Source organism: Drosophila melanogaster, chromosome 2L (assembly GCF_000001215.4).
Source record: "Drosophila melanogaster chromosome 2L".
Lineage (NCBI taxonomy): Eukaryota > Metazoa > Arthropoda > Insecta > Diptera > Drosophilidae > Drosophila > Drosophila melanogaster.
In genome coordinates this window covers 1,376,776-1,448,565 of record NT_033779.5, presented here as the reverse complement: position 1 = coordinate 1,448,565, position 71,790 = coordinate 1,376,776, and the positions used below count along the sequence as shown (strand labels likewise).

The window sequence follows — 71,790 nt, the reverse complement described above, 5'->3', positions numbered from 1 at the left end:
TTGCTCGTTATCTGTGATCCACGTCGACCACCCACACGGCCATCAAGGTGTTAAACAAGCCCTGAATTTCCCGGCCATTTCCTTCGAGTTCGTTTGCCCAGCAGAGAGTAAAAAAAATAACAAACGCTGATAAGTTGACTGGCTGTTTTTCCAGCCAAGTTTACATAGCATTTAACACTCCCTTCCCTCGATTTTTCTGTTTGGTCTTATGTGCCATAAATTATGCAGAGTGTGAGCATATTTGATGTCCTCCGCCAGGCGATTGGATGCCAGGAGCACCTGCTCTCCAACTTCCTGGCCATCATTAGCAGTCAACAGGCATGCGAGAAATGGAGAAATCCAACCGAAAACCGAAAAACATCGATATTTTTTGTCGCCCGCATTAGGGATATATGGGGGATAGGTATCCCCTGTATTATTAATGCCTGGCACGTCGATGGTGTGGAAAACCCTTCCCCCCCAAAACTTTAGTTGTCCCCCCAACCGCGACTTAAACTCGATAAGCTGCTTTCTGTGGCCGGCTGTTGTTAATCTTAACACAACATTTAACTCAGCCTTGTGGCTATCTTCGGGCGACCAGGGGCAGCCGCCCACGCATCATCCAGCACCCATAACCCACCACCCACTTTTAACCACCCACCGGGAGTGCAACATTCGCAAGGCCACGTGTGGCACATTAGATTCGTCGCCAAGCACGCGGCGCATTTGCTGTGCTTTCGGCGAACTTTTGCGTAGCTCCGATGCAATTGACTTGAACTAATCCAAATATTATCGCCAACAAAAGGGGGAAAACGGGTGGATGTGGCAACAATTGCGATTGTCGCACGCCAACATCATTAAAAATTGTTTTGATTAATAACCAGAACGCAGGAGCACGCGTCGGTCCTTGTCTTTTGATCAGCACTTTTATGTTGTTTCTCCTTCCCTATATTTTCAGTAAATATTTGCAAAATGCGGAACTCAAAATGTGGCTCAAGGGAGAGCCATCTGAAGATTTGGAAATTCACCGGGGGAGTTATCAAAGAAGAAACGGAGAAAATTTGTTTACCCCAGTAAAGAATTGTTCGTGTTTGCCTGCAAATTGTACAATGAGCAGCCGATGATATCAGTTTTTTTGTTTACCTTTATAGGGGTAAGATATGCTAAGCAAACGAACGTGTCGGAAAATATAATTCCCGGAACAGATGGAAAATTTGACGGCTATCGGGGTTATCTGAAGCGGAATAAGACCATTAGAAAGTGGGTCTTTCTCAGATACGATAACCACACTGAAATTAGCCAATCCGAAAGTTCTGATCAAGTAAGATCCCACTATCTGCAGCTCATTTTATTGCCCATCAATGTTGGTTTTAAAAAAGATCCATCTCATTCCGGGCTTGTTTTACATTCAACATTTCCATTTCCATTACCAATGGCGCCTCTGTTTATGTTAAACTCAGCTGTTGCCCAAAATGCGATCCATAAAAGAGATACATTTAACAATTTGTTGTGTCGCTAGTGGATCGCTACGACCTCTTCTTGACGAATGCAACGAAAAGCGCCACTCAAATCGGAGAGCCATCAGGTTATTGGGGCTAAGTGAAAGTAAATTTTCGGTATTTTTATGGGATCCATTGGGCTGGAGACAGATGCCATTAATGTTGCATTCCATCTCTTTGCCGGCTGGAGTGTTGAAAGCTCTTTTGTTCGTCGCCCCGGCCACTTCACACCGAATTGCTTAATCAATCAGAGTGGTTCTCTTGTGTGCATATCACATGAATATCGCATATATATATATGTATATCGGAAATATATCGCATAGTCGCATTCTTGGTGTGGTCGAGACGCAGTGGCTTGACAAAGGCGATTAAAATAATTGGCCAGCGACGATTCTTCGATTCTCGTTCGTGGTAAAAGCCATTCCGAGCTGATTTATCGCATTATAAATTTGTGCGCATGCCTAAGAAGCTAAGATTTTGAAATTTTAGAAAGTTGTCCCCTCCCCGAATTGGCCCCACCTTCCCAGTTCTCCACACTCGGATACTTTATTGGCTACTACGCATCCATAAATTACGCCTAATGAGCCGGCTAGACGTCGAAGACAACAAAAGACTCGGTTCTCCGGGTTGGGCCCTTTAAGTATATGTATGTTGTATATGGTGTTCTGAGTTGGGGGAAGTGGTGTGAAATTGTAATTGGATTGGAATGCGCAATGAGGCGGAAATGTAATGCAAAATGTTGAAACAAATGGATCTTGTTTGTCAATTAAAGTGTGACCATAAAACATGTCACAATGATGTATGCCCAAAGTGGATTTCATAATCCCCGGCACACACAGAATTACACGAGTTTTATACTTTTACGAGCGGCTGATTCAATTGGAATTCGGTCGTTAATGAAGTGAGCGATCTTTCTGACTGTATATAAATTTAGAGGTATTTTAACTTAAAGAAATTATTTAAGAAATCTAATTATACGCAGGAATTAACAACCCATCAATCCAAGGATCCAATCATTACCGATTTTACAGTCCCATTAGTACTACTTCTACTCTATCAACCATCAGCCTAACTGAATGTAAATCCAACTCCTTATCAATTCTCAGAGTCTTCGAATAGATAGATCACTACACACATCACTTCTCCTATCAGCATCACCATCATCATTTCCCGGGGTCGAATGGTGTGTTAGGACACTTGAATTCTGGGTAAATAAGAACCCTTTTTTAGCCAACTGGCCTAAAAAACTAACAGTGAGGTTGGTGAATGCGGGGTCATGGCGACAGCTATAATTCAAATGGGAGCAGCATTACTCAAAGCGAGTTGTGTGTGCGACTGACAGTCGGCGGAGCTAACGAATGGAACCCGGCTTCTTCCCTTGGTTTTGATTCATGGTCGTTGGTCACTGGTCCGCCGCCCCTCCTCCGCATCATCATCTCTTGGCCAGGTCTAATCGCCTTGGCGACACCTATTTTCGTAGGCGCGACATCCCCGCCCATGCCCATGCCCCTCCACCGACCACTATCCACTCGATTTGGGAACCCATGTCGCACTCACATCCGTGCGTATGAGCATCATCAGTTGGCAGACCGTAACTAAAATGAGACGCCAAACAAAAAGCAATTACGTGTGCTGCCTGCCCCTTGAGTTACATAAACTCGCACTCGTATGGTAGTAGGTGGATCGACCAGGTTCGGGGTTAGCAGCCCTGAATAAAATTCCTTATCGCCATGCAAGTAGCACCGAAGAGGGATATTCTCGGGATGGTGGCGTGAGATATGATCGGTTGAAAGAATATTTTCAGATGCATTGTTCACTTTTCATTCGCATAGCTTAATAATATCAAAATATAATAAATATGTAATACGTAATGTACTTTTCCTCGTGACTGTGTACCATCTCTAACTTCGAGATGCACAGCTCAGATACATGAACAACAGAGGTGGAAGCACCGAGAGGCCCAAGATACGAAGTCGCCGAACAAAAGGCAACGGCAATTAATCTTCGCTTCTGAGTTTGGCTTCAAGGTGAGTTGTGTGGCATGCGCCCGAGGGCCAAAAGCCCGACGTGTTTGGGCCTCTTCCTTAACCCATTTGACCACCGCCGTTCTCCGCGCCCCTGCTAATGATGGTGGGTTAAATGCCGTGCTGCATTCAACTTTAACTCATTAAATTATAAATTATGCCTGCCTCGATTTGTGTGAACCCATTGGTGGGCAGGGGTGGAGGTGGCTCGCAGGAACTTTTGGCATTGCCCAATTGACAGCTATTTTGGGGATACGGACGCCCTTCTCCTCCAGCTGTGCGCACCCAAAAGCGGAGCATATGTACCGGGCCGATTGCCAAATCCAGGACCCAGGATGTCCGAGAACGTGTGAAAAATCCATTCAGGCGTAAGTGCGCACGGCATAATTTTTGGGATAGGGACTCGGTTCAGGTTCGATTGGGAATGGCACTCTGGGTTGAGTGCACGTGGAAAATATGCTCCTGTTTCGGGCCCGACCGGCATGCAAAAGGATCGAGTGGAGTTCAGTGGAGTGTAAGGCATGGACACACACAGCAAATCACCTGGAAGTAATACCATCGGTGGTATCTCCCGAAAACAATGACAGCCTTTCTGCAATTTATTGATTCTGTCTGACATTGAAACTGGGGCTGCTGATGTCTGCATTTGTTCGGGTCGTCATGGGGAGGTCTAAATGGGAGTTTGATTAATGTTTAGTAGCAATTTTGGACTGGCCAAGTCAGAAGGCAATTGAAATGATGCTCATGCCTTTTGACGGATGCAAACCCGTGTGTACCATCGCTCTTAAATTCTGAAGTTCAATTTTGCCTGCTTTTTAATAACCAACCCATATAGGAACTTGAAGTTTTTTGAACCCATAGAAGATTCTTTCCATATAGACTGAAATGCAAGCCGCAGGCGAAATTGTCGACTTTGAGATGACCCACATATTACCCAGACTTTGAGACGTATCCCATCTCATCTCATCTCACACTTCTGGGGGCTCTTCTTTTGTCTTCGGTCTCATTTTCCCCAGCCTCTTGGCTTTTTCCGTTGTTATCTTAAGTGCACTTTTGAAGTGTTTTATTTATTGCACGACTTTTTCCTCTCGCCGGAGTTTCCCTCCCCCCCCCCCACAACCAACTAAATGCGGAAAGTGTTTCATAATTCGGAGCCGGGGCTTGACTCCAATTCGGATTGGTATTCCCATTTCCATTTTCCCCGCACAGACGCAGCTCCGATTCCTCACTTGGCCTGGACCACACGTCGTCAGAGTCGCCAAGTGTCTCCCTGGCTGGATATGATGGTATCATCTCGATTGAATCCAGAGGCGCTGGTCGCCGCGTTATGTGTGTGGTTTTTATGGACCAGCCCATAAAAAACTGAAAAAACCAACAAAATACGTTTTTTCTTTGTTATTTATATTTGTTACAGTTCGAGCGCATCTCTGGGACTTTTCCTTCGGTTTTTATCTATCAGGGCGCTGTCTCTAATTGCATAGAACTGCGACCGCCCGTTCCTTTAGACGATATATGGGCATCTTCTCGTTTGGCTCTCGGATGGCTTTGTTTTGATTGCTGCTGGTCGAAATCTGGAAATAACGTTTACGATGATGCGATTCGGTCCATAAACCAGCCGGACATTAGATAAGCAATCGTTTGTCTTGCTCTTCGCCAGGGAAATCGGTCAATTCATCAACTGGTAGGTAGGTGTTCCAATGGTTAAATATTATTAAAAAAAAAAAATTCATAAAAACTAACTGGGATGGAATATTTGAATGTGGCCTTTTATTTAAATAGTTATCAGTTATCTGAAAAATAAACGATTATCTGGCGGGGAATATCTTTCCAATTATTCATAATGTTATCCCATGTGCTGGTTTCATTGGTTTCCTCACTTTTGGCACTCATAGATTTTGCATTGGCTTCGACATTTTTTGTACTCAAAGATTTTAGTTTTTCCTCTAGTTTTGGTTTTATGACTTCCTTCATTGTGTTCCAGAATCCTGGGGAGCTCGGCTGATTCTGGTATTTGCTTTCACATGCCTTGAGTTGTTCCTTATTTTCTGTTAGGCTTTTTCTTAGTTCGTCCAACTCCAAGATATTCACACTATTGATCTTAATTTCATCTAACTTCTTTAACAAGTCGTTGATCTGAGACTCCAGCAATAGCAGTTCTTGTTCCTTTGATTCAATCAGTTGGCCATAACCATCGATAATACTTTCCAATCTTTCATTGGAACACAAACTCGTTTTTAGAATCAACAAAAAAGCGAAAAGTTCTATATATTTCCTCATTATTATGATTTTGCGCTGAAATCAGACTTGATCTGTTGTTTACGGCTCTGAGAACTGAACTAAATTGTAATTTTTGCACCGCTGAATGTTGTTCACAATCAATGTGGACTATTGACTACACATGTGTAAATGAAATGATTATAAGATCTAATTATAAGTTTTGTGACTTAATTTCCAAGGGATTGGCGAGTTCAGTTGTCAAGAAATTGTAAACATCTTTAGCATTTGCCTATCTACACATATGTAGGCTGTAATAATTTTTATGGAGCTCTTTAGTTATTTCACCATATACTTTCCCAAATGATAGGCAACCTTAGTTGCTTATCAGCATTAATCACTCTTTGTTTATACTTCAATTTTGCTTCGGGTTTTTAATGGTTCATTTCAATTGGAATTTGATGCTAGATGTACCCCGAAAGTTGAAACATGAGCCGCTAAGCATTTCGAAAGAATATGAGGTTTAATTTTCTTTTTTTTTATTATTTCAAAGTGCAGTTGCTTATCTCGCAGCCTGATAACCTTCACAAGTCTGGGCGCAGAACAAAGAATAATAGAGAGTGAAATTGTAATATTTCCCCATTCCGATTCCAATTTCGATTTCGAGGCCCGCACTTCAAGTAACCCTCTGGATGAATCCCGTCCCTTGTTCGATTCCCACAACTCGAGAACTGGAGGCAATTTGCAAAATGTGTTGAGAATCTTTCGGGTGATTAGAGCCCGACACCGGGACTCGAATGTCACTGCCAGCCAATTGATTGATATTCGAGCCGAGGAGGGAGCGTACTAGATATTTACCAAAGTGATAACCATGGTTCTGGGCCGGATTATGTTGTGATCCGATCGACGTGTGCGCTCAGTTTTCCCATCACGTGCCACACGCGACCTTGGCTTTATTTCTGCGACATTTTCTGCAACATGCGGCAACCTCTTGAATTTCAGTGGAAAGTGTCGCATGCTCGAAGGGGGAGAAGTTCGGGGAACGGAGGGTTAGACTCTGGGTTTGGCGGCTCTTCAAAGCAGCTGCAGCATTTTCCTGGCAAGCGAAAAAACGCCACAGTCTCGCAAATCCTTTCGCCTGTCTGCGGCTGCCTTCCTCATTTTTCCTGGCTTTTCAGCTTTAGCTGTTTTTTTTTTTTGGCATCCTGCACTGTCTATGCGGCAATAAACCAAATTAAATTCACAAATTAGCCTGCTGCAGTGGCACTTAGTCGGCAAACTTATGCTTTTCTATGATATTTATACTTCAGACTTTGTATGGCTTCGGCTAAAGGCATAACGTTAACAGTAGAATTATTTTCAATTAGTAATAGCAACTGGAAACAATTGCAACATTAATGTTCAGCCACCGTTCTCACCCAAAAGTATCTACCCCAACCCATATTGTGAAAAACAATCAGAGTTTCTTCAAAACAAATTCTTAACGCAAAACCAATAAACAATTACGCATCCATGATCACCTATGTGGCACTCCATTGTCATTGTCATCCCCTGGCCACTCGATTTCCACCCCCTTTTCCCCCTCCCAGCGGGCACTTTTCCCGAGGACCCTTGGCCAGCGAAAATGTGGAAAGCCGGCAATCAGTGGCCATTGAATTGCATTTGCTGTTGCCGGATTTATGCGCCATTATTTCGTGTAATCCATGTGAAATAGGGGCTCTGGACATGCGACTGCAGTTCACTTTGGGAACACTTTTGAGGCATCGCGCCACTCGAGCGAAAATGTTGCAAAAGTGGTGCGCAAGCGTGAGGACCGGAACCAGAAATGGAACGGGATCGCATTAGCCGGATGTCCGCTTTGGTGGCCAGCTGTCTCTGGCCATGTATCCTGATTTTCCACCCCCCCCAGGAAGCCAAAGGATATTCGCAAACAATGCGAATGGAATTGGTACATGCAATTTTCAATCTTTGGAGTGCCGTGCAAATTGGCGGGGGTAAAAATGTTTGACAACTTGATCACTGGCCGACCGCCGTCCGAACAACAAAGTTGTGGCATTCTTCTCCCGGCCACGCCCCCACACCGCAGTCCGCCCCTACACCTAGCTACAAATCACTCAGCCCGAAAGCCAACTCAAGTCAAGTCAAAGAGTCGAGAGCATGGCATAAATGTTTAACAACCAAACTGCAGTTTAATTGCCCAGCCAAGGCGGAGCAAAAACAGTGTTTATTTTTCCTCCACTGCAGTTGGTTGGTGGAAATGACAAGCGATGCCGGCGGAAGAAGAATAGCAAAAATAAAATGTGACCCAAACAATCTGGCAGATAGGCTCGTAAAACGAGCGGTGCCAACTAAAAGACAAAAAATAAGCTGGAAAATAAAAACGAAAGGTTTTTCTGTGGTCGAAAAAACTGAACACTGAAAAGATGAATACAACAACGCAAAAACAAATTATGAAGTAAACAAAGCTCGCTACATGTCGCCATACAAGGCCCCTCGTTACAGTGTCCCCCGACTAACAGGCAATTAATTAGTTTACATGCTGAAAAAGAGTTGAGATTGCTGCAATTCAGCTATATGGTGTCGTATACAAGCCATAGAGGCAAAACAGTCATTATCCTTAATGGATGTGGATGGGAATTTGAAGGTGGGACTACTTTGAATATTCCTCCTTATCACATCAATCTTACAGTTTTCGATTGAATCGAGTTAATCTAACGATTATAGCTGGATAGATACTTTAGTATCTCAACTATGTGGCCATTCCCTTTTCATATGATTTCAACCCACTGTGCGCCCTGCTTTTGGTCCCCCCCTGCAAACATGAGATGGCTGAATGGAGAGATGCAACATGTGTTCCGGGAATGAGCCGCGTGCCGTTTAATACACGGTATGCTATAAATTTTATTGTTGTGTGCGTGTTCTGCCGTAGTTCCCGGATTCGGTGTTCAGAGTCGAAGTTCCCAGTGTTTGTATAAGTTGCATGCACCAGGCCTATGCCTTTCCGGCCTTCTTTGAAGCGCCTCACCACATCCAGAGAGCAGAAACAGCGGAGCGGAGCAGTCAAAGGGCAACCGATCGTAAAGCAGCTGACATTTATGATGGATATCCATGTACGCAGATATGGATGCAGCGGATGGGATAGACCGCCTGGTTAAATGGGCCTCTTTTCTGGGCATCCCGACTTCGATGGCCGAGAATTCTGCGCCATTTGGGACTATTTGTCGCCGACTTAGATGCATTTTTCATCTTCCTGTGGTGGGGCAGTTGTGCTGGTTCATCTGGTATTTCAGTTCAGTGGTGTTCCCAGTTCATGTTGATGCTGTGTCGCCCACACAAACTCGCAATTACGATGTTTATTCTCGGCGACAAGGGCTGAATGCATGCTAGAAATAAAAACATGCCAAAGGAGCTCGGCAGCAGCATCATTATTATCATCATCCTTTTGTCATCGCATGCAAACATCCCGACATGGCTCTCAAATTGTAAGAATCAAACGGCAAATAATGCAGACAACTACATAATGACAACGGAAAACACAAAACTAAGAAGCGCTAACCAGAAGTCAAAAGTCATTGGCGAAGTGTAGATGGTCTTTCTTTTTATAAACCATTTTCTTGAAATAATTGAAAGAAGCTGCCTAAAGGTATGCACATCGTATATTTATAGTGATTTTAAACAAGTGTAAGTTTTATTGGGCCCTCTTAATGGCAAATATGTGTCTCACTTAAGAACTGAAATACCCTTTCGATAAATTTAGTACATCCTTATCTAAGGATGCCACGGAAGTCAGAACGACAATGCCTTGTGCCATTTTCCACTTGCTACTCCGCCTTTTTCTTCTTCTGTGTCAGCTGTTGGTTTTTTTTTATTTGTGCACAAATATGCACAGAAAATGAAGAAATAATTTGAAAATTCAGCAGCACAGAATGCACATATAAACATGGCAGGATTTCCATGGATTTTCCGTTCTGGTCGTGTGGTGTGAACACAATGGCGCCAAATTATTTAATACTTCAAATGTCTGTCCCTGGATTCCACTCTTTTTATTTCGTCTCTTTTTGCCTGGCCAAATGATGGCAAACATTTTACAATTGGGCTGAGTTGGCAGAGTGGGGCATCATCATTTCTCTGAGTGCAATTTGGTCTTGCTCTCGGCTCGAGTCCAACATTTAATGAAGCCCCATTTGGGCCGCTTTTGTCCGAGCGTAATGCAAAATGTTTTCCCCAAAATGGGGATTTTCTTCGATGATTTCAGTAATTTGTTGCACTCATATGCCGCCAGCAATTGTCTGCTGCAAAAGCGCCGGGCGAAGTCAAAGCGACTTTTCACTCTACTCCAATCTTTTTGCCCCGGCAAAGTCAGCAAATTCCTGCATCATTAAGTCCTGCAAATGCCAAAGTGCAACGTGCAATCGCAGCACAATTCAACTTTAACAAGCAATTAAATCGAAACAAACGCCAGCAGGAGGCGATTTTCACATTTTCAAGGGGTTGCAGTCGGAAAAGTCAGTGACAGGGGGTTGGAGCGAGATGAATTCCAGTTGACATTGATTTATTCTAACAATTACAATGCAACGTAAATTCTGTAATTATTGTCCATGTAAACAAGCAACTGAAAAAGGTGAGAACTGCGGCCCACTAGAAAGAGTTCCAGCGAAATGTCCGTCCAAAGCGACAGCTGCTGAAAAAAAAACAGAAACATTCAGAAGTGAAGGGGTAACTAAACCCCTGGCGCCTTGCATTTGCTTGAAATAATTACTTTTCGAAAGCGGACCCAGCATCCCCGCCTCCTCTGTCAACCACCCCCTCCTGGAAAAAACAGGACCACCACCCCTTTTCCGCCTGCATACATATGTCGCCTCGTTGCGATTTTAATTTTGAAATTTATGCTAACAGCAGTTTGAGAAACTGCCGCAGACAGCGGGGAAACAAGTGGAAAACGAAGCCCTGTCTAGACTCAGGAATACCCTTTGAATAAACGATGAAAACTGTGAAGCTGGGGTACTTGGCTCGGAATATATATTTTGATATTCCCTTTAATCCAAACTGAGCCTGGAACTGATACCCCCATCACTTTAAGGACACTTGAGGCAGGATAAACCGCTTGCACTAGCAACATCGCTGGCGAAGCAGCAGGTTGCCAAGGGGTTGTCCTTGTGGGGTGGCGGCGATGAGGACGAAAGGAGTGGGTGGGTTAAGGCAAATGAGGCAGCCGTATGACATTATTTGTGCAGCACTTTTTGCCATTCACCACCGCCGCCTGTACGGTACACCCTCGATATGTCTCCGTTCGCTTTCTGCCTTTTATTTCTGCCTTTTTTTTGTCGCTTTCGCCAAGGGGCCACGAGTGGCTTCATCAATGGACCGTCGTCATCGGTGTCCTGTTCATCAGCCTCATCAACGCAAAGTAAATATTTGCATAATGTGCAGCTGTGTGTGCCACAGCCACCCACCTACCACCGCCCACCGCCCCCTTTTAAACTGTATCTACATGCATGCGTGTGTAATTTGTGGGTGGCAATCGGGCGGCAGCAGCACTTGGCATGTTTAATGTTTACTTTACAAAATGCAATAACAGAGACAGCAAACGCAACTGCGGTGGAAGGAGGCCAAGACCATGATAAACAAAACAGCATTTGGTCAGCATCGAAAAGCAGAGCCCAACCACGCCTATTAACTGGACGCCCTTAGCGGGCTCATTTGAGTGGATAACAATGTGATCAATAATTATTCGGAATCGATCTTCAAAAAGCCGCTCGAAAAACTGAAACTCATCACCGGGAACATCACCGACGTGATGTCATGGAATAGGTTAATCCTGTGGAGTACCTTTCTGGGCTTTTCAAGTGCATCTCCAGCGGCGAGCGATGAATCATTATCAATGGAGCCGCAGCGGATGATTGAAAGATGGGCTCTCGGGCGGTTGGGGGGGTTATTTGTTACCATTTGGCTTATTGTCCGAAATGGGAAACATTACCGGGAACACTCCTAACGAACCTGATCGCATGATCTGCGGGAGACGTGATCGCTGAAATAGTACAAAATGCTCTTAAGTGGCCATATTTCGGGTAATAGGAGGCCTAAATTGAAATGGGTAGCTTGGCTCAGTTCATGATGTAGCTGGTAATGAAAATCAAATCAGTTTTACAGTAAGTCCTGAGTCCTAAGTACTCAAGTTGAGAAAATGGCTTGATTTGGGAAATAGTTTGTCGGCAGGAGAGATGCGCACCTATTTAAAACATAATAATCTAAGTACAATTCGGTGTATGGGGCGTTCCAGGCTATAAGTACTTCAGATTGCTGCAGTTTCCCACAGTTAGTTAATCACCCAGAACCATCATCGAGTGGATACTTATTCCCAGTAGAATAATGCCGTTCTGGATAAACCATATGTACCACTTTTCACATTTGTCAAATGCAGACCACCTACTCGAGCAGCTGTCGCCGGATCTCGAGTGATTGGAACATAGAACATAGTGTCGAAACCATATCGAAACCTTCGCCACGCCCCCTTTTCGAGGCGCAGGACTGCGAAGGGCACTTCAGGATTCGTCACGTGTGATGCGAGCTTATGTAAATAGACGAAGACGCTGAAGGGTGAGTGAAATTGATAGTTGGTGAATGCCATCGACACGCTGTTGCTAATTAAAATGGATGATCGATCGCAAAGGCAACGGAGAGGGTGCCATTAAAAAAAAAAAAAACAGCCCTTGAGAACCAGCTCCGCGCTCGGAGGGTGACGAAAGTAACGCCTGGTATTATCCTTAAGCCGACTTACCAACACCTCTCCAAGCCCCGATCAAAACTATTCACCTTTCTTACGGCCAAATTCATTGCAGACACATCCGGAGGTTGAGGAACACGCAAATCTCCTGCGACAACATAAATACAAACGTGATTTAAGAGTTGCGGGATCAGCGTCAAAACTACAGCTGGGATTACAACTGGGATGCTGGGTTCCGAAATCGCCACGGGGCTCTTCCATTTTTTAGCAGTCCACCTCCGGGGGTTGTTCCATGTTGATTAGCCTTCTGCGCACAGCGGAAATGTCCCATTTCTATGCCCTCCATTTTTTATAGAGCACACACATCCCATCGTACATCCCATAAATTACGGCTCCGAATTGGGTCCGTCCTTTGTTGCGATCCGTGTAATTTGGTTTTGGCACGGCCGCCGTCGGGGGTTCATAATCAGGGAATAACAAACTGCGCAGGATAATTGCATTCGAGGAGTTGTGTAAATGTGTTTGCTCGCAAACAACGGGCAAAGGTTGATTTTTCCAGTGGGTGATCCCCCCACTGCCGCTCATAATTTGATACAAAATATAGGCTTTTCATAGGCAGGGTGAGTTTGGTATGGCTCAGAAACATTTGTTGTATGAGAGCAGTATATTCGAAGGACTTCCAGTCTTAAAGGATTGATCTTAAGGCAGTAAGAAGTAGTACTTACATTTATACTTGATGCTGCTTGGTGCCCTTATTTTATCGCAACTACATATGCCACTCCCCACCTACACACAGCCCTCCTTAAAATGCATTTGAGTCCTTTATGTGGGGGAGTGGTGTAAAATTAGCACACGACCCGAGCCCAGCAACTAATTGCATTAATATGTCAATATACAAAAGCGACTGACTGTTTATGGCTGAGACTTGGATGCGGAGTGAGTGCGAGTGCGAGTGTTTTCGTGAATCAGTGTGAGTGTTTATGAGTGTGCACGCCGCACTACTTAAGATTACACAACAACAAAATTTCGAAAAGTACTTAAAGTTTTTATTTATTTTGCGTCGCTCTGCTCGACACGCAAACATAAAACCCGAGGAGAGAGAGAGGAAAAATAATAAAATTGATGAAAGCAGCGCCAGAGAAAAACAGAAATTAATTCAGTTGCCACCCACTTGGTTGCTTGGCGCGCTTCCCAAAAATGTTTTCTTTTACATTTCGGAAAACTTCGTTTCTATTTGCATTCGCTGCGGAGTGAAAATGGTTTTTACTTTGCGGGAATTCCTATCTTATGATTTATGCCACATATCTAGCCAGACCGATCGCCCTTAGCGGCCCATTAGCCTGGCTCAGCCCCAGAGGAAGGGCCTTTGAAGTGCAACTCTAGGCATTTTCCCCCCGCTTTTCATCCGCCGAACGACGTGCTAATTTGGCAAAATAATAAAGCAAACAATTAAAAACACATTCTGCCTTGCATCTGCCTTTTGGGGGGGCAGAAACATCAGCACGAATATGTGAAATTTATGATGACGTGCTGAAAGGCTTAATAGCATCTTTGGGTTGCATTACGTTGCATTATCGATCATTCGACTTGTTGGAAAATATTTTTAAAATGTAAAATGAGTTTGTAAGTTCATTGATTTGCACTTCTAGCTTGAAATATGAACGCTACTTAAGCTTAGAACTATTTTTATCATCGACCCGCAATGAGACGTGTGAGTTACTTAAGCAAATGGTTTGTACATTCCATTTCAATGTTTTATTGAATCCAAAGAACTTCCAGTGTGAACTGTGCGTACGAAACTTCCAAAATTAGTGATGTTGCCGCCAAAGCCTTGGTGTGTCAGATTATAAAGCCCGCCAGATCTGCGCCAAGCAACTGATTGCGCACATCAACTTGCTGTAGGAACTGGGAATGGGACCCCCGAACTCCCCCCGATGGCCATAAACAATGCAAATGTGGTACAGGCACTGGTCTCACCCACTCGCTCCCAGTGTCCAAAAATTTAATTTATGCGCGGGCAATTAAACATGCATCATTTACGTTCGCATCTGAACGCGAGCGACATCGACATGATTCGACGTTCAGCATTCGCCGGCGACAGCGGAGGCGGCAACAGCGACACGAGCGTCCCTCCCAACATACACTGAGAGAAAATCGTAATCGTAATCGCAAGTAAATCGAAGCCTGTGTGTAAGGACTGTTATGCAAACCAATATGCAATGCCATATGGAATAGAAACATAGCCAGCTGAACCTATACCTTAAGCACATGTTGTGAATCACAGTGAACTGCCTCCTTTTCTCCCGGTGCATAATCCCCAACTCTCCCCTGCATCCGAGCCCATAGATCTCTCAACACTTGGCGCATCGGCGAGTGGATGTCGGTTCTGGAACAGGGAAAGAGGGCGAAATAGTGGGCTCCACATGACATCTTGGCATTGTCCATTCGCCAACGCCCCATCATTTGTCAATATTAACTTTAATTAGCGAAAATTTCATTTCTTGTGGCTTCATTTTATGTATATTCTGTGCCCCGATTAACTTGACATAGTCGGCGACCACTTCCTCCTGGTATTCTAATGAATCACAATTTGTTTTATTCGATTGGGCAGCGGTTTTTTCATTGCTCCAGTCAGATCAGATCGTTTATATTCATTGCCAGCGGAAAGTTCGTTTTTTGTGGGTGGGAAAATAATGTTTTTTATGGAAATTTGAATGGAAGCGTCACCCTCACCGTTGTTAATTAGGCAACTTTTATTTAATTAACATCATTAAACTGGGAAATATGTGAATAAGTAGCATCTGTAATTGATCTATTATTAAACTATATTCACAAAGTAACAGACTGTTATACTTTAAATGCATTATTGATTGAACTCCGTGAACAAAGTTGCATTAACTGAAACTAATGTCACATTAGAAGGATATGCAACTGTGTTTGCTAAAAATGGGTATTTATTTTATTTTTCCACACATGGTTGCCAACCTAAATAGCCATTAATTGATGCATTTTTAATAGAACATCGCTGGAAAGCCTTTTACTTGTTGAGTGGCATACCTTTAACGGATTTCTGTGTCAGTTTTTTCCCGATTTTGTGGAAGCAGATCGAATGTGTAACCAAAACAGGGGAAACGGCAGCCGCAGCCGAAGAACGTGCGAAATCCGAAATGAATTGGTAATTTATTATGCAATGTCATGGCTTTCATGTGGGCCAGAGTAGCAGAACACCAGAAACCCAGAGGAGGAAGACGGAGGAATGGAAAGCTGTGGGCTAATTAATGACCAAATGGATCTGGTCATGTCAGCGCTTATCGTCGGCGTCCGGTATCGACAACATTTGCCAAATTAATGCAAATCATGCAAACACCAGAAGATCCAACCGTCCGGTGAGAAGGATGATACCCGTCGATGATGATGATGCAGTGGGTCCGGTATCAATACGCGCCTAATGAGTCAAGTGGCCGAAAGGATTTTCGGTGGGTGCGGATGCCGATGCGGTTGTATCTCTGTATCTCAGTATCTCACTGTCTGGCCGAGAACCCCTGCCAATGTCTAAATCCCCCAAGCCAGATAAATTGTGTTTTCGAGGGCATTACTGTGGCAAATGAATGAATCACATCCGAGGCATCCGCACAGCCTCAGTAACAATATGTTGACAATAAGTCGGGGTCAAGACGGGCTAAGATAAGGCCGAACCTGCTTTCCATATCGCAGATGAGTGGACCGCACAATGGCCACCAACAAATACACAATTTCGCCATTTGCCTTTATCAATTCATCCATCATTCGTCTCATTCATTCATTCGGGCGACTATTCATTAAGTCACGGCCAGAAGGGGCGTGGTCATGGCTCACAAAGGTATATTATATCTCACGTTGGCATTAATCATGTGACAATTGAGCCGATAGGCGATATGAGATGCGTTTTCCATCAAAGGATGGTCAGCCTGAATCGCCCTTTAATTGATCGATTCAAATTAACACATTCTCAGCTGTTGAAAGAACTTCTTAGTAACTTAAGTTCTTTTAGTTTTATACATAAGAAATATATATATATATTCAGCTGAATTCCTTCGACTTTCTTTGGCAAAACAATGTACCACCAGAAATGTGGGTCATTGCAATCCCTTCAGTTAGCCAAATTGCAGCTTGTTCAAGTCACCAGATAAGAAGACATGCAAAACTGCAAACCGCAATATCTTTTGTGTACTCTGTGATCCCAGAAAACACAATCCATTCATAAAGGCAAACATCGCAAATCGAAAGAATGAGGTGGCAGAAGTGAGGTTGCCCTTTTGTGAAAGTGTGAAATATTTGCGCGAGATGCCCAATGAATATATTTCGCAGTGCGGGTATATTTTCGTCTTTTGTATTTTCGGATACGGATTCGCATGGCTTTCTGCCTTTCTGGCTTTCTGGTGAAATGGCCTGACACTTGACGTGGCCGAACATGAGGCATCGTGCGGAAGGGGAACGGTGGGGAATCGCTGAGTTACGCGCATCCAATGGCCATAAATAAATGCGAAATGCATTAAATGCCGCGCACACAACAACGAACAACCAACATCCAACAACAATCAACGGACATGGGGACAACTTCGGCTCGATTCCCGCATCGCACGTCTCAGTAATTAATTAAAGCATTAAGTGCTAATTTTACGACAACTCGATTTGTGCGTTGGCCCCCTTGCAACTTGCAACTTGCAACTCGCCATTCGCAATTTGCATGCTGCCATCTCACCAACTCACCATCGCATCTCCCGACATCTCGCCATCGGAATTTGGCAGCCGCTGAATAAAAAAGGAAAATTTGAAGAGGATGCAAAGTGTCGTCTGTTTGGAAATGGGAATGGCAGCGTGACTCACGCCGCAGATTGATTGGCATTTCCACGGGATAGGGTGGATAGGTGATCAATGGGCCGCCCAAAAATGCAATTCGAATTTAGATGATCAACTAAACATCTATATCTAATTACATATTATACATATTGCATATATACTTGGTACTAATAAGAACACATTGTGACGGATCTAATCTGTACTTTTTACTTTTGGAATTTTTAACACAATTAGCTGGTACTTTTCGAGACATTTTTGAAAATGTTTAATCAATTCGAGTATCACGTTACCATCGCCTGAATTTCCCTGCCCCTTGGCACTTCCCCTGAGGTTTCCTGGCCAGTGTCGACTGTCAAACGTCAAACGCGGAGTCGCCTGTCAGCCAGACACTCGTCAGATGGAAATGAAGATGGAGACGCGGACGAGGAGGACCAGCCGAGATGTGGCTGGAAGAAGTTGGCCCATGCCAATGAGACGGTCTCCCCAAAGGCAATAATAACAGGAACAACAAGCGGAACAACAACAACAACTGTTCGACTGCTCAACTGTCGCCAAGATTTTCATCTGAGTCTTGGGTTTTCCACTCGCCACTTCCCGATTTTTCCCTGCTGCGAGTTGTGCCTGCCCAAATCGCTGCAGTTTGCAGTTCATATTTTCACTGGCCTTTGTTTGCTTTGATGTTATTTTTAAAAAGGCGGCAGAGTCGAGAAAATCGGGGAAGTCAGGAAAGTTGAGGGGTTGAGACAACATAAAAATGCTCATTTGTTGTTGCTGTCACAGGCGGAGACTCCCTTGTAATTAATCATATGCATTTGCTTTCATTAGCAAGTCAACAAGAAAAGATACTCTTCAGCGCATCTTACAGATGCGGTGATGGCTTATCGAACAAAAAGCCACACGGAATATGGGAAATAGGTTAAACAATGCCTTGGGATGATGAGTGGGAAGGCAAGTAAGTATTAGAACAAAATGCAAACATCATAAGAGTATTTCTTTTAATAATTGTTGGATATCTGAATGCTATGAAAGTGCTGGATAAACTCCATATAAACCTGAGTCTTAATATTAGGTGAATATATCGCCCAATAATACATGGATTTATTTTTGTTCCCTATTTGGCTGCCACAACAAATGGGAGTTCTTAGTCATCGGAAAACACAATGGATTAAGCATAGAGAGGAAGTAATGAGGGAAATTTATCAGTTGGCCCCTAAGCTTTGTGCTTTGTGCATTTATAGTTGGCCATTAAAGGATTACAAACGCTGAGCGCTTTTCTGGCCAAAGTTCTTCAATCTTCTCGTTTACCATATAGACCAAGTTTATCCGGGGGATTATTGTCGACTGGGATGGAAGATGGAGAGTGGGAAAGATCGGAATCGTTTGCTTGAATGATCACCGAGTCGGACAAAACCACAAAATCGGAAAAAGATTTCACAGAGCCATAAATTTGCCCTTTGCATACGCAATCCAGGTAGAGAGAGACCATTAAATTTGTAGCACAATTGTGGCAAAAATGTCTGTAATTACGGCAATGGCCATGGAAACTGCGACAGAGGGTTGCACTCGCATTCTCGACTGCATTTCCGATTGTCCAGGATGTTCGAGGACACGAGAGTGTTGGTAAATAATTGGTTATGGCTCTCCGGACGGCAGACAATATGCAGGCCATGCCGGAAAAATCGGTAAAACAAATGAAATGAAATACTCCATCGGTGGAGTGGGATTTTCGGGAGTGGTTCGCTTTGATTCCTCAGTAGTTATCTACGCATTTCTCCATTCTGACGTCTGTCAGCCGCATTTTATATGGCCCGATGCGTGTGCGTGAGAGTTTTGTTCAATTAATGCTTGTAAATTTGCCTAGAAATCACATAAATCCTGCTGGTGAAATGGAAACTCGCCTGAGTTATGAATTCAATAAATAATATATGAAAATATTCCAGGGAGCCTCGTTTGCCCAGAATAAATTTGTTGAAAAATAAGGTGCAATAAATAATTATAACAAATTTTTGGGCTTTCAATAGTTTTAATTGTTAAGAACTGTAGGAAACCTATGGTGCTGAATAACAATTTCGTTATGGCTCTATTACCGAAAAGTTAATTGATTGGGAAGGAATTCACAATGATTTTGAAGTGGGAGTGCACTTGTTAAGTTATTGTTTATTTACTCACAAGTTTTCTGAAGAAATAATACATTTCATGGAATTTGCCTGCTTCCCTTCCAATCTCCCAATCATCTCCACACTTCCTTCTTGTCAATTTCCCCCAATTGACTTCCTTATGCAAATGAATCTTGTCGCTTGATTTTCATCGGAGATCATTAATTTTAATTCCGAATATGCCACACAAAATCTTTGTAAGTATAATTAACCGCCGATGCACTCGAAGCCATGCCAATCCCAGAAAGCCATCAGCACAACAGTTTCCAGTGACATCCATGAGCTACTTACTCGGATGAGTTCTACTTAAGCCTGTTTGCGCAACATCCACTATATGTTCTGAAGACATTTTCGGCTGCGAAGGAATGTTAATGCTACGAATACGGCAAAACATATTCCGAGTCATTAGGAGGAGTCCCCCGACTTCCAAGGAGGGTTGGCAAACATGGCAGAAGGTGAACATCAATTTTGAAACATTTTCCCCAGCGCACGAAACAGTCCAAATCGATGTCGATGGGCACGCCCCACAGGGGATATCACTACAAGAAATATTTGTATATTCAAGATATTATCTTGTGATACGGATTTAAGAACTATTGTGCGTTTCTAATTTTATTTGATTAAAAAGGTCAAGAAAGAAAAGACTTAAAAAGTCAAGAAACATAGCTCAATATTTTCTTAAAATTTCATTTAAATTTTTGTTCAGTGTATCTGAGGCCTTGCTGATTTGTAGGTGTTGTCGTCTTCATCTCGCCAGTTTAGCTGGCCTTTCCGATTTACACTGTGGCCACACAATTATGCTCATCAACATCCGTCAGTTTCTTCGGCGGTGGAAAAGTGTTAAGTAATGAGTTAATCTGCAACAAGACTCGCATGATTAAGTGCTCTGGGCCTGTTCGCACTCGGGAGGAGGTGGAGACTTCGGTTGGGGTTGATGTTGGGGTCGAGGTGGAAGTGGATGGGAATTCCGAATCGGAATGGAGGTGGGCGAGTTAAACGGGAGGTGGTTGCCGCTCAGAGTGGGTCTTTAAATAGATTCGTTCTGACCAGGCTTTGAGTTCACTGTGGTATGCCCTCTAATTCCACAAAAATTAAATTTGAAAATAGTTTGTTAAATGCAAATCTAAGTAACATATAAATAAGACAGATGGTTAGGGGAATCACTATTGTTCATATACATAATACCCAGTTATAGACATTGTTTGCGCCACTTTCGTCCCACTGTGCGATGGGCCACTGATAAATTATGATTGTGGCTGAGCAGAGTGAGCAGACGATTTGCTCGAATGCTGAGCCGCGCTTATTATTTATCACGCAAATTGAGTTAATGTGGCCGAGATTAAGGACTAGCTGCGATCACAGGGCACCCCATTGATCATTCCACCTCCAGACATCGCCTCCCGGCCTTATCAATTTGATAAATTACGATATAGATACAATGGAGCTCCGGTATCTATGTAGGTGAGTGTGGGGGGAGGTGTTCCGGCCACGAGTGAAATGTGGTCAACGGAAAAGTGTAGTAGCCCCTAACTGTGATTGACATAATTGGGCGCGCCATAAACGCAGCAGTACAGTGGGGCCCATGGTTTATGATCGCCACAGACAATGATCAATTACAATGAGCAATCTGAATCATAAATATTGTCAGTTTGACGGCAGCGAAAAGTAAAAATAAGGAAAACAACTCAATGCGTTGATTTTCCTTTATGCCGAAACTCCAATTAAAATTGAGATTATGATGGAGCACTGTAGCCCCAAAGAGAAGCAACAAAACAAACTGAAATAAATAAAGGAAATAACTGAAGAAGTGAACTGCATCCACGCTAAGTTGCAGTATTTTTGAAGAAGGTGAACCCACAGCGAGCCATAAATTATAATTATCGACGAGATTAACTCTTTGCCGCGCCACTTAACTGCGATGACACACGCTCCCCAGACGTCTTCCAAGTGCGACAGAGGGGGCTAATCGGAGAACGAGACGGGGATACCGGAGAGGTGGATCGGGCCGAAGACGCGTCTTCTGCTGGAAGAAAACAGCCGCAGATAAGCAACAAAGACGACACTAAATCGTGTGCGATAGCAGCGAGAAGATGCGTATTTCGAGAAAGGGTAGACGCACACATTACCTGTAACTAAATACAAATATTAAATATTTTTTATGAATTGGAGGGACCTGAAGTTTGAAAAAACCACTAGATTGGTTAAATGTACACGACATAAAAATAATTTATTATGGTGGTGTGACTGTGATTCCAAGGCTCATTCTTCTTTAGTTGAAGTTGTCATGTCATTACCCCTTCGAAAATACCCACCGACGATAATTCCTATCTTACATGACACATTCCCAGTATGAAAAAACAACGAGAGAGACAAGAGAAAAGGGTTGCAGTGACTAAAAACAAAAATAAAAGTTATATTGCAGGAAGAAACAGAACTTGTATCTCCCCGAGGAACATTCTTTATTTTTTGGCGATAACTTTGGCCGGACTGCCGGCGGCTACTTCAATTGATATTTCCAGGCAAACAAAACGCAAGAAGCTCGAAAAATGTATGACCCCCTGCGGTTTTATCGACGCCTCTGCGACAGCAGAACCCTGATTCGGATTCGGATCGGTGCTGCGTTCATCCGACGATTGAAATGCGAGCGAAAGACACGGGAATCGAATCCGACATTGTCACACAGCTGAACAAAAACTATAATAATCATAATGGGGGAAGAAGAACATTGTTTTTTGTGTCTTTTAGCTCGAATTTGCCATGGCGATGAGTCGAGTTCGAGTTCTGGATTTGGCTCTGGGGAGTCTGTTTCCCAGACCAGACCCATTTCATTCAGTACGCATTTCATTCATGGCTGCGATTCGAGATGCCCTCAACCCTGTAACAGAATGTGTATCTGTATCTGTACCTGTATGTGCATCTGTAGCTGTGACTCTATCTCGTTGCGTTGGTAATTTTCAATTTTTATAGGCATCTTGGGTCGCCGACGCTCTTGACCTGCAGATAAGATTCGTTCTAAACCTGCAACGCCTCACTCTACTTTTCCGTTCCCGATTTATGACACACCACAATGGCTAATGCTTAATTATGGCAAATTGCAAATCGAGGCCGTAAAAAAATTAACACGAATTTCATTTGTGTGTGCAGCCCGCCCAGTTCCGCTGCACCGTCCCCAGCTAAATATTTTAATTAGCTCCGACGATCATTAAACTTGGGCGGGGAAAACTGAGCGTTTTACGATCTGCCAGAAGCAACAGCCCGGCAATCAGTGAGCTGAGTTCTCGTGTCGAAAGAGTTGGCACAATGGATCGCCTCGAAACGAAAACGCACTAAAACTTAATCATGAAACCCACTCGGCTAACTGGAACATAAACAGGGATCACGGATCAAGCCTGGCAATGAAATTCGAAACACATTCTTTGGGCCACAAGGGGATTAGTCAACAAACTTTGGCAGTTTACAGCTTTCTGTAAGGTATTTTCGCCTCACGAGGATTTTCATCCGTCGTAAAAGACAAACGTTTTTTAGGGGGTCTTAACTTATTCAAGCAGTAAGATAAAAGTGTAATATTAATTATTTAAGTTTTACCTACTTAATTGATTGCGATAGTAATTTTTGTTTTTCTAAAAAGTAGGTGTCTTAGATGAGAGATTATGAGCAATCCTTCCAAGAAAAAATAGGGATCACCATCATCATTATCATCATCACCATCATCGTTATCGTCAATATCATTAAAATCAATGATGGTCGGTGCTTCCTGTCTGTGTTTGGGCTACTCAAGTCGATCAATCGCCCGAAACCCATAAGACCCCGATGTCTGCATCTCCGCTTTTTTTTATAAATTCTCAAATTATCAGTTTATGGCTGCTTTTAGTTTTATGAACCGATCACGTACTAACCATTCAGACGCGATCATTTCGCCAGCGCCTTTGCCATTGCCAACGGCACTGCTAAAATCTGTCCCTTTTTCCCGGATGGGTACAGTGGTTGTTGGCTAAAACGAATCTCGTTCTTATGGAGTTGCTCAAAAACGATATATAAGTTATACGGACAAATGTTCAGAAGGCTAGCTATAGACTCACAGCATGGATTTCAAGAGCAATTCCATCAAATTCAATGTGTATAAATAACTTTGTTTCAGTGATCACTGTAATTCTATTTTCGCTCCTCTCCAAGCCCCTCAACGATCCCCTTTCTCCAAGAAGCTTGCGTGTGAATCTCCAGCCGACTGGCCGATGGGATCCCGCTTCACATATCTATATCTGATTCCCCTTCGCCGTCCCGGAGCGAATGCCTTTGGATTTGTTGTTGGCGGAGCCGATCCGCTTCATTTTCAGCGCATTTTTATCGGCTGCACAGCTAATTAAAAGTGAAAAAGAACGAAGAAGAGGCCAAACTGCGGTTCCCGAGGGTCTTCGTGGCGCTGTTAGTTTGGCAGAAATTTAACAAATTATTTAATGATAGATGGTTCTTAAATTGACTGGCCGTCTGGATGGCTAACAATGGGTTATTGGCGGTATTAAGTGATTAGATGAGGGGATCCGAGGATCCGGGGCTTGTTTTCGGATTAGCCACGGCTAAAGCCCGATGAACTTTCAATCGCAATTCAATGGTACTCGAAAATATCGAAATGAAACGCTCCTCATATGAAAAGGGCAAGCATTAAACAAACAAATGACAATTTGAACATTTCGTAATCCCCCAGTGTCGCACAATTGAAATATGTAATTAATTATGCCCATAGGCGGTGGTCGCCTGCTGTTTATTTTCTGCTACCAGAAAACAACTAAAATGGAAACCGAAAAACAACAAACATTTTTTTCGATAGAAATCTACAAAACTATTTGCCACACATTGAAAAACGTCGGGGGTTTGGGACTTTTGGATTGTTAGATTGTTGGATTGTTGGATCGTTGGGTTTTCGGAGGGACCGCCAGCAGCTTCAAAAGCGTCGCTGGCTTTTTGTTTTTGTTGCTGCTCATATTTCGATTTTAATGAATCCACTCTATGATTATCTTGATTACGAAACTGTTCCCCAAACTGAAAAAGCGCCACACAAATAAACCATTCAAATGAAATACTCCCGCCCACTCAAACAAAAAGCTGAATGCACGACTGAATGCATGAAGAGTTATCGCCATCGCTGTCTCTTTCTTCGCTATTGCCGTCTCGCCTGGTGGTCTTTTCGGCGGCAAACTACTGAAAATATTAATTAAAAGCCATAAAAGCAACAAATGTTAATAAGCAGCTATCACCGCCTGCACATCGAAATCCTAATTCATTTCGAACGAAAATTAAAGCGAATGCAAATTCAACAAAGCATTTGCAAATAAATGTGCTCTAATTACGTATAATATAGGGTAGTCGGGGTCGTTTATTTGGAAGTTTGTTGGTTTAATTATTTCAAAGTATAAAATAAAATTATACTACTAACTTAATGAAAGCAAGTCGATATACTAAATACAGCCCATTAAAATTATTTATTTTCAGTTGCTACCGATGAAATATAATACAATACAATACGCCGAATTTACTTGTTCAATTTGGTAATTAAATATAAAAAATAAAAATTATGCTCGCCAAATCCCTATAATTTACTCAAAAGTTATTATTTTGCAAACATTTGTGTTTTTTTGTCATTTGATTTATTTTACAGCCAACAGAATACAGTCGCTGATTTTTATTGTTCGAGCTAGTTAAACTTTTATTGACTTTTAATTTCATTTGTTGCATTTAGTTTATGCTAATGGGATTACCATTTTATGTGGAAGCTGCTGCATTTTCACGAATATTTTTGGGACCATCGGGATTAGAGAGTGTGTTTGTGATAGATGATGTGTTAAAGGCATGGACTTACCCTGCCCACAAGCCACCTCCTAAAAGGCGTAATATTTTATTGACACTCTCGGAAAAGTTTTTAATTACGATCATAAGTCATTGTGGAAATCATAGAACAGCACTCCTGCCCATAAATTTCACACTCAACTCATTTCCTGCTCATTATCATATATCCAGCAATTGTACAAACTTCAGACGCAATCTCAATGCGTTCTGGGTTGGGCTTTCAGTTTTCTGTTTTCGGGGAGGCTCAATCGTATTGGTACACTGAGCAAAACAAAAAATAGATCACGATACTTTTACAGCAGGTCCCAATGTTATAAAAAACTGACAGCCATTTTGGAATCGAATATTCCTTAGTTCTGGTGATTCTTATTGAGTAAATGATTGGACATTTCTGTTCGACATGTGTAATTTTTTCGAGTGTATAGCATGGGAAATGGGAAGGCAGAAGCATCCACACTCGTGGCCTGTCCAAAAAACCCACTCAATAGGGGTTTGGCACTCGAGTGGGCGTTCGGCGTCTTCGGATACGTGGTGCGTGTGTATCTGTATCTTTCGGACGTATTTCGTATCTGAGTCCCCGCATCCTCATCCTCGCTCGTGTGTTGTTTGTCCACGGGATTTGTGGATGGGCGGATCCCTGGAGATGTTGGGGAAGGTAATCATGCTGTCACAGTCGCTAATTTCAATTATCTTGAGTGTGCACGTATACGTAATTTGTTTACTTTTGAGCGCACAAATGGCCCGAGAAATGAAAAGAAGGCAGCGCATCCTTCCAATAAACTTAAACACGTACATTAAAGTGCATTTATAAGTTTCGTGAGTTTCGCCTTCCTCTCATCTTTTTCAGCTTTGGCTTGACAATCAAAATGTCATTTCATTTCGTTTGGAAGCTCGCAAATCCGCAATTGAGACGCAACTTACATGCCATTAACAAGGCTTAAACCAACCGACATGACAGACAAACAGTCAGTCAGTAGACTGTGTGACAGAGAGGGACGAGCCGGTTGGAAAGAGAGGGCGAGAGGCCCAAACATGACAAAGGCAGTGTCAACATTTCAGCCTAGATAACTCAGAGTGCAGTCCAGTGTTGCCAAACTTCTTGGCCCTCTGTTTTGGTAAGGTCATGGGTTGGCAGGTTTAATCGGGCCAGCTTAAGGAGTAAATATTTTGGGTGTTGCGGGCATAGATCAAAAATCCATGCTTGAATCCATCGGATAGTTAGCACATTGGATTTACTTTGGTAAGGTAAAGGACATAAGGTATCTATATATTATATATTATCGTATATACTTGCAGCGTTGCCCAACTTCACTTGAGTGCTAATGAAGCGTGGCAACCGGGCTCAGATATCTCGCCTTTCAAGCAGAGCAACTCGCCCTGGCTGTAAATTGGCCAATTATCAGCATTTGAAATATGGTTTACCTGCCACGAATTCTCTCTTTCCTCTACCTGGATTCTTCGCCTCTATAAAAGGTGAGCGGCAGTGGGAATCGGGATTCGAGAGTCGGGATCGGAGAATCGAAGAAACGAGGGACTTGAGAAGGCAACAAACTCACATACGCCGTACGCACTTTGACCTTTCTTTCTCGCAGAGACAATGCACATTGTGTTGCACTCTGAAAAGGGGAAGTGGAGGGGGAAAGGGAATCCACACCTGCCCGCTCCTAAATGCACGCATAGTTCCTTTATAGGAAAGATACACACCTTTATTTTACACTTCTCTGCCCGTCGAATGTATCTGTATCTGTATTTTCTGAGCACCGGCATTAATGAACTGACTTCACACTCGTCCGAAGAACTCTACCTGGAGGAAAAGTTATTGATTATTTAACAAACGCTGGGAAATTAGGCAGCGATTTATAGAGGAAAGCCCTTTCGGATATGCACTTTGATAAATTAATACAATATCGTCTAGCTGGCCATTCAATTGATTTCGAAATTCATTAGCGCGCAGAGGCGTCTAGATATTGGGACAGTGTCCAAGAACGGGTCTCCACTTTGATTTCTATTCATCGCATTGTGAAACGGATCGTCTAGAACTGTGTCTGGCTTTATTGCAGTTTGGAAATAGATGAGCTAACAGCTGGAGAGTGAGTGGGGCACTCGAGCAGATTAGATATGAAATGGTCGCCCCTTTGGAGGGGCTCTTTCGACTCTCTGCGCCGGCGAAGGGTTGAGCGGACACGGTGGAGCTGGAGGGCAATAAAGCGCAACAAGTAGGGATTATCCGAGCTCGAAATGTTTTCGGATTCGGATGGAAACTATTGAGGCTGAGCGGCACAAAGGTTGGCAATTTGTTGGCTTGACAACGTGAAAAAGAGCTTGAATGATCGAATAAAAATGGAAAAGAGCTGGAGATAAACAAGTTGGACTTGGAAATGGATGTGGCATGGTGTTAAAGTCCGTTTGAATGTAGATTTTTTTGTATTAGCAAATGATGCAGATTATTCATAAAAAAAGCCAATAAATACATGACTATGTGTTGTGCTGCAAAGAAATCCCCATCTAGTCCTGGAAGTCAGATACATATTCCAACAATTCACATCCACTCAATAGCAACATGATGATGCACCACCACCCGAAATGTTGCACGACTCGACGATAAACCTAGGGCACGTGGATCGAAACGAGTGAAGACGGAACAAAACAAACCGTCTTGCAGTAAAAGTAAACAAAGTTCCAACGCGTTCCACAGCATGCAACAAGCGGGACGAACTGGAACGCGGAACAGCGCACGAAGCGATACAGATACTAGATGGTACTCGGATACACAGACACGAAGCAGTAGCCGAAGTGGACTTCGGGTGGCGGCTCCGAGGCGAAACGAGAATTCGTTCCTCAGTCGCATTTCGATTGTCAGCCGGTTCGCATGTGCTGCGGATGCAGATACAGTCCATATATCCGTATCCGTTCGATTCGTCGGGTTACGCGCGTCGTCGTTCCGGGAAACGGACTTAGTGGCGCCGCCATGGATTCAGATGCTAGCGAATAACTAACTCGGAGGAACAGAAATACTGTGTGTGCCAAAACAGAAGATCCGAAAGATTGCGCGTATCGAGAAATGAGTGCAAATCTATTTTAAATGGTGTGCAATTAAGGAGGCGAAACGAGAATACTTGACAAAATGCATTTGTGCGAGATGCGTGGAATGCCGCTGCGGTTGCAACCTCAGTGTTTAACCAACGAAAGCGAAATTCAAATTAAAATCAAAAGCAAAATCAAAAATAAAACTGCCAGCGAGATCAAACGCCGACACAGAAACAATCGAGATTTTCATGGGGAGCGGCTAAAAATAATGCCAGTCGATCGGAGTCGACGCGCAGTATTCCCACTGCTGCTGCTCCTCGCGGGATTAAACGGATTAACTCAAGTCGGAGCGCTCAAGGGTAAGTGTCAACAGATGCAAGATGCGTCCATCTCCAGAGTTGCATTCGCAGGGTTGCATTGTGGGATCTCTGTTTTAGTTTGAAGGGCATTATGACAAACTATTTCCTCCCAGAGCCAGGGAAAATCCTTCGCGGCCGCATATGAGTTGCCTCCTCATGTCGCTGCACTCCCCATTTATTTATTAGCGTCATTTGTTTCCATTTACGTTTTTTTGTTGGTCGACTCCGTCTTTTGGCTATTTTTGGTTGCAACACACGCGGCCCGACCGAACAACAAAGTGAAATTAAGGCACTGCGGTTTATTTATGCCTGCAACGTTCGCTAATGGATTTTAAGGCCGCTTTATAGACAACGCGACATCGACTCTGCCCATAGACCCATTATTCATGCCTCTCTCTCCCGATTCTCATTAGAGATGCACATAATGGGGCGACTTTTGGATGGGCATAGCTGGATGTTTGGGCTTTGGCAGGGCATTGCAATCGGTATCGTAATTCCAGAGATCTCTCAGAAGTTCTCTGCAGGTTAGGGAAGGTTAAGAAGTATCTATTAGTATGGATACTTTTAAGAACAATGCTGCTAATTCCTCATTATTCCTTATCACCACATAACGAACACCAAAAAACAAATGCTAACCCACTGAACCCACTTAGGGATCACATTTGGGAAAACTAAATACAACTTCCAAAGAATACACAGATCGTATTACACATCGAACCCGAGAAAAGTGAAAAAAAAATGCATATGTGGAAACTCAGTTGGATGAGGGTAAATCGAAACACAGAAATTGTAAACCCCTTAGGGAGGATCTCGGGAAAGATCACTAACCAAAACCAAAACCGAACTTTAGATAAATGAGTAATGAGTTCGAAAGACTAATCAACCGAGTGTAGTTTCCCGCTCCAATCTCGCAACTGATTACAGGAAAATCAAACAAAGAATCGAGTTTGTGGCTTTTGTGGTCGAGATGGCAAGTTCAAAAAGAAAACTAAAGCGAAATGGTTTGAGGTTGGCGGTTTAAGGAATGGGAGTTAAGCAACGCTTTTAAATTAGACCCTTTGGCGATTTCATGGCTCTATACCTCCGCCGATAAAACATATATCTAAATGAGCTTAAGTCGTCACACCCCTTGCAACGCTGAGAATGTTGTAATCTAATGCTTATTAAACGCTTTTTAATGCCAAACCAACGACGCCCAGTCCACTGATATCGTCCATGGACACACGCAACTCGGATTCGGATTGGGATTGGGATTTTTGAATTCGGATTTCAGTAAACACTTGAACACGCAACCTGAGGCTGTGTGTTGCAGCACCAAGTATCTGTATCTCAGTGTCCCCATCCCGAAATGGCCGATGTGACGTGGCAAGTGTTGCACGCGACGTCGCCCGTTTGATATAATAAATTGTATAAAATTATCTGCACCGGCACACGACAGGATTTTGTTCCTCACTTCTGGTGGTGTGTGACCAGCGAGATCCAGTTAGCAGCCCAGCTTTTGGGTGGTGGGTCAATCGCAGTCGGCTTGAGAATCTGTCGGGGTCATAAAAATTATCGCCCTCAACACAAAGTTGCAGGGTTGACAGCCTTGGCAACCTTCTAATGCCACTCTGGGGAGCGTTTTTCCAGCTAACTGGACTGACTGCACTTCTTTCTGTTTTTTTTTTTTTTTTTTTCGTTTTGACTCCGGGGGTGGCAGTCTATCCTTTCCTTTGTCTTGGCCGTTTATGTTGGCATTTTTTGTGTTTTTGTGTTTTTTTTTTTTGGGTGCCCGCCTGGCAAAAGCCTTTCGGCTCTTGTGCAATTTTCTCATGTGCATTATGCGAAAATTGGGCTAAGTAGCGGTCTCTGGCTTAGTTTTCCTACTTTCCCGGGCGAAAGAAATGAAGTCAAGTGCTGTGGCAGCTCCGTAGCATGTTATTTGTTCAATCACATGATTGCCCTACCAATCGCCCGGCACTCAACGAGATCTCCCATTTGCTCCCAGCTGCAGGCTAGATAATGAGGGGTCTTATGGGATAGTATCCATGCCATAGCTAGCACCGATACGTTGGCACACAGTTTGGGGCAGGAATGTGATTGAAAGTCGGGCCAATGTGGGTGGAGGTGTTGCAAGTCGACTGGCGAAAGGTCTAGCGGATAGCGACGTACTTCTAGGAATATTCGAAAATACGGACTAGGACGGGAGTGATAGGTTTTCAGTAATATGTAGTTTTACTTCTAATAAAAAAATCAATTTGGATCGAATTCCTTAGAAAACACATAGCCACTCCTTGGGGAAAAGTATTTACTTCTAATTGCAACTAGCCGTGGCTTCAGTACGCCTTTCCTAAGAGCATTCGATCTCCAGTCGACTATTTGCCAGCCAAACAATAATTAATTATTTAAAACAACAGGCTTACGACGACGGCCAGAACCCAGAACGCAGAGCCCAGAGAGACATCGGTCTGGAAGTCTGGAAGTTTGAATGGCTGAAAGGCGACTTGGACATGGTCAGCTGGGTAGTCGGAGCCAAGTTTTGCCTACGCAAAGATTTTTGTTATTTCTTGCTTCCTGGAGATCTGGAGACCCAGCCTGTCAGCCAGTCCAGTCCAGTGAACAGTGTGTATATGTGGGTATATCTCGGTGCTGGCCGTACTTGATATAGCCGTGGGTTTTATGTACATTTTGTTGCCGTTGCTCGGCTGCGATATTAAAAATAAAGGAAAATTAAGCCTGGCAGCCGCGTAAAATGCAAACTTGCATCCGAAATGTTGCAGTTATGCCAGTTGGCGTTTAAAGCCGTTGCTGTTGGCCACATTTTTGCATGCAATGCAATGCAATGCAGTGCCTGGAAAATGGTTATTCGTTTTTCGAGAAGGCGTTACTGCTGGATTTTCCGAAAAGTTTTTTCGGCCCGTTTATATTCGTTCGTGGTGCTTAGCTCGGAGCAAATCTGAGTCGAGCTTGGTGAGAAAAAGGTTCGCAAATTGCATTGGAAATGCTTTGTGCAAAGGAGTTTTTTCGGTGAGGAGCTGTAGGAGCTCGGGGAGGGATGTAACTGGAGGAGGATATGCAATTCTGGTGGGGTCAATCAACATGGAAATTTGATTCACAAGTTATGGGAAAAGCAGTGCGGGAAATCGACTGGATAGAGGCATATCTCTGGGAGATTCATTGAAATCTTAGCTTAGCATCAAATTTAACGGGGAATGGCTTCAGAACTACCCTAAATAATAAATTCATGCTAACGCCAAAAGCCAACCATTATATTATCCTTTGCCTGCAGGAAAAACAGTTTACAGCTAGGCGAAATGAGTTAACTGGGTGGATCAACAAGTTTCGCTCGGCTAATACGTATTTAATTACACAAATCTGAAATTTCCTGCTGTCCCGAAAAGAGGTTTGTCTTTGTCTTTGTCATTTATCCTTAAGCAAGTCGTCGTCGCCAGAGATTTGCATATTTGCACTTGATGATGTTGCTGCTGCTGCTGCTGCAAGTCGCAAGTTGCAAGTTGCTGCTGTGGCAGACATGGCCGCCAGCAATCGCCATTTGGGATTCGGTTGGAGTTCGGGCTGGGGCTTAAGTTTCAGCTGCCTACGCGCTGCGAGGAAATTATGAAAAATTTTTCAAAGAATCGCCTTGAGTCATCGTTTGCAGTCAGTTGCCACAACGTTGGCGTTTGGGTTTTTCTTTCTCTATTTTTGCCTCTTTCTGAGTGGGTTCGAAAAGTTTTTATAATTTGTTAACAAGCCCAAGGAGATCGGCGCCGTGGAGACCGCAATGCCGGCAATTATGACAAGTTGACAAACGGCTTAATCTCAATCGGCGACTTGCTGTGCGATCCTCGAATCACCGAAGATGCGCGGCATTTAAATCAATGCGGCCGGGATTCTCGATTCGATTCGATTCAATGCGACTCGACTAGACTCGACTCGATTGTCCATCGCTGGACGTTTATCGCATTGCGGATATCTAATATCTGGAGGGGACTACGACTGCGGCTGCGACTGCGACTACAATGGGAACTCCAAGTCCAAGAGCCGTGTCTAAAGTCTTGCCAGCGAGTGCGACACATGCAAATTGGCCAATGTTGCTAAACAAGTTTCGCGGTTGTTGCATTTGTGGCTTGTACTCACCTGCGTACGACGACAACGGCTACAGCAACAGCAACAACAGCAAGAGCAAGTTGCAACAACAGCAGCGGCCACGACAACAAACATGCAAAAATTGGATTGCTGACTCTGCGTGCAAATAAGGCAACAACAAGGTGAAGTTAAAGCCAAAGCAAGTTGGCTATAAAAAGGCGCTGCCGTTGCAGACAATCAGCCATAAATCTAAATGACTGTCAACCCAGGCGAAACCTACAATGGAGCCTTGTTCTTGCAGCAGCAACATGTTCAGGTCCAGTCCCCCACCTCACCACTTACTCACTCCAAACTCACGCTCATTTGCTGCCATCGGCGGCCGCTGATAAGACACTAAAATATGCTAAAAAGCTAAAATAAACTTGATATTGATATTGCGGTGGCATTGCCAGTGCCATAAAGCAGAAAGCATTTAGTTAGGGATCATGCACCAGATGGAATTCATACTACCTAGTAAAGGGGTATCCTAGTATTGGGCATATCTTTTGTGTTTATTATGCGGCAATAGACGGAGACACCATATTGCACCAACTAATTGAAATGGTCAGCTAAATGTCCAAAGAGGTCTCTTAGTAAGTTCTAGGATATTATTTTTACATTTTATTGTTATTATGTAGCGGTTCTAATTGCTTTGGTTAGATAACGAAATGATATTTTCCTGTTTTGAATTTTGAATCTATTTAAATACAACATATGGGGCACTCAAGCTATCTCCTAAATAAGATTACTACTTTTAAAATATTCAACAACTTCATTTCTCTGCACCACTGGCCGTAAACCTCTCAGACAAATCACGCATAAATTTCCCATGAATTTTCTCGGGTAACCAGAGCCTGGTCACCATAGTTAAGCACTTTTAATTCAGGTATCGCCGCATCGGATTGTGTTTTATAATTCCTTTTTTTTTGTTCTCCGCAGCCAACTGAAAAATAAACCCAGAGTGGGCCGAGTAACCTGCCCACGTTCGTCTAGAGTTTTGGTAGCTTTTGCCATTCAACGAGTTTGTCATAAAATTAATTTGGTTTTTAGTTGGTTACTTGATGATGAGGACGGTCCACCGGGCAGTCAACCTGCTCTGCGGCGCAAGATTTTACTGGTTTTCCCTCCGCTCTCGTCTTTGGTTTTCCTTTATTTTGTGCTTTTTCACCGAGTTAATTTATTGCACTTTTGCGACGACGGCAAATGGGGAAATGCGATATGCCAATCACTCCCCAGTGCGGCGACACTTTCCCAACTCCTCGCTTCTTCTGAGGGGCATGCATTTAAGATAAGGCGTCACTTGTCGCCTCTCGGTATTCCGACTTCAACTGGCCGATTCCGATTCGTCTTTGTTTTTATTTTAGCAGTATTTACATTTGAAGACTCTCGAAAGACGACTGTCTCCGTGGATCTGGGTTCGTTTCGAGTTACAGAACTCTCCGACATTTGTTGGTGGAATTGTTTACGGTTTGGTAAATGCCAGAGAACTGGCAAACATTGCAATCAGAATTTGGAACTGGGTTAGACGGCGGGTGTGTTCGTCTCCGGGGGAGCAAATATTTGGCTAGCTGACGCACCTTGTGGGAAATGGGTTTTGAATTTCTGAGAAGGCAGCCTTGGTGCAGTTCTGCGTACAATTATTAACCCCTGAGGGGAGCCGAGGAATCCGGCTTTTAAAAATAATTAAAAGTGCAGCGGCAATTAATCAAGCGAGCGAAGGGAGGCCAAGGGATCTGGGAATTTGCATAGCACAGATCGCTGATCGGCGATCTTAAAGTGATCGCCCGACAGCTGAGTGATCTTTCTTTATCTGAGATTGATGCACATCGCGTGCAGGGCCAGCCATCCAGCCATCCAGACATCCAACCATCCAGCCATCCAGCAGATCCACGGAGACTATATCTCGATCTCTGGGCAGCCGCAGCATGATCATTAATAAACCGCTGTGAGCTGTCAATAGGCATCAACGTCCAGCGATTCGCGATCTGCAATCTGGAATTTAGGATCCATGATCTCTGGGGGGGAGTGTGGGGAAAACTGGCTGAAATCAACACGAGGATCAGCCGGACTGACAGTGTTTGGCACTCGGATTGGCTGCGATTCGGTTCCTGTGACAATTGCCAATTGCTGCTGGCCGGGTGATAACTTTATTTGATCGATCTCAACGGAAATCGTTGCGGGAGCCGCCGTCGGTTCATAAACATCATTGCATTGCAGTGCATTTTGTAAACATTCTCAGGCCGGGACTAAAAGTCATAATAATTGCCCGACAGCAGACATCCAAACACACGTTGTTGTCTTATAAACAAAAATTCAATAATGCATAACAAAAAAAGGAGGAAGGTCCGGGGTACATGGGAACGAAGGAGCCTTTGGGCTGCCTTCGGGACTTTGCAACATAAAATAATGATGATGAAAACGTTGCACATGCCGGGCGGCCGGGATGAGTCGGCTGACAATGATGAGGCATGATGACAGACCAACAAATCGAAGGTTTCGCAGGCTTCATGCTGCAGGCCAAAGTTGCCACTGTTGTATGTTGTTGGTGGTTGTGATGTTGCTCCTCCTGCTGCTGCTGCTGCTGCTCCTTGTCGGTTTCACAATCGACAGCAATCGTCATCGTTACCACAACACAACACAGTGGAGCACATTGTAAAACATCAGCACAAAAGGCTTAGGTTCATGGGCAGCAGCAGTTGCAACTTAGTGGGGGTAAAAAACGATGCCCCTTTCAATGATGGGAGAATTTGCGTTTGCGGAATGTGTGACAATCATGTTTATGCGTGGCGGGAAATCGAGAATTAATTGTAATCATAATATCATAAGAGAACAAACAAAATCAATTTAGCGCGTAACTCACATGCAGTAAGCACCATAATTAATTTCAAAAATAATTTCCTTTCTAAAATATGCCATCCGATATTCTCCCATATCGCCAGCGAATCCTACTCATCTGCTTCTTTATCTCCATGCCATTCGTTTTTATTAGCAAATCCTTTATCAGCCAGCGCATAACGCATAAACCCCATTGCAATATGTATCTCACTGATCCCCTCGAACCCCCATCAATTTTCTGTCTGTCTGCCCCACACGCACAGTAAAAACGACAGAGAAAACACGAAAAAAGCGAAAATCTGCCGTCGGGCAGAAATTAATTTTTCATAATTTTTTTGCGCCCTTTATGCTGTTGTTGTTATCGCAACTTGTTCAACTCCAACTCCACGCCACTGACTTTGGCCATGTTTTGTGAAAATATCTGCCGTCGGTTCGGGTCAAGGTTGAGTGAGTAAAGGGGGGCACAGCTTTTCGTGTTATTATTAAAGTTGATTGTCAAATGCGGCCCTTAAGTGATTTTTATAGGGCTTTAATTGGGCGAGGACCTCGGCGGCTGGCCCTTTTTGAAGCTGCCCCAAAGGGACGTCGACTGGGAAAAGGCATGCGGCTTAATTACTCACAGTAGCTAGAGGCCAGAAAAATATATTTTCTTTCTTTCCCCTTCTTTCGACTGTGCAAAGGAAAAAGGCAGTCGGGAGTATCTCATTCAAGGTGCAAACTTGCGCGCGACATTCTGTGTTGCTGCTGCTGTCGATGTGGCTGCTGCAGTTGTTGCTGTTGGCTGACTGTTGACAGCATGACGTGACAACATGCAATGCAAATCGTGTGACACGATGCCCCAAAGGGTTAATGTATAAATTAAATTTTTGCACTCACAAGGCCGGACATATCTCTATTAGACGCGCAGATACAGCTTCGATTCGGATACAGATGCAGCTACAGTTACAAGGCGGCGGGTCATGACCCACGGAATGCGTAGGTGAAGCAATAACAGAAGTTGTCTTAACCTGGCTTAGCGAATTTTCACGCTCTCCCACACACACACACACACACACACAACGCACGCACACACAAAAAGGCGGACTTGGAAAAGCAATAAGTAAGGGAAAACAAAGACCAGACATAAAAGTTGTATAATTTCGCATTGGCAGGTCTAATTCCACCAGGTAAAGAAACCCACACACAAAACGCACACCTAAGTCCCCCCACGAAAAGTATTTATGATTATATATTTCTGGCTGTTCCTTCGTCTTGGCCAAAACCAGCTGCTTTTGATGTTGTTTTTTCTGTTGAGCAAATTAAATTTTGTTGGCCAAAAGTTTTGGCAATAAAATTTAACAATTCTCCGTCTACAATTTTTACGATTATCTCCGCCGCTTTTGGAGTGCTGCGGCAACAATTTCCATCTACAATTTCGTTTAATGCGAGACCAAGAAGTTGCCTAATTGTGGCGGGAAAATCTATTTCACTGTCCGCTCGCCTGGAAAATGGCCGCATAGCAAGGTCAAAGGCAATTCGAGCCGCTCAAGGAGTGGAAAATCTGTGGACTCTGCTGCGTAGGTAGAGAATTCCAATGGTGCAGCGGCATCGTCGTCTCACAGCTCGAAGAAAAGAAAACCTAGCCGCGCCAAGTCAAACAATGGTGGAAAAACAAGGAACGCATTCCCCGCATGAGCAAGTCATAAATTTTCCCCGAAAAAATAGAGGAAAACAATAAAAACGAACCCAACAAAAGGAGAACACGAATCGAAGCAGCATTGAAAAGCAAATAGTCCCAGAAAAGAGGCTGAAAAGGTTCTCTGCGGCGACAGAATCCGAACTCGAATCCCAATCCGCAGAGTAGGTAGGCGACCCATCCAGTCGATGGATAGATGACTGCACTCGTGGGCTGGCCAAGTATCTAAAGTATCTTAAGTAGGTTTCGCCTTAGGTAGTGAAGCCATGGATGCAGGTGTCATTTGGCCGAGGGCACAGTGTTCACTCGAAGATTGGCTCGAAAGGCGAAGGGAAAACCATATGCCGAGGGAAATTGGAAAGGAAACTGTATTAGGATAAGATATTTGAGGAACTCCTGCTGACAGGGTCCTAAGATCTTTTGTGCAGATGGAATACTATGCTTTGTAAAGGCAGCTCAGAAACCTGTCTTGATGAAAACTAGGCATGCTAGCTGTATTATAGGTGCTCGCATCTTAGCCAACCTTACTGATCAACACATACTTCCTCTCTCGGAGTTTTCATGAAAACGAACCGCTGCTGATACATTAACTCTGTATGCAGGCACTTTTAAGTGATCGCTAAACGAACGCATTCGACCAGCCCCAAATCGCATTATTCGCATGCTCTCTAAGAGATACTTCCTCCTCGAGATTCCGAGCATAAAACGCTAAACTGCAAACTCCAGACCGCAGACTCCACTTAGACAAAGCGATCATTCAAATTTCAGTCTTTAGTCAAATTACAGACTCTTTGGGGTTCGTTCCTGGGGTCCCGTATCCGTATCTGTGCAATTTCGAGCTACAAATTTGGCGCCCACACAGATACACACTCAAATAGCCGAAAATGGCAGCTAATTGGAAGTAAATCGAGTTAAACTTTCTTTCGCTAAGCCGAAAAACCAAAACCCCGCGAATTGCACGCATGAAGCCCGGGGCATTTTGAGATACATGGTATCTTGTGTTGTGTATCTCATAGTTTGCATAGCTAATTAGCCAACTTTGGCTCCGCAGTTGCCGTTGCTCAAGTCGGTCTTTGATCATTGATCAGCGTCGGAGTGCCAAGGCTAACGAACCAAATGTATCTCGTGGAACGTTCTCACATTAGTCACGCGTTTAACATATTTTCGTTTCGTTTCGAGGTCCGTTTTAAATTTAATATATTTCGTACCTGCGGAAAAGGAAAGGAGGGTATGTTCGGGGGGTCAATGTATGCAAATATTTTAAGCTGCAAATCCAGCGTGCGTAACCGGGAAGAGACAACAAAATTATACACTGCGCGGAAACTCTACGCAGAAAGTTAGTCAATTTCAAATTCTTAAGACGTATATAAGATGCACAGAGTGCTTTAACCAACTGCGGTTCTATGACTACATCAATAATCCATCTTATATCGTCTAGTCTCTATATAATCATTCTAGATCTGCTCTAGATTCGCTAGATGTTGACTATTTTCCTCAGTGCTGAGATGGAGATCCAGAGCCAGACCCGTACCCATCTGCATATGCTAAACACAGGGTCCGGCATTGTTTCTTCCTTCTCCGCGGCGCAACTCCTCGCCCATCGCGAGCACTTTTCTTGTATCTGATTTGCGACAGTCAAGTCAAGTCGCGCTATCTGCTGCCTTGGCTCCTTTGGGCCCCCTTTGCTCCGCCTCAGTGCGGCTGAATATGGTAAGGAAGCTTTGGTAAAATGCTAGCGAATTAGGAACGCGGAATGCGATCGATACGTGCAACAGGGAGCAGGCAGCAACATGTTGCACATGCCGCAATGTTGCTGCCGCTGCTGTGCTGCTTCGTTTACCTGTGGTGGTCAAGAGCAACAGCGACTCAGCCCGATTCGTTTCCCATATTGCTAATGCGCGGAGCTCGGGCCGCAAAGTCGTGCTCTTGGCCACTTGGGCAGCTGGACTCCTTGGACTGCGCGGCCATGCCAAATGGAGTCTACCAATGGCAATTAAGGAGCCCAAAACGTTCTGTGTTCTGCTGCCTGTCCGAGGCATGTCTCTTATTGTTGCTGCTGCCGCTGCTGCTGATGTTGCAACTCGCAATTCTTAACGGTAATTATGTTGTTCGTTTTGGCAGGCCGCATTTTGCGTAGCCCTCTGAAATGGATTGAAATTCCCCGGTGGAATGGAGTGGAGTCGCGGTTTTTGTGTTAAATTGGATTAATTTGACAGTAAAATGCAAATGAGCCAAATGCCAAATGCCAAATGCGAAATTAAACTTTTAGGCTGCCACTCGCGAGAGGAGTACAAGAACTTTGGACATGTTGCTGGCAACAAATTATCATCCTCCTCGCGAGGCCATTTCTCCTGGTGCCTTTTAAAATAATCAACATGTTTTTGGGGCCGCAACGGCAGCAGCAGCAGCGGCAGAGGCAGCAGAGGAGGCACATGTTGCTGCCGTGCAACAAGCAACAAGCAAAGTGCAGCAATAATTTTAAATTGAATTTTTTGCTTTTCCTTCTGCTGCCGCCGAAGTAAAGCAAAAGCAAACAAATCTGCCCGAAAGAGCAGACAAGTTTTCTCGGTTTCTTGGCGGTTTTCATCCTGCCCCCCAGTTGCCGGGGGGGGCAAGTCTTGGAGTTACTGCTGCCCTTTGGCAACATGCATCATTGAAGTCGGCGTCGTTTTTCATATTTCTGCGCTCACATGAGTCGCCAGTTTGCTGCTCTTTTTTGCAATTTTTAATTCATTTTCCTTTCTGTTTTTTGCTTTGCTTAGCCGGAGATTGCTTAATCGATTTGCCATGACTCGGGCGCCAGCAGCAACTGATAAATTGTTTTGCCGTGTGTTTATTAATTATAGCGAAAATGGAATGTCAGATCTTGGGGAGGGGCGGGCTCTAAGAACTCTATCAGTGGAGGCTCCTCCAGGTGGTCCATGTTGCAAACATGCTGCCAACCCGGGAACCCGCCAACGAGCCCAAACATTCGTCTCTGTGCAGCTCATTTTGGTCATTTACAAATGGAAATTGCATTGATTTGATGTTGCAACAGCGGGTTGTATCTCTGTCCATGCCTGCCTTCCATCGCCGATGATCCGTAGGCCATCCAGTACCCAGTACCTAGTATCCAGAATCCACTTTGATGATATATTGCCGCCCAGGTAACATTCTTCCCCTTCGATTGGCCATATTTGATGCCCGGCTACAAGTTACAAGTTACATGACGTTGTCGTTGTCTCCGTGCCTCATGTTGCCGTTGTCTCCGCTGATGTTGCTGCTTTGTGCTTAGAGTTGCTGCTGCTGCTGCTGCAGTTGCTGCTGCAAGTCGCAGAGTTTTTGTTTGCATTTATTAGCATTTTGCCCTTTGCTGCCGCTGTCGCCTGTCAGTTGTTGCTGCTGCTCCCGTGTGTGGCAACATTTTCAATTCAATTATATTTCATGTTCATGTTGCATCGATTTACATTATAATTTGTGTCTATGGCGGAAGTCATTTGTGAGGCGGAAAAAACTGCAACACAAACTGGCAATCAGAGACTTAAGCTGCAGTGGCAAGCCGTTTAGATATGGGGATATATACTGCATATTCCATTCCCAAATCATCCGCGCTTCTTAGGCCTCATGAGAGCCCACATCTTAATCAAGTTCTCATTCTCCGAAGATTTTTCCAGCCCACCACAATCTCACTCATTAGACTCAATAGTTTTCTGTAACAAATCGGCTCATAATTTCATGATTAGTCAGGCCAGAGCCTAGAGTTTTCCCCGCATATGCATTTCCCAGCCAATCTTAAGTGTCGCTTTTCATTGAGCGCATCGAATTTCCCGCGCGATGACAGCTGCTCCGAATATTAAACAAAAATAGACCGAAAATGCTGGAAATATTTCAGCAAGACAAATAAATATTTCATCTGTTTATTTTAGAAGAAAACTTTCTCTGACACCTTTGACTTCGGCATATGGCCAGTCAATCACCCAATGCGCCCATCAATCAATCAATTAGAGCGCTTTTCTTTGGGAAAAGCCATGTTAAAGCGCGTTAAAGTCTCGAACGTCCAGCGCCGCACTCTTAATGTTTATCATAATAAGCTGAGTAAACAGTTGCTCCCAAGACTAATGAGGGGCCGAGTGGGAAATTGTGGGCGGTAGACCTTCATGATCTAATGTTATGACAGCTCATCAAGTGTCAGAACAGAATGCTGCCAGCGCCAAAGGAGCAGCAGCAGCAGCAGCAGAAGCAGCAGAGGATGGTCTCTAATGACATTTACTTTTAACGCTTATTAAATGTTGTGTGTGCCAGTGCCAAAGAAGCTTAAATCAGTTTGTCCGGGGCAGGGGCAACGGCCCTCGGCTGGACGTTAGATGAGGATAATAAGGGTTCGTTTTAATGGCTTTTTGCGCCCCGAAATTAGCTCAAGGGTTGCAGAGCATTAAAGTCGCCCGGAGGAGAAATGTTTGCGAATTTCCTCGTTTTAGTTGCCACATTCTGGGGCTTAGTTGATGTATTTTTAAAATGTGCTTTTAAATTGGGGAAATACCTTCGTGGAATGTAAGCAGTGCTTCGTTCCTCCTTAACCATGCATCTGCGTCTGCGACGCATCTCATTTCATTTAAAAAGTATCTTTGAAGCTTCCCCCTCTTGCGAACCAATTTGTATCTCTTCCGCTCGCGCTTTAATAACAGCAATTTGTATCATCATCAAGTCTGTTTTCTCGACTCCAATAATAACGCTTAGAATCTGTTGATTTTCTTTCACTTGGTTGTTTTCTCTTTCGATGCGATTTCATGGCTCTTGATTAACGTTGTTTCGGTTTCGTTTTGTGTCGCTTAAGCTGCTGGTACTTCAGTTTTCGGACAATGGACCAGTGCCAAAAAGCCTATTAGCTTTTTGATTTCCTCTTTCTTGGAGCATGGGCCTCCGATTCGTCGGAGGAGGTTCAGTGAACGCTCTTGTCGCTCCGCTCGGTATAATTATGCGCTCTTGGCAATTAAACGACATCGGCCCCGCCCACCGCCTCCTTCCAATGGCTCCCTTGGAATGGCTGGCTCCAAATATGGCTAGTGTCATAATTCTTGTCAAAAGCCAACCCCCAAGCGACTGAAGTCCGCAGACGACGACAGAAAAAGCGACGAGGGGCAAAAAAACTGCATAAACATTGCTGATTGAAATCAACTTTGGCATGAAATCAATCATCGCAAGAGACGGCAACCCTTCTTTCTTCTCCTGCTATATATATATATATATATATATATACATTCCCATTTTTTGGTTCAAGTCTCGCCGTTGTCCTGCCTTTCGCTTATCCGACTTGGAAATCTCGCCCAGGGCCGATGAGGCTGTTTATTTTTTCGCTTTTTATTTCATCGCTAAGTGGATACTCTAAGCGAAGGGTATTTTAAAACCTTATGAGCTCAGCTCCTAAGAGAGGAACAACATTAAAAGATATAGAAATTGTTAATTAAATTATGTTCTTATGGATCATTACCCAAAAGCTGAAAGTGTTTTTCTTAATAAAAGTCGACTAAGCACGTATGTTTACATCTATTGAACAGAGCATCAACTTATTGGTTCTGCAAATACATATGGGAAATAGAGGCCTTTTGTTCAGAAAGTACCACGAAATCGTTGGGCTGGAAATCACAATACACCATCCATTAGAAATTTCACTGGAATACCATTCTAAGTGTATTTCCTCTTCGACCTCGTGACTTAATCATCCCTCCATCTCGCCCAATTCCCTTGGTCAGTGTTGAGTTTCGCGCTTCGAGTGGCCCTGGATTGTGGATTCCCGATTCCTTCGTCTGGCCGCAGGACATGCAACATGTGACATTGAGAGCCCCAGTCCGCTTTGTTAGTGGCCACTCGAGTCGGCGGAAAGTCGGAAGGTCGGAACCCTCGCCCCAGATCGCTGGCTTATTTATGATCATAGGACGGACGGATACGAGTATTCGCTGCCGTTTTTCAGCTCATTTATTCATATTTACATTTAACATGCGTTTTTCTCTAACGAAGTCGGCGTAAATCGATATTCAATAAACGACATCTGTGAGCATTTTTTCCGACTGCCTTGCCTTTTGCTTGTTTTTGTGCTGCCCCAAGTCGACCCGACCCTCACTCTTACCCTGCTCGATAATGATCTCTTTGTTGGATTGGCAGCAGGAGGACTGAGAGGCAGGCAGCTGGCTGTACGGATCCGGGGGTTATAACATAGATGCATATCTGTCAGGGATGTCAAAACGACAAAACATAATTTATGCTGCACATGCGACAGTCCGTCCCATAAACGAGGTTTATGTGCAATTGTTTTATGGCTCTGGTTTGAGACTGGTTTTCAGATTCGGGAGCTTCTGTTTGCTTCTCTGCGGCTCAAGATTTCGTGGAAATCTACAGGGCTACGTCATTTTCCATGCACCTCATGATTCACTAATAAATTTCCCTTCTTTCTTCTCTTTCTAGGTAAGCAAACAAACAAACTCATAACGATCTGCTGGAGAGATCTATCTGGCTGGCCACCGAAATGGGAATTCCAATATCAAATGTGGAGCATTTCGGTTTTGGAAACTGTGTCGCAGCCATAAATCAGCCAAGCCATTGACACATTTCCTAGAGCTTTCGGGTTGTATTTTTAACAGTTCCAACATCTATCAAAAATAATTAATAGAAAACTTGTCGAAATGTCAATGGGCATGACAAATATAATTAATTTGAAGCCACGAGAAAAATTGGACAAATTATGAACTTTGGTGCTTTTACATCACCCAAATGAATTTATTCTGGTTTTTAACTCGGTTTCAGGTTTCGTTTACCGCACAATGCGAACTGTGAAATTGTTCAAATCGGCTTATGAAATAGGCAAATTAAAATCTAAATAAAATACAATTAAGAGATTAGGCCGAATGATTAATTGGATTTTGGCTCAAACTTTTTTTTGTTCCGCGCAGACTTTTTTCCATCTATTATTTAGTTGTCACAATACATACTCTATTTAGGTCGGGCACATTGGTTTCGATATGAAATCATATGAACTGTGACAGGTGATAATGACAGACTTGATGGCATTATAGTTAATTCTTTCGAGGGTGCGATGACTTTTAGTTTTCTGGGGTTGTATTCCATATTTATCAGGGTTAAAAGTGCGGAATTCGAGGGAGTGACTTATTAGAGTAAGCTCCATATGTGTAGATAAAGTACATAAGGTGGCAAATATTTGAAGTTCAAGTCTGTATCTGTAGGGTAACTCAAACGCCATTCTCACCTTCATCGTCCACAGTATTCACCATCATACATCATCTTTATCACTTCATCTTTTTACAAATGATCTCATATTATAATGCAGATTTCGGATTAGCATAGCTCTTAGCTGGCTCCATAATGAATGTATGGGTAGGATAAGGTTGAGTTTTATTTTATTTTCGGTTACATCATAAGCCAGTTAAACGTTCTCTTGGCCAATGCAGTTTCTCAATAAAGCAAACTGCGGCCCACTCAGAAACCCTTTTCCATTCACACAAATGGAGCCAAAAAGGAAGGCGAGATAGAAAACGAAGATATAAACTATATAAAAGAGTTGATAAAAAGCTGTGCAAAAAAATATGACATTGATAGTCCCCTTTCCCAGCCATATGGGTCCCTTTTTTGCGAGCACCTCTCATATATATTTATGACTGGGGACTGGATTGTAAATACGCTGGATGGAACCTTTAAAAGGATTTCAGTGTTTTTCATTTATGAAATTATTGATAAGAGCCGAGGAGCACTGGCAAGCTTTTTGCGGCGGTTTCTTTTTTAGCTGAAATGCATATTTTGCTGATAAGCGAAGCGAGTGCGAGGAAACTTGGATCCCAAATTCCCCATGGCGGAAAGTGGTTTTCCGTTCCCGCCGACAAGAAAAAACGCACACACTCACATGGGACTCGAATGTCGAATTTAATTAACAGCGCAAAAGTCGCACAAAAATGGAGCAGGCAGAGAACCCCAGGAAAACCCCTTCAGACAATGGAAAAGTTGCTCCATTGAATGCGGGAAGGGGAGTCGGAGGTCTGGGAATTCGTACCCTGTGGCGCCAAATTAACAATATGCGTACAATGTGCGAAAAAAATCTCCAGCGCCAAGACCAAACCAAAACCAAAGTCAAGATGGAGCATCTGAGAGACCGACGACTGTCTGGTCTGGAGCATTTTCCCTGGCACCTTCGGGCGATTTGGCTCATTAGCGACTCCGCCAGACTCGACTTCGCGTGCTCTGGCATAAATTTGACATTGAAAATGGGAGATGAAAACGCTGCAGACTAGACAAATGGCTCCGCGAACAGTGGTTAGTATCGGTGGTTCTAAGGAACCAGGAAAGTTGCCTGAGGAAATTTGACATTTGTATAGCTTTTTCCAGTTTACAAGAGGAATAATACACTGAATAATATTTTCAATATGCTTTCAAAACATTTACAACATCTTCAAACCACTGTAGCCATCTCAAGTCTAGAGTCCTCAGCAGGGAGTCGCCTGCGGTTTTTCGTCTCTTGTTTTGCCTAATCAAATGCTGCGCCCAACGGGATTGACTCCAGATGGGAGAGGAGCAGAGGGTCCTTAAGGGTTCATCTGGGTGCAGGGATAGAGCCATATGTTCCCCTTCTGCGTATTAATATGCGTGTATAGCCCAAACAACATTTTGAATAATTTATTTGATTTTTTGATTTCTCGAGCATTGCTTTTTTGCTGTCGCCGTAATAACGAAAACAATAAAAGCCGAAGTCGAAGTCATCGAGGGGAAAAGTAAGAAGCAAGGACCTTAAGCGTATGAGTTACCCGAAGCTTGTTGAAAATCCTCACATTATGGACCGTAATCCCTGTTGGTTTATTGCGGTTTTTATTGCTGCCTCCGGGTTCCATTCGGGCAAATATTTGGCTGCTCCTCTGGCCGTCGGTGCTGGTTTTCCTTGCACTCCCAGGAACCAACCAGAATCTCGTTCCTCCGAGTGTTCTTGGCCCGATGTGAATATTACATAAATGTGATAATGATTTATGCTGCCGAAGTCCGCCCTCCTCCCTCCACGACCCACTCTGCTTTCTTTATTTCTTCGCCGAGTTGGCCCACATCCGCAGTGTTGGTAGGTAAATACCAGCATTTAAATAATTGGCAACCGGGCAGCTTCCGCTGCAGGATGTTGTTGTTCTTCTGAAATCCCCGTCTTGTTTTCCCTCCTGTTTTCCCTCCCGACCGTCTAAGCAAACAAAAAACAACAATAACCAGGAGGCGAAGACGCAGAAAAGCAAACGCAAGGCGCGCAAATACAAAAGCAAACAAATGTAAACAGAAAACAATAAGTAACAAATTTTCATGAAACATTGACATTTGAAAGCAACGCGAAATGTGGCGACTCGGAAATTCCCTTAACTGGTATTGTAAAAAAAATAGTTACTTTATAATTAATGTAAGAAAATGTACATACAATAGAAAGACTTATGACTTATGACTTACATTGAGATTTAAAAATTTATGATTTATCTAAATCTCCAGGTGAGACCGAAACCATTTCACACCAACTTTATGACGACTCCCATCGATATTTGGCAGTAAAAGTGAGGAAAAAATAATAAGCGTCTTTAGTCTTCACAAAAGCAAGTCGGTAAACACAAATCCGAAATACCCATGTACGGAAATAAACAACACCCACTCGTTTTCCCATTTTCTTGTACAAAAGCTTAAGTGGCAAAGTTGTGCAAAAGGCTTACGAACTCCTCAGCTTTTAGAAAGGATACCCCATTTTCCGAGTTGACTGCCTGGGCGAGTTGCATGCCCATTAAAAATTAAGCATTTCAGCATAAATAAATAAATGCGAGCAGAAAGTTGAAATAGCAGCTACACAGCAACCTCCATCAGCTGGCGGGAAATCAAAAACTTTGCTGTTTCTATTTTGTTGTTACTGTTGCCCGAGAAGTCGCGCTGCACTAAAAGCTTATAAATTATTGTTCAGTTTGTTGTTGAGCCAATGCAAAAACAATAAGAACAACGACAATAATATCGGGTAAAGAAAGAACACTGGAAAAAGTAATGCTACAAACAACTCTTTTCAAAAAGGAAAAGAAGTAAAAGATTTCTGTTCAAAGTGATATGTAGGTGGGTAGATAGATGTACAAATGCTCTAAGAAAGCTTAGTTAGACTTCAAGCAATTTTTTTTTCGGTGTACGGTCGAAAGGGAGCACCGAAAATCAAAATGGCACTAAAACAGGAGCAGGACTAGCTGGAGCTCAGTTAATTTTTTAACAGACCCTCCTCGCCTGACGTCACAGTTTACATCAAGGAACTTCCAACCTGTCGCTTTCCCCATTTTTAAAAATGTGGCAAAATAGAAGAGGCAAGCGCAAAAAGGAAAATGGTTGCAGCAGTACTCAAGCTGCCACAGTTTGACATTCTGTGATTTGTGGGGCCGAACAGTGAAAAAAACTCTTACTTTCTGACGAGGCATGAACAAAGTTTACTTGCATTTAAGTAACAGTTAAATAGTTTCAATAATGGATTTTTGAACATCAAATGCATATTAATGAAGCTGTCTGGAAACTTAGTTCAACATTTCAGTGGCATTTTGTGTTCCATTATAATATTCATAATAAAGAATTTTGAGAGGGAAATAAGAATCTATTGTTGCCCTGTCGAAAACATGTTTACCTACAAAGCTCTTTAACTGCGAAAACAATAAATGCCTTTGCAATAATATACGTACAAGTTTGTGCATCTTCAATTACCTGAACACATGTAGCTTGTATGATGGTTTTCCGGCAGGTTGCTCCCAACAACTCCACCTGTTTGCGGGCCAAAACCCCCCAACCCCCCTAAAGTGCGGCTATTCGTTGTTTGATTACAAGTCTTGTGGGTGAGGAACAACTGGCCACGTTATTTGCATATGCATTTCGACCAGCTGCTTGCTTACACGTTTAATGTTGCCGTCAGTTGGGAAAGTTGTGATTTTTGTTCATCGTGTGCTTGCGTATATGTTGTTGACATGCTAATAATGATGCATATTGGCATAAGATGCTTGAGAACTCCCGGAGTCTGGAGTCTCTTTTAGCACCTAGTGGCCCAAAGTCAAACAACGGGGCAACAGCAAATTAGCAGAAATGCAACAGCATCAAACAGCAGCCCACGTTGTAGTTGCAGTTGTGAATGCTTCTTGTCTTCTGGACACCCCTCTCTTGGGGTATATGAGTTGTAAGCTCAGAGTTGTAGGATAAATATGGAACTGTAAATGATATAGTCATCATTTTTGGGATGCATACTTTTAATATCACACACTAACCACATACATACTATCCGCAAAATCATGACCCACCTCTGGGTAGCGTAGCACCAAGTCGAGGGACACCCACTTAATGTTCTTATGTTGCTCCCGGGCTACACATTTCTTTTATGCTTATGTTGGACAAACAGACAAAAACGGCAGAAAACAACAACAATATAAGCTAAGATAACAGACAGCAGCCAGGCGATTTCTTAACAGCGCCCATATACGAAATGCATTTCCTGTTATTATTGTTGGTTGCTGTTTGCTGCTGCAACCCGCAAAACTCCCCAACACGTTAGTGGCGCATTATGAGTTCAGCAGACACATATCGCTATCCCTCTCTCTCGCTCTCCCTCTGCGCCCCATCTCGCCCCATCTCTTTCCCCGCCACAACGTCTGTCTCTTTCTGGCCCCCAAATGTGAGCGCGATTGTTTGCTTAGGTGCATGCTTGCATGATTTCATCGCCGGCAGCACTTTTTGCCTCTGTTCCTGTTCTGTTGCTGTTTATTTACTCAAAACTTCTTTTACATTCTCCGGAGTTCTTTGCTTACGGTGTATGCATGCATAAATTTTCGTGCCACCCACACACATGTGCATATACTTTCACCCACATACGCACACAGATGCAGAACAAATGAAGAGCATATATGCCAAATGAGCGTAATTAAGTGCTGAGGAAAAATGGGTAATTGTGTGGTAAGAGTTGAGGATCTACTGGAAATTTGACTTACTTATTTTATTTTGAATGGAAATTTACCGAAGATACGACTCAAAACATGATTTTCATTTTTGAGGACAGTTAAAAAGATCTTTATTTGATTTTCTACATATGCTTAAATACATATTTTTTTGTAAGCAAAGATCTTTTCTGTTTCCGAAATTTTTGGTGTCATGTCCACGGAGAAAACTCCAAGTGCATCTGTCTGTCATTGTTCTGCAGTGCTCCAAGCTTTTCTGCTCGAATTTTCTCTCAGTTTCTGCATTTTTACATGCTATTATGAAAAACTTCAACTCTTTATTTAACAACTGCCGCAGAGAGACTGTGCGTGTGGAAAATTCTTGGTGGAAAGTTTACACATTTTACCTGATTTTATTTTTGCATTTCCTTTTGGCTAGCTTATCGAAGTCCTGTCTCCCTTTCGTTTTGCTTTTCTGTGCGGTTTCGTTTGCTTCTGGTGGGATAACAAAAAAATGCTGAAATATTTATTCAACCAGCAGCAGCAGATTTTTGCTTAATTAAATATTTTGTTTGCCGGCAAAGAAAGTTCTGGCAGGTGTTGGTAGCAAAAAACTGCAAAAATTCGTATACTTTGTGTGGCGCGTTTTAATAAGCTGAGCGTTGTTGGCATGACAGAACTATTTGAGTATATTTCATCATTTAAATTAGCACACAAGAATGTAGCCATGACAACGAGCTCGGCCAAACAAAAGGAGCAGCACAATCCCTTTTGGATATGGCCAAAATCAGACAATGGCTCAAAGCTCACCACCTCCCCACTTTTCCCCAGCCACTTTGAAAGTACAACAAAAGGCTGCTGTCCGGGTGGCAATAACAACAACAACAACAACGTTCACAACGGCAGCAACATCAAAAGCCAAGTACAACAGCAATTGACAAATGTCCAAGGTGCAGTCCTTTCATTTCTCCCAGCCTCTTCCCCTTTTTTCGGTGAAACACATTTGACAAATGTCATCGTTCATCTGCTGCTGGCTTGAAATAGAATCACTGGTTGCTGATTCAGTGATTTCCCATAGTGATAACAATGTCACGATGCGATTCGATTTGCATACTGGCAGTGCCAGGGCTCAAAGGTCACGCCTCGGGTGTCGAATTGCGAGCAGATCTAGTTACTGCTGAAGGGAGAGATAGCTTCATAGTTAGTCTACGTTATTGGTTAGCAGCTTTGAGCTTTTAAAAAATATAAAATATTAACTACACTAACACTCCCTCCAACTAATGTACCCACATGGCACCCTGGAAGTGCGTGACCCTCCACATCCCGTGATTTATTCCCTTTTTGTGCAAACAGTGATACTCGCCATCTCTATTCCTGTTTGCTCTGGTTTCCCGTGCCTCTCCTGCGCTGCAAGCTCTCATTACTATCCGCTTTCAATAAATCTGGAAAACTTAATTTCCGGCTGAATGATGTTACTAACCAAAGGCATTCCACCTCTGTCCGGGGATTTACATCTCACTCCTCCTCCGCTGGGCGAACACACACATTTTTCACCTTTAAGCGCTTTTGTAATTACATTTCAGCTGTTCAGATGTTGTTTCGGATCCAACTGCTCTCGCCGTCTATCGTTACTTTCTGCTACTTTTAATAAAGTTTATCTAGCGAAGTCCTTTGTTTCGTCCTTATCGACATGCACAAATTTATGTTTAGTCAGAGGACGGGTCCTTTGTGCGCGGAGCCGAGGGCGGGCAAATATTTTCATGAAGTTAATTGAATTTGAGAGGAGCAGTCGCCTCAAGTGAAATTTCGTTGCTGCTTAACATAATTTCTGGCTGGATTTTAGGTCCTCTGGACCGTCTACTTAATGGCCTCTTAATTGCCGCTGCATTAAGTGACAAAACTTGTTTAGCCGTCAAAGATGAGTTTCGTTTAGGGAACGGGAAATCCCCAGAGATGATCCCCCCACATGTGATCCTTTGGACATCCAACACGCACTCAAGTGGCCTGCTCAGCGTAGGGTTTCCGTGCACACATCCATCTCCCTGGCATGGTATAAAAGATACGATATTAATGAACGCTTCCTCCTCTTTCATTCCAGGTGAAAATCCACGCATCATCGAGCATCCCATGGACACGACGGTGCCAAAAAATGATCCATTTACGTTTAATTGCCAGGCCGAGGGCAATCCAACACCAACCATTCAATGGTTTAAGGACGGTCGCGAACTGAAGACGGATACGGGTTCGCATCGCATAATGCTGCCCGCCGGGGGTCTATTCTTTCTCAAGGTACGCATCATAACCAATCAACTCATTCCGTATCGGCTCTATCATTATGGCCCTTACAGCTGTCGAAGGCGGTGGCCGAGGAGGCGGATGAGGCGTGGAATTCCTTTATTTGGGTTCCCAGGCCGAGTCCTACTCCTCGAGTCCCATGTGAAACGCAACATTTGTGCATAAGCAGTTCGTGTGTCTTCTGCTGTTTCTGCTTTTTTCGGCCTGCCCATATTATTTTATGGGCTTCCGTCTGGTTGCACTTTAGTTGATAGGGAAAACAACCTGATGAACAAACAGAGATCTCGTTGGGGTTAGACGACGCCGACCAACCCCTATATCATTTCGTGCGTGCACATTGCGCCATTTCAGCTAACGAGACTCCTCGAAATCCCCAAACGCCGATGAAAAAGGGGTGTCGTCGTCTGTCTGTCTCTCTATCAGGCATTGCAATTTCCTCGGACTCTGTTTATATTAAATTCCTACTCGTTTTTCTTTCTTTCTCCGCTATTTTCATTAAATGCAACAAATTCACTGTGCTTTTGTTATTGTTTTTCTGCAGATTAATAATGCCTCAGTGGGTGCTTGAATTTGTGTTAAATTTTAAATTTAAATGTAAAAAAAAAACAACCTACTAGATGCCCTCGAGTAATTCCACGCAAATTCTCAAGTTGAACCTCGAGGCGAAGCTCAAGTTCAGCAATTCACTTTTATTATTGTCCATAACAATTTGTATTTTTTTTGGGGGTAAGTCACCCCGACCCCCAAATGAGATTCGGTTTGTTGCCAATTAAAATTGAAGTGGCCGAGTGATTAAGGCCCAACCAAGCCCAGAGAAGGATGCTACCCCTTGGGCTGGCTTGAATGTATTTTTTAATTAAATTAAATTGCGTATACGCAGACTGGACAATGGGCCTATGGCACGTTTCCCTTTTATTTGATTTCGGATGAGCGATTTTGAGACTTTTTGATCTGACACGTGACCCGGACCGGCCAAAGCTGCACCCAAAAAACTACTTAAATCTCTTAGCTCGTGTGTCTAATAATCTCTTTCCCCTCGACTCCCCGCAGGTTATCCACTCACGTAGAGAGAGCGATGCGGGCACTTACTGGTGCGAGGCCAAAAACGAGTTTGGAGTGGCACGGTCCAGGAATGCAACGTTGCAAGTGGCATGTAAGTAAATGCGCTGCTGTTTTGGCAACACTAATTGGTTGAATGTTTTAACAGGAGTACGATTTACATGATAATACACATCAGTTTTTAGTTTTTCATTGAAATTAATAATGGCTTTAGCGTATTAATTTAAATAACTTGGGTAGCTAGAGTTTCTTTTATCCAAGTATTTCATAGAGTGCTTAGCCAATATAGTTAACCATATCAAAAGCGACACAAATGCGACTTTGATTGATTGAGCCTTAGAGCAAGCCAACATATTCAGCTAATTGGAGGGTTGCATTTTCTGGAAATTACCCCAAATCGGGCAGCTGCATATAAGTCCTCCCCTTCTTACGATTATTCTATTCCTCTTCGTTACTTACAAAACAAAAGCAAATGAATTTATATAAAGAGAAATCTTCTTGCCCCGTAATCGATAGCTAGCTTATGAGAGCTGCGGGGATTTCAAGTTGTTGAAGAAGCAAAGATTAATTAATCCGGTAAGCCATAAAGGATTCAGATTTCAGCTGGACTTAAAGCCATATAAACTTGACCACTCGCCATCCTACTAACGTTTCCCTGATAACCGAGTTCGCAACGGAAAGCCAGCGCTGCTGTGTTTTTATTGCAGTGCCTTTGGCGCTCAGTGGAGCGCATTATGCGTTTATTGAAGTGCATTTTGCATTTCGCATTTCGCATTTTACATTTTGTATACTCCAACCAGTTTGCATTTTCGCTCGATAAAAATGCGAGCACAGAAGATGCAAGTGGCTGGACGGCGAATAAATAAAAATAAGCATTGCAAATGCCATAGCTTATTAATATTTCCGTTGGCTGTTTGCGAAAGAGAGTTGAGTTCGTTCAAAGCCGTAAACCCTGAGTCCGGCTATCATTACCAAGCTTTTATTGGCATATTGAGGTAGTAGCAGGTAGTAGCAGCAGCAGGATCGCGAGGGGGAGCCGGAGGGTCAGGTGGGTCAGGCGGGTGTGGTGGGTCGGGCTTATAAAATATGGAGGAGCATAGCTGTAGCCCGGCAAAGTGGACGGCGACTCTCGTACACCTGACAGTTATTAATTTTGAATCAATCAAAGCTCTTACTCCGGGCGCTTTCCCGTACCACTTGTCAATCTCGCTGTCATTTTCCCCATCTTTCTCCACCAGTTCTCCGCGACGAATTCCGTTTGGAGCCGGCAAATACCCGCGTGGCCCAAGGCGAGGTGGCCCTGATGGAATGCGGTGCCCCCCGAGGATCTCCGGAGCCGCAAATCTCGTGGCGCAAGAACGGCCAGACCCTGAATCTTGTCGGGAACAAGCGGATTCGCATTGTCGACGGTGGCAATCTGGCCATCCAGGAAGCCCGCCAATCGGACGACGGACGCTACCAGTGTGTGGTCAAGAATGTGGTTGGCACCCGGGAGTCGGCCACCGCTTTTCTTAAAGTGCATGGTAAGTAATCTGTTGGCTGAGAGTCCCTTTTTAATATGCAAGGTTATATAACGTACATACCTTGCTGAATGCCCAGATCTGCTATGTCCCGTTTCACAAATATCTTATCCCACACTATATTTATTTTCTTTTCTGTTTCAGTACGTCCATTCCTCATCCGAGGACCCCAGAATCAGACGGCGGTGGTGGGCAGCTCGGTGGTCTTCCAGTGCCGCATCGGAGGCGATCCCCTGCCTGATGTCCTGTGGCGACGCACTGCCTCCGGCGGCAATATGCCACTGCGTAAGTTTTCTTGGCTTCATTCAGCTTCAATTAACCGGAAATGGCCGGGCAGCCATGTTGGCTCTCTTACTGGGGCAGTTATTCACACATGCACAGGCCGCAATTTCAAATGAAATTAAAGCTTTTTGTTTACCCATGGCTCAAGTAGAGTCGAGGGTTCGTTACACACAGCACTGTGGACAGAAAAATAGGAAACAAAACAAAAAGTTAGTTTATGCGGTTGCTTTGGCCAGTGGCTTTTCGTGTTGCCAATTGGCTGCGTTTACGGAGTGCACTGCGAGATATTTCCAAAGATGGTACAATATTTAGTTGATTGTTAGTTGATCAGTTATAATTAGTTAGTTCGATCTTCAGCATGTTGTTAATGCTCTGAGATTATATATCATATTGCTTTACTTGTTAGTATTTCTTCAGTGTATGCAGTAGTATTTTTCGCAGTGTCTTAAACACCTCTATAACAACACTGCTCTCCATTCAACTCCTTTTGCTGTTGTTAGTTTGGGTTCACGGTTTGGGTGGTGCGGTTTTGGCCCAGGGTAGCCACCCTCGAACCACTAGCCACGCCCCTTTTTCGCCCTAGCTGGGCAAACACAACTGTAACTTTTAATTCCGTTAATTGCCAATCTCTGTTGGCAGCAATCAACAATTTTGCTTGCACAACACTCGACTGTTGCAATGTTGTCCTTCAGACGGAGTCGCTTTGCCAACCCGAAGGGCAGTGCAACTAACCCCTCGCAGGGAGGGAGATATCCATCCGCCCATCCTCCGTCTGGCCGGCAATTTTCTCCAGCTAGTTTACGCTTCTTTAAAGACCTCAAAGAAAATAGTAACAGAAAAGATTCCAGTCTGTCGTGGGAGAAGGGATACGGTAGCTCTCCTGGCTGTCTCGGTTGTTGTCCTAAACTTTTGTTAAGCAAACAATTGGCACAGTGGCTAGAAATAGAAAAGCGAAAAGGTGAGCTGGTGAGCTGGTGAGCAGGAGCAGCCACATTTAAAACCTATTTCGCAGTCAACCAACCAAAAAGAAAGCAGAGTCAGCTCGCCCCCAAAACCTTTGTCTTTTCTTTCTGTTTATTGTACGGGGAAAAACCACAAAAGGTGCTCTTCTCCTGGAAGGGCGGTAGTTATAGTCTATGTCGTATCTTGTCTTGGCTTACTTTGCTGCGGTTATTTGGCTCTCCGGCTGTGGAGGATACGGCTTGGCCATTTTTCCGCCACTTGAACTACTAACGAAGTAGAAGCAGAGACAGACAGCCAGAAAGTTTGTTTTTCTTTCGAATGGTTCTGGGCCGGCCCCACTGCCCACCCATTCCACACATCCTCACACACACATGATATTCATTTCCCCAATTTCTCTATTCTTTCGACAGGTCGTGTGCACGTACTTGAGGACCGCAGTCTGAAGCTGGACGACGTTACTCTGGAGGACATGGGCGAGTACACTTGCGAGGCGGACAATGCGGTGGGCGGCATCACGGCCACTGGCATCCTCACCGTTCACGGTAAGTTAATTGCCCGAATGCTGCGGCCAGCTTCTGTAGTGCACTTGAAAAAACATTGGGCGGCAGTTTCAATTTTCTAAACGCTGGGCGCCAAATATTCAACAATAAATGCTTAGCGTCGTTGTTTTAAGTGTACTAACTTCCTTATTTTCTTCATCATTTCAGCTCCCCCCAAATTTGTGATACGCCCCAAGAATCAGCTGGTGGAGATCGGTGATGAAGTGCTGTTCGAGTGCCAAGCGAATGGACATCCCCGACCAACGCTCTACTGGTCGGTGGAGGGCAACAGCTCCCTGCTGCTCCCCGGCTATCGGGATGGCCGCATGGAAGTGACCCTGACGCCCGAGGGGCGCTCGGTGCTCTCGATAGCTCGATTTGCCCGTGAGGATTCCGGAAAGGTGGTCACTTGCAACGCCCTGAACGCCGTGGGCAGCGTCAGCAGTCGGACTGTGGTCAGTGTGGATACGCAATTCGAGCTGCCACCGCCGATTATCGAACAGGGGCCCGTGAATCAAACGTTGCCCGTTAAATCAATTGTGGTTCTGCCATGCCGAACTCTGGGCACTCCAGTGCCACAGGTCTCTTGGTACCTGGATGGCATACCCATCGATGTGCAGGAGCACGAGCGGCGGAATCTTTCGGACGCTGGAGCCTTAACCATTTCGGATCTTCAGCGCCACGAGGATGAAGGCTTGTACACCTGCGTGGCCAGCAATCGCAACGGAAAATCCTCTTGGAGTGGTTACCTTCGTCTGGACACCCCGACAAATCCGAATATCAAGTTCTTCAGAGCCCCAGAACTTTCCACCTACCCAGGGCCGCCAGGAAAACCGCAAATGGTGGAGAAGGGCGAAAATTCGGTGACTCTCAGCTGGACGAGGAGCAACAAGGTGGGCGGCTCCAGTCTGGTGGGCTATGTAATCGAGATGTTTGGCAAAAACGAAACGGATGGCTGGGTGGCTGTGGGCACTAGGGTGCAAAATACCACGTTTACCCAAACGGGTCTGCTGCCGGGTGTGAATTACTTCTTTCTAATTCGAGCCGAGAACTCCCATGGCTTATCACTGCCCAGTCCGATGTCGGAACCCATTACGGTGGGAACGGTGAGTTCTGAAAATCATTCGTTTACCCTTATGTTTCCATCATTAATACATTATTTCGATTCCCTCTTCCATCCCCAGCGCTACTTCAATAGTGGTCTGGATCTGAGCGAGGCTCGTGCCAGTCTGCTGTCCGGAGATGTTGTGGAGCTGAGCAACGCCAGTGTGGTGGACTCCACTAGCATGAAACTCACCTGGCAGGTATGTAATCGACTCACAGACGGCTCCATTGCCGCTCCTCATTCCATTGCACATCGTCACCTCATTCGCTCTGCCTCCTTTCTCATGCAGATCATCAATGGCAAATACGTCGAGGGCTTCTATGTCTATGCGAGACAGTTGCCAAATCCAATAGTCAACAATCCGGCGCCCGTTACTAGCAATACCAATCCGCTGCTGGGCTCTACATCCACATCCGCATCCGCATCCGCCTCGGCATCGGCATTGATTTCGACAAAGCCAAATATTGCAGCTGCCGGCAAACGTGATGGGGAGACAAACCAGAGTGGAGGAGGAGCTCCGACCCCACTGAACACCAAGTATCGCATGCTAACGATTCTCAATGGCGGTGGCGCCTCATCCTGCACCATCACCGGGCTCGTCCAGTACACGCTGTATGAATTTTTCATCGTGCCATTTTACAAATCCGTCGAGGGCAAGCCGTCGAATTCGCGCATCGCTCGCACCCTTGAAGATGGTGAGTTAAGCAACTTTTAAGGGGTTCACAGAGGGTTCTTTCAAATGCTATTAGCTCCTTTGATATGGGATATTTAGAATGCGTATGCTGTTTTTCGGTGGATGACGATTGAAGAATATCCAGCTTTGTAATCGTCATCAATATTTATCGAAATAATCGAAGAAAATCGAGGTTTGTAATATTCAATAGCTTGTAGTAAGTTTTTTCTGTTGAAATTAATTATATTGGTACTAACGACATAGTACTTTCCAAAAGTCATTATAGCTTAGCGATTGCTATCTTCCACTACTTTCACTACCAGCTTTTTGGAATGTTTATTCCTTCTGTCAATCAGGATTTGAAATCGACAGTCTGCATTGTATTTTTGGGAATTTCCCCGCCCGATCTAATGAAGCATGTGCATCGAATCCAGCGCAATCCAACAAGCCGTATAAATACCTTTACAAGAATCAACCCCCGTGGTTGTTAGCCAAGGCGACTCCAACCCCAAAACTCTGAGCCTCATGTGACAAATGCAGAAGGCGGGTTACGGGGCACTTTTTGCATTGCAACAATTACCCAAATTCAATAAAAGGATATGAGCGGTAAAAGGAAAACGGCTCTGCGGACGTAGAAGGGGATATCCTTTGTCCTTGGTGAACATCAGCTGCGCTCAATGCGGGTCGCATAATCGCAAATTATTTTTCGGGGGTCGCACTGCGCCCAAAAAAAAGGGCGTAGGCAGCTTGGTTGGTTTATTGGTTACTTTTTTATCGGGGGCCAAGTTATAGGGCGAATAATGAAAGTATGTCAATCACCGAGCACCGACAAGAGCAAATCATGCGTACGTTAATGCCAAACAATGTTAGAAGCGCCCAAGCGGCGAAATCCCAGCCAGGTAGAGATGTCAAATCCACGTGGAAAACAATTGCTCGAGGGGGGGGGGCACAACATTTCCGGTTGGGGAATCAAGAAGAGTCTCAAATCAAATGCGGTTTGTGTGCAGAATACTTGATGCTGGCGACTTACATGTGTACATGTGTTATATCCATGGGAGTACGTTTTGGGGTTGGTTAAAGGATTGCCTGCAGCTGATCCAGCGAATTAGGCTATCCAAAAATATCATTGACAGCCAGGGAATATGTCAGATAAGATTGTTTCAAGCGCAGAAACTTGCTGGCCAAGAAAAATGCAAGCTCAACGGAAAAAAGGAAACTTTCCAGACAGGTTTATCACTTCATTCCATCACCCGTAAAGCTGCTCTGATATAAAAACTTCCGGCAGCACCGAAAGTGCAACGAAAAGTGAACAGTTCATAGTGAGCCAAGGATCCTTCAAAGAGGGGACAAATTGAAAAGAAAATAATTAAAACACAAAAGCCAGTCAAATAAAGTGGAAACCAGAGACACTGGGAGAGCTCTCACAGTGCCGCAAATAAGTCAACAAACCGCAGCAATATAAAATGCACCAACGTCGCGCAGCAAAGCCAAAATCTCTCAGAAAGTCCTTGGATGCACCTGCTCAACCCTTTCTGCTCCCTGCTGTCATCAAATCAAAACTCATTTCGCATGCATCACATTTTCACTTGAGCGTCTCGTCCTGACTCCTGCTGACAACAACAACGGCTCGACTCAAAGAAATTGCCAACGCAATTGTGTAAAGATAAACAACAATTATTGCTATACGCTGTATAAGGCACTCAGTACCCCAGTATTCTCGGCCTTTCACAGTGGGCCACAAAAATGTGCAGTGCTGGCAATGCAAATTTGATGTGCGTTTGCTTATGCGAGGGGAGAAGGGAGAAGGGAGGGCTGGGAGTCCTGGCAACATTTCCCTTTTCCCGCGACAGGAAACATTTTTACCCACGTCGGAAGTTGGCAAATAAAGGTGTGCTCCACCTGGTAAATGCTAGAGCGTAGCAAAGGCAGGTTAAAGTGTGCTTAAAGTTGGTTAAAATGACTAGGGAATACTCTTCCGAACCCTACTAGATAATAACTTTTAAGCCCTTTAATTTAAACTTAAACTATTTTAAAATAGAATACAACATTTTCTGCGCAGCAAATGTTTTATGCTTTAAGCATGCTTTTATATAAAATACTCTTTATATTGCCCCATGAGCTTTCGCCTGTTATGTTAGACAACGAATATGAGAGAAAAGGTGTGTCCACATTATCCATCAGTCACATGCAACGCAATCTGAGTCACATTTGCACTATCGACTTAACCCCCAAAACCAGATGAGTCACTATTCCGCACAGACAATCGAGTAAAGGCTGTGGACTGGCTCATTTAGATAAGCTGTCCTCGGTTCGAAGTGATCACAGTGCCAATTTGGAGTTTTCAATTGCTTGCCAGAGTCTGAGACAATTGTCGAATCTCGTGTGCCCGGGGGTCATTTATGCCACACAATGGCAGATACGTGTTAAGCATCGCGGTGCCTCATCAGCGGAAGAAAAGGCGAAAAGCAGAAAGCACCAGGAAGAAAGCAAAGGGGTAAAGCAAAAAAACGCCCGCATAGACAAAAGCACGACAAGCACTTTAGCATGTCGCAATGTCCCCAAGGGAAAGGGGCAAATTCAGCGAGCTGGGTTACAACAAAGCCAAAAAAAAAGACAGAAGAACGACTGCACTCCACTTCACACTCCGCTAGACGTTGCCTATTTAGGGATTTTACTCTTTCTACGCTTTGTTTTCCCGAGCTCCCTTCCACATTTGTGTCGTTGAGAATTTTGCACGTGTGTGTTTATTTAAAGAAATTGCTTCACTCAGCCGCACACACAAAAAGAAACAAAACCTGCGAAGGGGGGTTGGAGAATTGCACGAGTAGGGGTTGCACTCTGGTAAATATATATCTTTCTATCTCGGAAAAGCTGAAAAATATGACTTTCAATATTTAGTTAGTGCACCTTCACTTCTCTCCAAACAAATACATTATATAGATTATAGAATCTATAGATTTCGAGCTAAATGTTTAACTCGTTTTGCTCAGTGTACCCACTTGTAAAAAGCGACAGCAGGAAACAAATAAACAAATGAAGATGAGCTCTGTGTGCTTGTGAAGTGAGATGGGAGAACGGAAAGGATTCTTTTCCTGCTTTTCAACCGTTTCCTTTTCTGTACGCACTCGATGTGCAGGCAGGATGTGTCTGAGCAGTGCAATGGTCGGGAAACCCTTGAAGCCAACACCCGGAACTAGTTGCAGTAGCAACTTCCCCTGGTAACCCACACACTAAATGCTAATTAATTACGGCCACCAAATCTCATTAGAGCGGACGTCAGCTGGGTGACATCACGCACCACAATCAAAAAGCCATTTAACTTTGCTCCTCAATCTCAGCCGTACCCAAAATTCAAATCTAACCCAACCGAAATTTGTTTCCTTTCCAGTTCCCTCTGAGGCACCATATGGAATGGAGGCTCTGCTGTTGAACTCCTCCGCGGTCTTCCTCAAATGGAAGGCACCAGAACTCAAGGATCGGCATGGTAGGTTTAATAGAAAATAAGTCATTCCCATAAGCACCACATTTTAAATAATTTTACTTATTCTATTGTATTTTCAGGTGTTCTCTTGAACTATCATGTTATAGTCCGAGGTATTGACACTGCCCACAATTTCTCACGCATTTTGACAAATGTCACCATCGATGCCGCTTCGCCTACTCTGGTTTTGGCCAATCTCACCGAAGGCGTCATGTACACCGTGGGCGTGGCGGCCGGAAATAACGCTGGAGTTGGTCCTTATTGTGTCCCAGCTACTTTGCGTTTGGATCCCATCACAAAGCGACTCGATCCGTTCATCAATCAGCGGTAGGTTTGAGTCCTTTAAGACTTGTCTATTTTTGGTTTTGGTTTCAGCAGTGAGTGGATAATTTCTATTTATATTTTTGGTTTGGTGCTTCCAGCTATCCCATCAATCAGGACCATGTTAACGATGTGCTGACGCAGCCCTGGTTCATAATACTCCTGGGCGCCATCCTGGCCGTTCTTATGCTGTCCTTTGGCGCAATGGTCTTTGTGAAGCGCAAGCACATGATGATGAAGCAGTCGGCCCTAAATACAATGCGTGGTGAGTACATTGAAAAAAAAACCCCAGCTTGTGGCGCCCAACGTGGGGCGTGGAAGTGAAACCAACAATGGGTGCCAAGTGCTTGTTGCCAAAATCGCTTTATTAAAATAGTGTTTAGTCTTACTAGGTTAGTTGGAATATAGTTATTTAGAAAATACAAAATATACAAATTTTTCTGCTGTGTAAGGACACCACTATTTCAAACCCCATATGCATACGCCTCAGTTGCAGGGCGCCTGTGATCTTCCGGGCCCTCAGGCTCTGCATCCGTTGCGAGCTGCTAGTTTTCGCTTCCTTCCTTGCCAGACACGCCACACACACATTTGCATATATAAATAACGCTAATTTCCCATTGTTGGACACAATAACAACAACTAGAGCGGCAGGGCAAAAAAACCGAAATAGGTGCGAATAAATATTTTAGCAGGCCGAGCATAGGAGCCCCGAGCACCAGGCACATCGCCACATCGGCGCACTCACATGCCACACATAATAGAAATTAACATTTTGCACGTGACGGTGACTTCCCCTAGTTCGCTAGTCGGGAATTTCTCGACTCAACCCCCTAATGGCTGCCATTGCAATTATGCATTTAGTTTTGTGTGCATTATTAACCAACAAGTTGTGTGTGTGTGTGTGTGCTGGTCAGGCGGCCAACAGGAAGAAGCGCGATATATGTGTGCATATATATATCGCACGGATATGGGAATACGAGGGTTGAGCCACTACTTGTGGTCTAATTGAAATTAGCAAGGTAGTGGTATGTTAGCTGGGGAATTGGGCATTTAGGATGGGTTGTAAGCGCTACTAGGGCTAGTGGTCCAAGATCTTCCTAACGAAACATCTAAAAACAAATTTCAGTTTGAGCAAATTTAATATTTAAAGCTGAAAGTGACGCCACGCAATTCAGTCGAAACTCAGCACTCAACAATAGCGTAGACAAGTGAAAGCCAGAAAATCCAAATGCTCCGAAACAGAGCGCCACAAAAAGTTGCATATTCATGGGCGCCATTTACCATAAACTAAGCTGCAGAGAGGGAGATCAGAATATTCACCTGCAGCCAACTGAAAAAAGGCAAAATATGAGGGACTCTGGACCAGAGGTGGCGGGCTATAAAACACTCGCTTGATGCTCAGTTATAACCCGGGGACAGTTTAATTGGTTGCATTTTTTATGCGGCACCCGCGTTGCAGTTGTTGTGTTTTGTGAGCGGGCAATGCAAGCGGAAAATTGACAATAATTTATTTGATTTGGCAGCTGGCAGTGTGAGGTAACTTTCCAGTCGCAGCGTCACTGGATGGGGATAATATTATTTTAATGCGCTCAATTTATAGGTGCGGCTTTAAGCGTTCCAGCATTTTAATTCTAGACCGACTATACTTTTTGTAATTTTAAAGCGCATAATGAGTTAAGTTAACCTTATTCGAAAACATTGCTGTACGCTTACCAAAATCCCAGTAGAATCCCATCGAAATCCTTTTCGGGAACATCCAATTGTCTAGGCGGCTCTTTTGTATGTTTTTGTTTAATTTCCGGAAAGCAATTTATTCGGCTCACAATTTGTTGCACCACATTTAATTGCTCTGACTGACGGCCCCCTTTTCCCCATTCTCCATCTCTCCTCTCACCTGCAGGCAATCACACGAGCGACGTGCTCAAAATGCCGAGTCTATCGGCGCGCAATGGAAACGGCTACTGGCTGGACTCCTCCACCGGCGGAATGGTGTGGCGTCCCTCGCCCGGCGGCGACTCGCTGGAGATGCAAAAGGATCACATCGCCGACTATGCGCCGGTCTGCGGTGCCCCCGGTTCTCCGGCCGGCGGTGGCACCTCTTCCGGTGGATCCGGTGGCGCGGGCAGCGGTGCCAGCGGCGGCGATGACATTCATGGAGGACACGGCAGCGAACGCAATCAGCAGCGGTAAGTTTTACCTCGAAAAAACCAATCCGACAATAAAGAGGGACACATAAAAGCGGTGTTTTGTTAAAAAAATAAAGTTTTGGGGATGCTCTTTATTAAATATTGAAAGCAATCGCCTAAGAGATGTGTACTCCCATTTTGTTTAAAACATTAACGGCTTTTTTCGAATATTAAGAGTCTTAGGTTGAAAAGAGTACTCTTTGATAATTTGGGAAAAGCACACAAATAACTCAATTTTGTAATGCATACAGTAAATTAGTAATCAGCGCAGACTGATCCAATCTTACGTCCAGTCAAAAACACCCTTTACAAGGCAGAGTGTTTCGTCGACCTGGCAGCTCAAAGCGACGACAATAAAAATTCACCAAACTGTGAAATTGCATTTTTCTGCCGCGGCGACTACCAGAAAAAAAGGAGCATCCACAAAAAAAGGGGAGCCCACCGAAAAAACTCACTTTTTGGTAGAGTTTTTCTTTCGTTTTTCCCCCGGGCCATGGGCAAAATCAAGTTAGGAATAGAAATGTTGGCCACGCTATTTATGTTGATTTTTCGCCAAAGCCCAGTTGAGTTCGCACCGAAAAAAAAAAAACAGAGCAATGTAATTATTGAGGCCTCTGAGGATCGGCTTTAACGCGACTTTAACTTTACCGAAAAAATTGGCAAAAAGGATTCGGGGCTGGGATAAAATATGCTATGCATAATTTGGCCGCGAATTTGCAATTAGTTTTGTGGTAGCTGGCAAATCAAAGTTGAATCCATGTAGCTGGCCTTTCGGCCGAGGGCGATCTAATTTATATGTCTGGCCCCTGGCAAATGCAGGAAAATAATCAAATGGGGCAGTGAAAATATTGTTTCGACTCGAAAGTGTTTTGGCGCAATGTTCCTGGCATCGAATTGTAATTGTTATTTATTTGCGGCTGATTTTATGCTGGCCGCAAATTAAACAAAAATTATTTCGAGTGGTGTATATTTATGAGTTAAGTACTGTGGATTTGGGAAACTTTAATAGCAGCCACCTAAAAGTTACTACTTTAAGACAACAAAATAAAAAAAACATTTGGCTTTCGTAGCTCTTACAACGCAATTGCTTTAGCCTTTGAAACCGATTTGTTTAAAAATGCCAGTTTTTTTGTGCCATCCCAGCTGGCGCCAACAATGGCAATTAAATGCCAATCAGCCATCAAAAGCCAAAGAGTCACACTAGAAAAAATGTTTAATTTGAAAACGCAATGTCTGGCTGTTTTTCCAAGCGACTACTGTAAATAAATACTCAGTCCAGATAATTATAATTATTTTGCACACTTAATTAGCCATTAAAACGCAAATTGAAAATGGCCATCACCTTCTCACCAGTGGCCGTGTGCAATTTAACCGAAATATTAAAAATAATAATTGCAACAAAATGATAACCATAACAATAAAAGTAATCGAACAATAAACGAGAGTCATATGTGTCGGGAAATGCGATTTTCTGCTGTCCAGAGCGAAAAATACTCTACTCAAAAGAAAGGAAAACCAGTTTTTGAAGAGATTATTCGACTTGAGTTCCCCACGCAAATGGCCTTGTGATAATTAATTCGCTTAAAATTATTAAAATGTTCTTGCCCCGTTGAGCCAGACATTTGACAAGCTCATTACTACTTCGTGTACAGAACCAACTTTCATTCCACGGCGCCACTCATTAAGGGCATTAAGAGCCTTCTATGTGGAGTCCTGGCTTTATCCCTTCGCCATGGCAACTCCATCAATGCGCCGTATATTTTTACAAGCTTTTCAGAGAGTTTTAAAATCGTTTTTCCCCTTTTTGGGGCTGGGCTCGCGATGGCCCCGCCAGGTTAATCCGCTTTCAGTATTTAAATGTGAAAATAATGCTAAAAATGCGAGAATGAAGCGGTCGACTGGTGGGATGGAAACTGGGGCGTCTGCCATTGGGAAAGTCCGGCATTTTCACCTTTGTTTTAAGCTGGTAATTTATTTAATGGATGTAAGGATAGCCGTCTCCAGCACTATTTCGCCACCTGATCTCGGCCGTGAGTGTGTGTTCCGCAGTGTCTGTATGGGAAATCCAACTAAATACTCATATTTCCCGCTCGGAAAGGCGCGCAGCAGCATGACCGAAAATGCAAATTTGCGCCGCGCCATAAATTGCACGAATTTATAACCGAAATGGTCGGAAGCAGGGGGCGCACGGGGCCATGGAGCCAGTGGGTCAGAGGAATATTGTAATAAACAAGCCAAGTAATAACCGAGTATTCTGTGTTTCAACTCTGTTTGTTTTTATCTGTTCATTGCAGGTACGTGGGCGAGTACTCCAACATACCGACCGACTATGCAGAGGTGTCCAGTTTTGGCAAGGCACCCAGCGAGTATGGTCGGCATGGCAACGCCTCCCCGGCCCCTTATGCCACCTCTTCGATCCTGAGTCCCCACCAGCAGCAACAGCAGCAGCAGCCGCGTTATCAACAGCGACCAGTGCCCGGCTATGGGCTCCAGCGCCCAATGCACCCACACTACCAGCAGCAGCAGCATCAGCAGCAACAGGCGCAGCAGACGCACCAGCAACACCAGGCTCTCCAGCAGCACCAGCAACTGCCACCCAGCAACATCTACCAGCAGATGTCCACCACCAGCGAGATATACCCCACGAACACGGGTCCTTCGCGCTCTGTCTACTCTGAGCAGTATTACTACCCCAAGGACAAGCAGAGACACATCCACATCACCGAGAACAAGCTGAGCAACTGCCACACCTATGAGGCGGCTCCTGGCGCCAAGCAGTCCTCGCCGATATCCTCGCAGTTCGCCAGCGTGAGGCGGCAGCAGCTGCCGCCCAACTGCAGCATCGGCAGGGAAAGTGCCCGCTTCAAGGTGCTAAACACGGATCAGGGCAAGAACCAGCAGAATCTCCTGGATCTCGACGGCTCCTCGATGTGCTACAACGGTCTGGCAGACTCGGGCTGCGGTGGATCTCCCTCCCCGATGGCCATGCTGATGTCGCACGAGGACGAGCACGCGCTGTACCACACGGCGGATGGGGATCTGGACGACATGGAACGACTGTACGTCAAGGTGGACGAGCAGCAGCCTCCACAGCAGCAGCAGCAGCTGATTCCCCTGGTCCCACAGCATCCGGCGGAAGGTCACCTGCAGTCCTGGCGGAATCAGAGCACGCGGAGCAGTCGGAAGAACGGCCAGGAATGCATCAAGGAACCCAGCGAGTTGATCTACGCTCCGGGAAGCGTGGCCAGCGAACGGAGCCTCCTCAGCAACTCGGGTAGCGGCACCAGCAGCCAGCCAGCTGGCCACAATGTCTGACCTTTGCTCCCTGGTTCATCCTTGGGCCAGTCTCAGTCCAAATCCCAGTCGCAGTCGCAGTCCCAGAGTGATCTGCAGTCCCAGGAACAACTCTACGCTCGGGAAGTGCGGGAATTACTCGCCTGGTGCGAACGCTTCAACAACGGTGGAGTGGAGAACTTTGAGTAGCCTGGTTAGGAAGGGTATTTGGAGGGGAATGTGCTGAAGGCAAGATTTTGCGAAAGAAAGGGTATACGCATTAAAAAGCTGGGCAGGATCAAGGAACAGGTGAAACGAATGGTGTGGTGGGTTGAATACTTGTGTTTTTTAAAACATTTAATTTGAAATTTTAAATCTAAACAAATGGTAAATCAACCATGCTTTTTATATGCAAAGTATTTCTTGACCCTCCAAAATTCACTGCACTGAACTTTGCTTGTTCCCTGCTGCGTTTGTCACAAATGAGAAATGTGACCAAGACTGAGACTGACAGAGTGCGAGATTCGTGTGAGGATTACATTTAGTTTGATTAGTATTACAAGGTTTCGTTTCTATGTGAAGAAAGCCGAGCTCTTAACTCTGAGCCGTCGGCCCTATGCTAGTGATAGACATATTACTCTTTCTCCATCTCTCCAGCTCAATCTATCTCTACTCGCGCTAATCTCCGACTAGGAACTGCTTTCGTTAAACTTTAGGCTAAGGTAGCTATAGCAAAGATCACTGTAAATTAAAAAAAAAAAAAAACGTATGATAAGTTCCTCCAAGTATGCAGACGATGATAGCCAAAACGCTGCGTTAGCTTTAGAGTATACACATACATAGTGTATACACCCACTTAGATAGATCGATGGGCAGCATTTTGTTTGTTACTTAAGGGGTTCGTAATTAGTCTAAGCGTCCAGGCAGATATCAATTCAGTAGCCACGAATGTTTATCCACTAAGTGTACATATTGTAATGCACTAGCTGTAGTTAATTATACGTACGCATATATATCTCTATAAATATCAAATGAATTATTCAATATAATTATGCAAATGTGAACACAAATGAGTAGACATAACAAATAATATTTAACATTAATAGTTACAGACAAGTGAATAAATTGTGCATATAGTAATTTAAACCGTAATCATAATCATCGCAGCCCACATGCCCCACTAATTAGTTGTTGTTTAAATACCCGTACGCATACATACACACCTATCTAACACGTTTAGTAATAGAAATACCACCCAGGCATATATGAAAAAATCCTTCAATTTGAGCCAAGAAAAGCAAGAAGATCCTTTTTACTCCCTTCTTCGGTTCGCACTAATGAACTGCGCGAAATGGCAGGCAATTATATATAGATATATCCATCGATTTGAGAACTTCAGCAAGCACAGGTTCATTCAGCATGTTGTTTATCGCACCCCAAATGATGGAAATTAAGTGCGTTTTGTATGTGTGTCTATGCGTAATTGTAATTATTGATATCGAATACGTATTTACAATGTAACAATTACAGAAGCAAAATAAAAATGCCATAATTATGAAATTAAAACCAACAAAACGTGAGCGAAAGCTGTTGTCTACTGTTTGGGCTCTGTTGACTTTGTGCTGGGTAAATAATAAGCAGCTGAAATGATTGAATTAAACTTGTGTTGTCTATTGGTAATTACCCCTGGCTGGCTATAGTTATTTTTGCTCTTAAATGGCTGAATAAGCCGGTTAAAAGGATATGGATCCTTGAAACAAACCGCACAGAATACGATTTGGCTCCAGTTTGGCTAATTGAAAAGTCACAACTTGCCACCTGTGACTGCTGCCCCCGCTAGCCGTTGTTCTCCCCTTCCTAAAATACCACAAATTTCCCACTCACCCTTTTTATGGCGCGACTAATTTCAGCCGGGAACGCGCTTTTAATTAGCTGCAAACTCCAGGACCCAAATTATGCATGACTCCCGGTGCAACAGTGTGGGTGTTGCTGCGCGGGTGTGTGTGGGTGTGTGGCGACCGCGCCCATTTTAACTACAAAATAATTACGTGCTAGGCAATTAATGGCCCGAAGGGGTTAGGGTTACAAAAATACGGTAATTTTTTAGCCGCCCGAAGCTTCCACGTGCGCCATGTGGCAACATCCGGAGGCCATTTGTTGCAAATCGACAACCGTTTCCGGTGTATGAAGTTCCGGGCGGGGAGTGGGTTCGGAAAAGCGGAACAGCATTTGTGAGCTGCGGTTTTTAATGCGAAAAAGAAGCCATCACATTGTTTAATGATAATTTAAACAGCTCTAGGAGGAGGCAAATAGGCGGAGGAGAAAAATGTATTTAAATGATGATTAAACAGGAAATCCATTTGCGAAACACCAAAAGAAATATACCTAAGGCACCGGAAACTTTTTATCAGATATTATGCCCCCCATATGTTAACCAATATCTTGATTACCCCCGTTCGGCGAACTGAAATCCTGTCTAATAAATGTATTATCATTTAATAGCTTGTGTGCCAATACAAAAGTCATTGTTTATCTTGTGCTCAAGGCGGAGCGAATCAACCAGTCATCCAACATCCTCCCAAAGGACTCTCCAGCCAGGATTCGGATAGACGGATGAGACTTCGGTGGGGCAACAGATGCGTTCGGCTTCAGCTTGTCACCTAACGTTTAACGATAAATTTGCTGACAGCGACAACGGATAATTAGTTTCACTAACGAGAAAACTTCCATCGGCTTCCACGAACCTCCCACACACATGGCACTTGGAGCCAAGACCAATCCCAATCCCAAACCCTAGTGCAGCATGTTAACCCGGGGAGCAGGAGCAGGAGGAGGAGCAGGATCGCACAGGACATCAACGGACTCGCTCCGCTGAGCTCAGTTGATTCCACCGAATCGACGATATAGCAACAGGATGGACCATCATGCCCCAGTGCATCGTGCTCCTTGAGCTAATAAAATGATTATGTGTTATTTTTATGCTGGCAGCAGGGTGAATGGAATGCGAGGACGGGACATGAGGATGGGCCAAGGACTTTCAGGGATAAACTCCTGCCGGCAATTGCCCATGATTGTTTACATATTAATCGCAACTTTTAATGGGCGGTGAAGCCATTTTTGTTCGAGCGTTTACATAATTGAAGTGGCTTTAATTCAGCTCTGGGGAATATTTAAACGGTTATGTTGCACGCGATGGTGGGAAAGTTGCTTTGAATAGTAGTTGATTTTCAACATATATTTAGTTTATTTAAACAAATAGATGAACAAAGAAGCGAATTAATTGATTGATTCAATCACCTTAAACTCGACGAGCAACTTGAGAACTGTTTAACTAAATTAACAATCCCAGGCATGAAAACTTTTCAAGTTTCCCTGTTCAAAGGCCCCATTGAGCGAAATTTTTTATTGTTAGGTGAAAGGCAGGCAAACAAACAAACAAATAAACAGGCGAACAAAACGCACGACAGACGGAGGACAACAACGGAAGCTGGCAAACAAGCGGAAGGCTCTCCTGGCACTCAACTAATGGCTACATAATGCGTTTATTGTGGGGGGACACACGGCTGCTGGGGGGGATGGGAACCAGCTGGGGAATCCCCCAAAGAAGTGATAACCCGGCGCAAATGTCAACGCAAAAGTCAATCAATGCATTGATGCTGGGCAGATGAATGAGGCAGGGGGCGTGGTCCGGGGTGGACTCCATTCCCAGAGGGTGGTGGGCGTGGCAGGAGCAAACTGGGGGTGGACACAGTGAGAAAGGAAAAGAGTTTCAAGCAAAAAGTCGAGATACAAAGATACTTTATAGACTTGCAGCTCTTTCTTTGTTTAATAAAAGATAATTTCTAAGATAAATTCTAAGAGTGGTTACTATGGATCCATTGAGGGAATACATTTCTTTTGATCAGCTTAGAAACTTTATTTTCAGTGTATTAGGTGTGGGCTGGGCGTTTTTGGTTGTTGGTAAGTACGCACTCTTCAATGGTCCAAACACAGACAGAAGTCAGACAGAGCGCATTCAAAATCAATTCAATTGAAAAACATTTTTCCCCCCTGGTTTTTTGTTCCGTTTTCGGAGGGTTGACTTTTCATTCTGTGTTTTCCTTTTTTGTGGAAAGTCTACGATGTCATCGCCGCTTTTTTTGTCGGCTAAAAAATCACTTTGAGAGCTTACAAAGTTCAGCCGAAATTGTGTTCATTTTCGTTTTCGGTTGGAAATGAATGATTTCCGCGATGCATTCAAAACGTTAATGAGACGTAATGTGATGGCCGTGACGGGAATGAATCCCATTTCTCAGTGGACCACTCGAGGATCGAGTTTGCAGTCTCATCAAGTCGGACAATTAATTGCCAGAGACGCCCCCGCCGACAATCGCAGTCGTTTGTCAAAAACTTTGTTGCATACTTCATGGCAGCCAGATATAGTATAAACAACGGGCCAGTGTTTGCCACATCATCATGCAAATGCCTCGACAGTTTTCAGATACTTATAGCTCATTAAGCATAGAGCTCTGGCATTGGGCCCAAAGTATCTGCCTCGTCATGCCACGCCCCCATAATGACTAAGCCTCCGAGGACCAAGCGACTGACTGACAAATTTTCACAGCTCAACGCTTATTAAACTCGCCTGAAAAGTTCAATTAGCTAGGGGGATATTATGGCTTGGATGAGAGGAAGTGGAACAGATTGAAGGCACTACACAGGAATATTTTGGAAAAAGTAATTCCAGTTTAATTATACTTTTAAAAGGTTAAGGAATAATAATGAATTAATTCCATCTAAACGAAATACCTGAAGAGTGTCTTATATTTTCGCAATAACTCCATTTAACTTCAAAGACGCAAAACTATCGAGGACTTCAATTAATTACCCCACCCAACA

The 71,790-nt window shown here is 44.0% G+C and overlaps 3 protein-coding genes, 1 long non-coding RNA gene and 1 other non-coding gene across 8 annotated transcripts; 2 read left to right on the top strand and 3 right to left on the bottom strand.

Annotated features, from left to right (window-relative positions):
* Nucleotides 1-4,733: 4,733 nt before the first annotated feature.
* On the bottom strand, nt 4,734-5,939 carry CG43402 (uncharacterized protein). 2 transcript variants are annotated; one of them, NM_001298634.1, is made up of 1 exon: nt 4,734-5,939. In NM_001298634.1, exon 1 carries the CDS (start codon nt 5,777-5,779, stop codon nt 5,285-5,287), a length of 495 nt encoding a protein of 164 aa, NP_001285563.1. In that variant the 5' UTR covers nt 5,780-5,939; the 3' UTR covers nt 4,734-5,284. The 2 variants fall into 2 exon arrangements, with proteins under 2 accessions (NP_001285563.1, NP_001245838.1); NM_001258909.1 differs by having other exon boundaries at nt 5,250-5,840.
* A 13,467-nt stretch (nt 5,940-19,406) lies between these two features.
* On the bottom strand, nt 19,407-20,092 carry CG43401 (uncharacterized protein). Of its 2 annotated transcripts, none has more exons than NM_001298633.1 (1): nt 19,407-20,092. In NM_001298633.1, exon 1 carries the CDS (start codon nt 19,896-19,898, stop codon nt 19,719-19,721), a length of 180 nt encoding a protein of 59 aa, NP_001285562.1. In that variant the 5' UTR covers nt 19,899-20,092; the 3' UTR covers nt 19,407-19,718. The 2 variants fall into 2 exon arrangements, with proteins under 2 accessions (NP_001285562.1, NP_001245837.1); NM_001258908.2 differs by having other exon boundaries at nt 19,585-20,092.
* Nucleotides 20,093-28,112: 8,020 nt separating this feature from the next.
* robo2 (roundabout 2) lies at nt 28,113-68,480 on the top strand. Of its 2 annotated transcripts, none has more exons than NM_080531.4 (14): nt 28,113-28,662; nt 51,314-51,504; nt 52,561-52,663; nt 53,808-54,092; nt 54,234-54,374; nt 55,745-55,876; nt 56,042-56,979; nt 57,058-57,177; nt 57,268-57,673; nt 61,040-61,135; nt 61,213-61,459; nt 61,555-61,718; nt 63,354-63,639; nt 65,934-68,480. In NM_080531.4, exons 1-14 carry the CDS (start codon nt 28,401-28,403, stop codon nt 66,952-66,954), a joined length of 4,392 nt encoding a protein of 1,463 aa, NP_536792.2. In that variant the 5' UTR covers nt 28,113-28,400; the 3' UTR covers nt 66,955-68,480. Both variants share the same exon structure in this region, with proteins under 2 accessions (NP_536792.2, NP_001259868.1).
* Nucleotides 65,770-67,355, bottom strand: asRNA:CR44897 (antisense RNA:CR44897). The gene has a single exon (NR_124019.1).
* Nucleotides 67,240-68,483, top strand: lncRNA:CR44898 (long non-coding RNA:CR44898). Its single transcript, NR_124018.1, has one exon. It is a non-coding gene; the product is annotated as a long non-coding RNA:CR44898 (long non-coding RNA).
* The last annotated feature ends 3,307 nt before the right edge of the window (nt 68,484-71,790 follow it).

Excerpts from the sequence above, each read along its gene's own strand:
- CG43402 (NM_001298634.1), bottom strand. The coding sequence starts at position 5,779 with ATGAGGAAATATATAGAACTTTTCGCTTTTTTGTTGATTCTAAAAACG.
- CG43401 (NM_001298633.1), bottom strand. The coding sequence starts at position 19,898 with ATGTTCACCTTCTGCCATGTTTGCCAACCCTCCTTGGAAGTCGGGGGA.
- robo2 (NM_080531.4), top strand. The coding sequence starts at position 28,401 with ATGCATTTGTGCGAGATGCGTGGAATGCCGCTGCGGTTGCAACCTCAG. Across the intron at positions 51,505-52,560 it reads GGGGTCTATTCTTTCTCAAG|GTTATCCACTCACGTAGAGA; the intron begins GTACGCATCATA and ends GACTCCCCGCAG. Across the intron at positions 54,375-55,744 it reads CGGCGGCAATATGCCACTGC|GTCGTGTGCACGTACTTGAG; the intron begins GTAAGTTTTCTT and ends TTCTTTCGACAG.